Raw genomic sequence first — 60,969 nt, forward strand, 5'->3', positions numbered from 1 at the left:
AGAACCAGAAGAAGAAGAAGGAGGATGATGACGAAGAGATTGGAGGGCCGAAAGAGGAGCTAATACCAGAGAAACTGGCCAAGGTGGGCAGATGTTTGCAGCTGGTGCAGCTGCCCTCAGTCATACATGTTACTAATGAAACAACTCCTCCTTCCAGCCGGAGAATCCTTTGGATGAAGCAGTCAAGTTCTTGATCCCACTGAAGAACCTGGTGCGGAAAAAGGTGGAGACTCATCTGCTGGCTTTTGAGATCTACTTCAGGAAAGGTGAGACGGCTTCAGCACAAAGACTCATCTCAGTTTGTGCTGTTGTGTTGCTGTTCCAGTGCCTACATCCATAGTAGGTGTTCCAGAAGTATCTTATTGTCACAGCAACATGACGTGCAGGTTTAGTGTGGAGCAGTATTTGCTTTGATGCTGCAGGGTTTAACTCTGTAGATGAAGAGGGAAAGTGTGGGTGAGGGTCTGCAGGCCGCTCTGACTCCCATGTCCCCACCCTTTCTCTGACCGCTGTTGAAGTTCTTCTGGAGGACGAACTGGAAGTTCTCATGGTCCATGGCCTCTGAAATGCCACGCTGGTACTGCAGTGCACTTGTGCCCTCACTATATTTGTGGGTACACCATGCCTGTCAAACATCCTGTCCTGCTACCTGATTGAACTTCCTGGTGTTTTTCACCAGTTCCTTCCAGCATCTCCCCCAGCAACGGCACAAATCAAAGCACAGTAGGACACATTGCCCAACCCAGAGGTGCAGAGAAACATCTACCTGATGGTATCTCTCACCTTCATGCTCCTTCAAGCTCAGGCTCCCCATTAGGAAGGTGACGTGTCAAGTCTCGAGCTTATTTCAGTAGCCAGGCGTCAGACTGCAAGGGCCTCAACTGGTGACCACAACCCAATTCACTCGGGTGGTGAGCCCCAAGAAGGCGGGCCCATGTTGCTAATGACTCTATGGGCTAAGGCTCGGCCACTAGAGCCTCTCCTTCATGGCCTGGTTCCAGAGTGAGGTGGAGATGATGGTCACCTGAATGAGAAAGGCACAGAAGAGCACCAGGATGGAAGAGATTGACTCATGGAAATGAGAAAGCTTAAGAGATGTAACAATAACTAGCAGCCTGAACATCTAGAAATGAAGGTAGATGGATGAATTCAGAGTTCGACTTTCTTACATTCTGCAAAAATGACAAAAACGTTGTCCCTCTGTCTTTCTCCAGAGAAGTACCTGCTGATGCTGCAGTCCATAAAGAGGGCTGTTAACATAGAACCTTCTAACCCATGGCTGCATCAGTGTCTTGTCCGCTTTTTCAAAGGAGGTAAGTGTGACCTTCTGTGAGCTTTGTGAACTGCTGTGATCGTCTTTGGGTATCACCGTTTAAAGCTTCACTGGGCTCTGTCTTATATACTTACAGTGAGTGAGAGCACGGATGTGGCAGAGGCAGTGAGAACGGTGCTGAAGCACGAGATCTCCAGGCTGTTTGGAGAGAGCAGCCCTCAGAGCTTCAACAAGAGCTACCTGAGCCAACACTCCAACTCCATCCCACACAGACTGGCTGGTACGCAAACCTGGTGGTGAATGTTATGACCCACTGTGGGCTCAGACACTGTGGGCTCTGTGGGGTCAGACACTGTGGGCTCAGACACTGTGGGCTCAGACACTGTGGGGTCAGACACTGTGGGGTCAAACACTGTGGGCTCTGTGGGGTCAGACACTGTGGGGTCAGACTTATTGTGTCTGAAAGAGAATCTTTAGAAGTGACAGCTTTGGGTCAGACCACAGGTCTGTTATTATGAACAAAGAGTCCTTTTTAAAAAACATTTTTACACACAGCATAAGAGGAAAATAAGCACTGTGCTAAAATCTTTTGTTCACTCTTTGAAGCCAGGCTGTAATCTTTATAAAGATGGAGCATTAGTCCTCCGGGTTTTCTGAAGCTGCTGTTTTACTCATTTTCACTTCAGTCTTGAGCATTTTGTCGTATATTTTAGTGAAAGTTGCTAATTTTTTGAGTTTATTGGAAAAGGATATAGGATCATAAATACACACGGTGCGTAATTACATATGTAATTGCAATTTCCAAACACATGCAGCACACCAAAGACGAAGGGTTTCAAAGTGTTCTCGTGCTAATTTAAATTCAGGCCTGCACCTTTAGACTCAAGATATGAAGGATCATGTATTGCAAATGTATTCCTGATGTTATTTTACTCACTTATTGTTAGCAGATTAAATATGCGTCTCTCTGGGCAGCAGCAGGTTGCTAAACAAGAATAGCTGGTTATAAGCTGATATTGCTCTTAGCTTATAAACCCTATAAAACTAGTATCATGCCAGCTAATGTTACCCTTTTTTGGTATCTAAAAACTAAACTTTTCCCCTGATAAACAGTTTAATTACATTCTCACACCATATTGGAGTTTACTCACCAAGCATCAGAGTCCAACAAAGTTAATTTCACTTCAAAGACTTTTCACTAATACCGGCTAACAGAGGCTAATAGTAGCTAACGGAGGCTAATAGTAGCTAACGGAGGCTAATAGTAGCTAACGGAGGCTAATAGTAGCTAACGGAGGCTAATAGTAGCTAACGGAGGCTAATAGTAGCTAACGGAGGCTAATAGTAGCTAACGGAGGCTAATAGTAGCTAACGGAGGCTAATAGTAGCCCTTACTAAGAGTTCAGGATATTTTCAACAACTTGCCTCTGTATTGCTGTCATCAGTCAGAAATGAGCTTCTCTGACTTCTCTGTTCATACCTGTTTACTGATGTTGAAGAGCCTGTCACACCAGGTCTCCCCATGTGCTTCAGAAAAACCCTGAAACATTTTTTCAGGAGTTTTGTACATGACCAGAAAGAGTGAATCAAGTTGCCAGTGACAGATTTGCATCTCTGACAGACGGGTGAGATGTTGGGGTTATGAAACCTTTCTGTGGAGTAATGTGGCATCCACTGCACGTGACTGTGACAGGAATAAGGAGACTTATCAGCGTCAGTATTGAATTTATTCATCCGTGGTGTCGAGTTGGGCACGTTTGTTTTTTTAAAATATATAATCTCACATTTTTAAGTATCAGAAAAAATCTTGATGCAGGGATTTTGTAAATATTCTCTAATTGTGTGAACGACACAAATGTATTTTCTATCTAAAGATCCCAAATGTTACACTTGCCTTTCTTTTTACAGACTGTGAGTTTAGATCAGTTTTCCAATTAGTTTCAAAGAATGATTTCCACAAATTAGAGCATCATAAAGTACATATTGGCAGCCTTAATGTATTGTTTTGTCTATCCATCAGATTCTGAGTGTATTTAATAATAACAAACCTGTTACTACAATATGATTTAACTTGAGTAGGGTGATGGAGATCAGCAAGCAATGTTGTTTTATTCTTATGGGATAGTTGTTCATACGCAGCCACGCTGGGCAGGTGTGCAGTGTGGACCGTTTTCCCACCATGTGAGGAGATGGACAATCCCAAGGGAAAAAGCCAACTTCCTCTGATTCTGGCAGATAACCTTTTGAAATTCTGACTTCTTTGTAATTTTCCACTCTCAATCACTGTAACAAGGAATTGGCCAAACAGATGGCAAAAATGTGGCAGAACAATAATTTTAGTTAATTGTTTTAATTTGACATCCTCGTACCAGGATGGATGTCCCGCTTTGCTTCCTCTCTTATTTTGCCAAATCAGCTGTGGAAGGTTCTTCTGGACTGTCTGTCGTGATTCCCGTCCATCGCTGTTATGAAAGGGACGGACTGTAAATAAGTAACATCCACCCAAGAGGAGACCGGCATACATCTGCTTACCTCCATTTATAGAAAAACCAGAAACTGATTTGGTGTTAAGAGAGAGGGGACTTTGTGGATTAGAGACAGGTCAAAGAATATCATCACGAGATTATCTCAACTGCATGTAATGTAGTTCTGTAGCACAGCGGTCCCCAACCCCCGGTCCTCGGACCGGTACCGGAAAAAAGCCAACTTCCTCTGATTCTGGCAGATAACCTTTTGAAATTTTGACTTCAAGAGGGGACTTAGAGACATGTCAAAGAATATCATCACGAGATTATCTCAACTGCATGTAATGTAGTTCTGTAGCACATAAAGGAAGAAAAGGGGACGACCTTTGTTAGAGTAGATCGTTACACTGTTACAAGAACAATGAACAACAGTTTGGCTTCTCTCTGTTAGCAGTATGTTGCCTTTACATTAAACTTACTTCAGAATATAAGATCACAGATACATGTTGTATACAGTCGTGATGTGTACCAATCTATTCTATAAATGTGGGTCCAAAACCAAACCTAAAGGGTCATGTAGAGCGGTTCTACTTCATTGAATGACTGATTCCACTGTTTGTTCTGCAGACAAAGTGTTGACTAGGTGACACAAAGTAAATGCGTGTGCCTGCCTGACATGAAGCCAGTTTGGTCTGATGGATAATTTCAGTCTATTAACCAGTTTTTCTTTTGGCAGTAACAAAGTAGGACAGCAGCTAAACATTTCATAGAATCCAGTGTTGAAGCCATCTGGTTACTGGCTTTATTATCTAAGTGGGAAGATATTATGGTCTGTATTTCTTTCAGCTCAGTGTGAGCATGTACATTAAGCTGAATCATCAGATATTGTGGGGAGCACTAAATAGCTCAACGAATGCATCCCAAAGTTTACCTGGTTCACTTTGCAAATGGAAAACTTTTGCATAAAAAGAATCAAAATCTCTGTTGGTTTTATCCAGGATTGTCAGAAAACTGCAGTTTTGTCACTTTATCCTTTGTGTAACCTTAAATGCTCATGAATGCTTTAATTAACAGTGTAGCGAACCCCCCCGAATGAAGGATGACACTTTACTGATGACGTTTTGAAGGTTTAATGGCAGTAAACCATCAATCTCACCGTAAGAGCTGGGGATGTATACATAGAAACAGCGTGTAAGCAAAAATAATCCACACTCTTACAATCGTAAACCTTATAACATGAAGTTCGTTTCAACGTAACATTTAACAAATGTAGCGACTGTCACAAAAACATCTAAACGTGTCCTCATTTATATCATAACCATACTTTGTGCTGCTAATGACAAAAGAAATATCCATAGGCTCCGTTAAGCCATCACATTTCAAAACTCCCGCGACTGCCGCTGAAAACTGCGCCAAACCGTTTTACAGGAAATCGTCCCATCAAAATAAAAGCTTCTACACACGAACAGGAAGTTGGTAGTAGAAAACAGCAATGAGTGCCAAAATAAGGTGCAAGGAAAGGCATTCAGGGTTATTTACAAACAGGCTAATAGTCAGCAGAGTTTAGCCCCAAACTCAGTGCTTCTGTGCACGTCTGCAGGAAAATGCACAGTTAATGTTTGTGTTTAGGACTCAAAAGCAGACACCTGAGGGCAGCAGGTGAACTTATAGTGGGATATATATATATATATATATATATATATATATATATATATATATATATATATATATATATATATATAGGAGGAAAAACAGGGATAAACAAAAGACAAAGACTGCAACTATAAATGCACAGAAGGTTTGGGATTGGGAAAGAGAGGAAACACCTCGGGAACACAGCTGAAACTGATAAGAGACAACGAAACTGAATACTACTGAAATAAACCTGAATACTTATCAAAGGGGATTACCTAAATAAAACAGGGAGACAAACATCAGTGACAGAAACGTGACACAACAGGACGAACACGAGGGAAATGATCATATAAAACCAGGCAGAAAGAGTAGAATAGAGAACCATTTCATGGTCTCAGAGTGGAATCAATAGAGATCGGATCAATCAATCAGAAAGACCGAAGAGAACAGAAGAATGATAGGGACGTCAAATATGATCACATTTATCAGCGTTACCTTTCACTGAATATCTAATCTTCTCCAATTTTAGACGTGGTGTCACTGAGTGCTGGAGGGAGCTTAGTAGACTTCTGCTGAAGGAGAAGACGACGTCTTGCCAGTAAGGAAATAAACGCCAAAATGTTTCATTGGTTAGAGGTAAACCAGTTGTAGTCAACTGGGAGCCAAAATATGGCACCATGGGGGAAGGTCACTGAAAGGATCTTTGACGTGGTATCGAAATAATTCTGCCAAAAGCGAGCGAGTAGTGAGCAAGAGAAGAACGTGTCAAGTTGCCCGATGGAGCGTGGCTTTGTCGCAGTGATGACGCTGGATAGATTTAGAGAAATGGACTCTGAGGCTGCCGTGATGCAAGGACTCCTTATACACTGTGAGCAGTACTGGGAACAGTTTATCCTGACACTTTTCTAGGGAAACAGGACCAGGACACTTATTACTTTGCATGCTTCTCATGGCGTCAGGTTTTTTAGCAGCATCCGAGTTTCTCACGGGGAAATTGAGACGGCCTAGAAATAAACTCATGTCAGTGGAGATTCAGATTTATATAAACAGCATTAAATGAGTGAAAAACTTCCTAGTGGTGCTAGTGTTACACACTGAAGGAAGGTTCATCCAGGTGCACATGAAATAACAGTTCAGTGTTACTGACGCTCCATTACAATAACTGGCCTGCGTTACTTTTGTGAGGGATTATTTTGCCAGTCTCCCGTTCTGCCTGTTGGTCGCGTTCTCATCAGTTTCCTCTGAGCCTTGGTCTTTTTTCCTTTTGTTAATTTTTGCTTCCTCATGTTTGGTCAGAAACAATAATTCAGTAACACATTTGATGATTAAATGGTGATTAAATGGCTTTATTCCACTCAAAATGTGAAAGTCAGGTGTAGTTCCCTGTACTCCAGCTGAGACCAACCTGAACCCCGTTCAGAGTCTGACAGAGTAATTCAAGGTGGATGTTTCTCACCCAGCATTGACAGCTGAGGTAAACAGTTCTGGGCTGGACCCGGTCCCAACCGTAGCAGACACCCGCCGGCTGTAAGGAAGAGGACTCCCTTACTTTATCACTTTAACCATGGATTTGCACATAAGAAGTTTAATTATTTATTGAATATTTATTGGGAATTTTAAAACCAGTTGGTAGCCTTGTTTCAGATCCTGCACAGCTGCTCCTCATCGAGGAAGGTGTTGGTGTCTGTGAAAAGGAAAAGGACGGTGACTGAGAGAAAATAAGCTTTACCAGTAAGAAGTGATGCAAACGTGTGTGAAAAATGTCGAATTAAAGGTGATGCAAAGAAGTAACTGTAAGATGTGATGACTCACCTTTCTTTCCTGTGTTGTCTCCAAGTCCAGACACCGTTTTACGGAGCTCCGCAGGGGACATGGGAGAAAAAAAAATTAAGACGGACTTTTGCGAGATCTCGCAAAACTAACTCGGGATCTCGCAAAACTAACTCGGGATCTCGCAAAACTAACTCGGGATCTCGCAAAACTAACTCGGGATCTCGCAAAACTAACTCGGGATCTCGCAAAACTAACTCGGGATCTCGCAAAACTAACTCGGGATCTCGCAAAACTAACTCGGGATCTCGCAAAACTAACTCGGGATCTCGCAAAACTAACTCGGGATCTCGCAAAACTAACTCGGGATCTCGCAAAAGTTGAATTCCAACAACGGCGGCAGCTACTTAGTTGTAATATTACTGTTTCTGGGTCACAAAATACACTTTTAAGATATTTTGAAGCGTGAATGTAGTTGTGTAAACGTCAGATACCTGCTCGGTTTACAAGACATCACATATTTGCAAAAGTGCTCCGACGTTTTTGGAGATCTGACACCCACCATCTCGAAGCTAACGGGAGGTCGAGACCTACTACAGCCGGGAGGAACACCGCTTTCCCGGCACATCGTGCCTCGACCTCCTGGTCGGCTTTGAGCTGGCGGCCTCCGAAGAATGCGGCTAAAACTTTTGAGAGATCTCGCAAAAGTCTGTCTTAATTTTTTTTTCTCCCATGTCCCCTGCGGGGCTCCGTACCATTTAAAGGTTCTGGGAGAGACCATGGGTTAAGTGTGGGCAATCTTTGTGCTTGGATGTTTGGGTTTTTATAATATTGGGTTTGGTATAAGATTAAAGTGTCAAATATCTATTAATATGAAAGTGTGAAATATATTTATTTATTTATTCAAATGGATATATTGTATAATGTGGTGGAAGAATTTACCCGTGAGTGGAATAATGGTTTAGTCTGTGACAGCTGAAAGTACTTAAGGCTGCCGGCTGTCAGTAGATGAACTGTTTGTAAGGAGAGCTGTATGCAAATGAATACTTGTTCCACTGCACTTGGTCCATCTCACTGTGATTCCAGCCGCTACGGGCCGCCCTGTTACACCAACCATGGTCATCGTGCCGTCTAAATGTCATGTTTTTGATGTCTTGGCTCCATGTTTGTCCTGTCCTACCCACCAGGATCATTCACGTGATGGGGGGGTCAGCACATTGCAGTCAACCAAGTTCTGTTTTCTATTGGTGGAAGTTTTGTACACTGTAACTTTAAGCCACTTAACACTGGTATATGTGTAACTAAGAGTAACTATTTGTCTAAACACAACAGAAGCAAAGGGCCAAAAGTCCATTTTAAATGGTGTTTTTTGGCACTTTGCTTCTGGCCATTTGTTCCCGTTTGTTTAAAATCTTTGTGGAAGACAAGTTTTTCAGGCTTAAGATGATATTTTTGCACCAACATGGTCAAAGAGCTGAAACAAACAAGCAAACAAACCAAAAAAACTGGCATGTCCCGACACTGTGTGCTCCCTGTCCTTTACACAAACACAAAGCAGTTTGACTACACGTGAAACGGTTTTACGTTCGCCTTCATCCAAACCTTAAATGTTCTTACACAGCTTTGTCTCCTCCAGCTGAGCACTCAAAGCACTTTATACAACTCTGCATGTTTTAATATAAATATAATCCAGGTAATGTGGAATAACACTTTGATGTTATCGTTACTATTCTCCAGTACGTGAACATTTTAGCAGCAGCTTAGCCCTCAAACGTGCACACATGTTTAGGTTTAGTTACTAGTTTGCACCTGAACATGTAAGCATTAGTAAAACTTTTGAGATCGCTTCCCTTACCATCAACGGGCTTCTACTGAAGATCATGTTATATGTTCACGTTAAATTAAAACAGCATCATGTCATATTTCTGACTCTAAGTAAACTAAGTTTATCGATCATATTGTGAAATTTAGGCTGTTTGAGAGTAAAAAGAATTGCTCAGGAAATCACTTTGGTCCCATAGAGATGAATGTAAAACAACAAACGTGTAATGCTAGTTTGCAACAGATGCTGTTTACAGACATTTTGAAACCAGGTGCTCTATAACCCGGCGGGTCGGTGTTCCCTTTAATATGATTCTATTTTAACTATACAATTGGAAATGCTATAATGTTAATAAACCCCCAAAATTCAATCACAAATACTTATTTTGTCAAATCTTTCAGGAAGTAAATTTGCATATTGGCGTCTGCAGAGCCTCAGACCTCGTTACTGAAGCGCTCGTCTCGACAGAGAACAGAGCGAAACACCTCCTGAGGTGGTGTTAGAATATCCTGTTTCTGAACGTTTCATCTACAACGAACGAGAAAGAAGCTCGCCACAGAGCGCTGGCTGTGTCGAATAACAAAGACGGTCATACTGCCTTTCATGCTCGTTCGAATTGTGCAGATTCTCAGTTCATACGTGATGTTCATGCTGTGTTTGAAATCCTTGTGTGTCGTCTCTCAGCCGCTAAGATGATGGTTTACCTGGAGCCTTCCTCTGATAAGATGGCGTGTGAGATAGCCACAGCGCTGGACGAGTCGCTGGCTGGACGAAGCATTCAGGTTTGTGATGCTGTCCACAGTGACGTCACACAGCAGCTTTGTGTGACAGTAGTTGACTTTGTGTGTGTTGTGCTGCAGATCTGCACCGAGGTCCTGGAGGCTTTGCGTGGCGGCCAGCTAGGTGAGGGTCAGCAGAAGGCAGCGGAGGCCTATCGAGCCGCCTGCCATCAGATCTACCCCTACAGCCTGGCCTTCATGCCGCCTGGTTACCAAGACAACAGCACCATAATCAGCTCCAATGGCGACCTGTCGGCAGGAGAGCACGATGACATTGCGAATGAAATGTGAGACGTGATGAGGAGGAGAAGCGAGCATGTTGCCACACGCCGTAGCCCCTCCCAACACAAAACAAACTGACATTGCACTGAACTGGACTGAGTGCCACAGGAGGCGCTGAGAACTTTTTTTAAACAGCGTCCTGTTGTTGAGTACATTTAAAAAGAGAAACATGAATACGTTTCGGGAGGCTTGAAAGGATTGTGTGGACCTTCGTGGGTACATGGCTTCTGTAAACACAGCTTTTTATAACTCCTGTGTTTTCATGCCATCTTCTTCTTGTTGGTGCATCTGCTTCTCAGATTTTTAAAAGTAATTTATATATTACAAACTGATGGATTAATAAAACAATGTTTGCAAAACTAACCAGTACTCGTGATGGTGTTAATGTTTGTGTGCTCAGGTAAGTAACCTCACAGCCCAGTGCCATGACTGTTTGTGTTGGCTGCCTCAACAAAACCTCAAACCCCAATCAGAGGTCACGGCTGTGGACGCCCATTTCCACCACAAAAAAAAAAAAATGTCCATAACTCGAAATTTCAAGTCAGCTCTGTTGGGTCTGCGCTTCTCAGGCCCCGCTGGTTTAGACTTATTCCCGTTAACGAAGCAAGACGAACAGCTCAACCGGTTTTTCACATGCTAGCAAGGCAAGGATCTCAGAGCAGCCTCTGCCCTCGGTGTCGGACGCTTCGACGAAGCAGCTTCTCCTGCAGCCTTTTATTCTGTGACACACTGGCTGGATCCCAATTCGTCGTGTCCAAATTCATGGGCTGCATCCTCCTGAGGACCCGGCCTTCGCGGTCTACGTGGGCCGGGTCCTCAGAAGGTCGGGTAGGCCGGAAGTAAACGGCTGTGAAATAGGACGGTCTAGCCTTCTGATTTGCGTCACCGCTGTCTCGGTGGAGTTTAGAAAACTCAGCCGTCTGCTCCTTGCTATCTAAAATATAACAGGACACTGGAGGAAACCGTGTCATGCTTCTGTTTAATCAGTTTTCTATTTGACGTTTATTCAGCTGTGTGAAAACCAAGGAGGAACCCACCCGGGGGATTAATAAAGTTTTATTTTATCTAATCTAATCTAATAACTTTAATCTCAGCCAAACCGATTTACTCACGAACAAACAAAACACTGAAAAAAGCCCAACAATAACATTTTAGGTTGTCTAAGTGACTTACATATTATATATTATATTATATATATATATATAACTGCCAAAGACCGCTAAAACCGGAAGTGCGAGGCTTGTGAGATGGGACGGTCTAGCCTCCGTCGCGCTGCCCAGGTTGCCTAGCAACCATGATACTAACAGCTGGAAACGTTTCATACAGCTTTGTTTGACAGAAATGAAGGAGAACATACTTTGTTCATTTGTTTCTACAAGAGCTTTGTGTGATTAGATAAGTATCTGAGGCTGAGACCACAGGACTGTGAAACATGAGTTTTGAGTCATTTAAGATTAGCTAGTAAATAACAATTAGCTCATGTTGTTCATGAGACTAAAGTCAGTGTAAATATAATAAGGCGAATATTAAAGTTATTATACTAATCATTATTAGTTATTACAGCTGTGAACATGAACTCTGTGTCAAACACTGAGCTTCAGTAAAGATTCAAGTTGCATTTATTTTCCTATCACCTTAAATCTTCACTCAAAGACAAGTATCTGTGACAGTGTATATATAGATGTATTATATATATAAGAGACAAATATTGTTCGTTTAATATGTTGGCATTACTAAATTTGTCTCAATGCTTACATATATGTGTAAAAAGCAAATGTACAAGCTGTGATAACTGTGTCTGATAGAATGAAGAGTAGACTGATATATGAAATATTCCTTTATTGGGTGAGAAAATCAGACCATGTCATAACTGCTTTAAGTCACACAGAATAGATATCAGAGCCTTAAACAGGCTGACTTCTGCTAAATGGGTCAAACTGGGCAGAAAGTCTACAAACACATAACATCCTTATAGAATATGATGTAACACTATAGATCAACTTAGCTCAGAATATATAAAGCATATAAACAATTACAGCAATATGATGCAACAAACACAGCAGCTACTAATCCAAAATACTCAAAGCCTCATAGAACTGAAACAAACATTTATTTGTTTATTAATAACTCATGAAAGAATAAAGTTACGTTGAAACCAAGCACACCATTGTATTTCTTGTGACATTACCAATAAGTTTGATGTGTCACATGACCCTCTTCATATTGAAAAAACAAAAGTTGTATCCAAGATGGCCGACTTCTAAATGGCCACCATGGTCACCACCAGAGATGGGCAGTAACGCGTTACTTGTAACGCGTTACTGTAATCCGATTACTTTTTTCAAGTAACGAGTAAAGTAAGGGATTACTATTGCAAAAACGGTAATTAGATTACCGTTACTTTCCCGTAGGAACGCTGCGTTACTGCGTTACTAAAACCGTGATTTTTTGCGAGAATGTCTCATGACAGTGACATAAGCGAGTGCGACGTTCGTGACAACAGCTGTGTGCAGATCAACAATGGATCATATATCGAGTGCAGAGAGAGTATGAGCGTGCAGCGTTTAAAGCGTGGAAGTACTGACCTTACTTTGAGTTTGATTCGTAAAAAGTGACAAAAACATTAGTGTCCGTTGTGCGTGGGAAGAAAACTTCTTTTTACAGAGAAAAAAACCCCTAAACTTCCAAACAAGCACCGAGTAGCTACGACGTAATGGGAAACTCACAGAGAAACTCGCGGATTCTTCCACTGACCGCTGCACACCTGCACCAGGATAAACCTCCGCCTACTCTACTCCTGCTTTACAGGTGAAAATAGAGCAAAAGGACCGCTAGTCTTTGACTTTATTTATTTTCTGCTGTGTTTTACTTGCATCTGAAAGAATGAGTGTAAAGACAAAAAAATAATTAAAAAAAAAAAAAAAAAAAAAAAAATATATATATATATATATATATATATTTATTATTCAATTCAATTTCAATTCAATTTTATTTATATAGCGCCAAATCACAACAAATGTCGCCTCAAGGCGCTTCATAGATACAGAGAAAAAATTATGTGCTGGAATGTGCAGAAAATAGGTTTAAATGTTAAACTAATTTCTTCCAGTCAGATAATGGTGCATATAATTAAAATTTTGCTTCATGCATAAAGTTAAAAGATTAAAACTAACAAAACAAGTTTTAAAAAGAGACTTTTCCATTTGATTACATTTTGTATGATGGATTATGTAGAAAAAGTAGAATTGGGCTGAAAGATCTATCGCTTTATCACCTATTCAGGTTGTAAATCATGTTTTTAAAAAGTAACTAAGTAACTAAGTAACTAAGTAATTAATTACTTTTGAAAATAAGTAATCAGTAAAGTAACGGGATTACTTTTTTGGGGAAGTAATCAGTAATTAATTACTGATTACTTTTTTCAAGTAACTTGACCAACACTGGTCACCACCCATCTTGAGGAGTTTGCCCCCTCACATACAGTGGGGCAAAAAAGTATTTAGTCAGCCACCGATTGTGCAAGTTCCCCCACTTAAAATGATGACAGAGGTCAGTAATTTGCACCAGAGGTACACTTCAACTGTGAGAGACAGAATGTGAAAAAAAAATCCATGAATTCACATGGTAGGATTTGTAAAGAATTTATTCGTAAATCAGGGTGGAAAATAAGTATTTGGTCACCTCAAACAAGGAAAATCCCTGGCTCTCACAGACCTGTAACGTCTTCTGTAAGAAGCTTTTCTGTCCTCCACTCGTTACCTGTATGAATGGCACCTGTTTGACCTCATCATCTGTATAAAAGACACCTGTCCACAGCCTCAACCAGTCAGACTCCAAACTCCGCCATGGCCAAGACCAAAGAGCTTTCGAAGGACACCAGGAAAAGAATTGTAGACCTGCACCAGACTGGGAAGAGTGAATCTACAATAGGCAAGCAGCTTGGTGTGAAAAAATCAACTGTGGGAGCAATCATCAGAAAATGGAAGACATACAAGACCACTGATAATCTCCCTCGATCTGGGGCTCCACGCAAGATCTCATCCTGTGAGGTCAAAATGATCATGAGAACGGTGAGCAAAGATCCCAGAACCACACGGGGGGACCTGGTGAATGACCTGCAGAGAGCTGGGACCAAAGTAACAAAGGTCACCATCAGTAACACACTACAACGGCAGGGAATCAAATCCCGCAGTGCCAGACGTGTTCCGCTGCTGAAGCCAGTGCATGTCCAGGCCCGTCTGAAGTTTGCCAGAGAGCACATGGATGATACAGCAGAGGATTGGGAGAATGTCATGTGGTCAGATGAAACCAAAGTAGAACTTTTTGGTATAAACTCAACTCGTCGTGTTTGGAGGAAGAAGAATACTGAGTTGCATCCCAAGAACACCATACCTACTGTGAAGCATGGGGGTGGAAACATCATGCTATGGGGCTGTTTTTCTGCCAAGGGGACAGGACGACTGATCCGTGTTAAGGACAGAATGAATGGGGCCAAGTATCGTGAGATTTTGAGCCAAAACCTCCTTCCATCAGTGAGAACTTTGAAGATGAAACGAGGCTGGGTCTTCCAACATGACAATGATCCAAAACACACCGCCCGGGCAACAAAGGAGTGGCTCCGTAAGAAGCATTTGAAAGTCCTGGAGTGGCCTAGCCAGTCTCCAGACCTCAACCCCATAGAAAATCTGTGGCGGGAGTTGAAAGTCCGTGTTGCTCGGCGACAGCCCCAAAACATCACTGCTCTTGAGAAGATCTGCATGGAGGAATGGGCCAAAATACCAGCTACTGTGTGTGCAAACCTGGTAAAGACCTATAGTAAACGTTTGACCTCTGTTATTGCCAACAAAGGTTATGTTACAAAGTATTGAGTTGTATTTTTGTTATTGACCAAATACTTATTTTCCACCCTGATTTACGAATAAATTCTTTACAAATCCTACCATGTGAATTCATGGATTTTTTTTTCACATTCTGTCTCTCACAGTTGAAGTGTACCTCTGGTGCAAATTACTGACCTCTGTCATCATTTTAAGTGGGGGAACTTGCACAATCGGTGGCTGACTAAATACTTTTTTGCCCCACTGTATACTAATGTGCCACAAACAGGACTTTAATATCACCAACCATTCCCATGTTATTACGCTGTATCCATAGAAACGGCCCACCCTGTACTTATTTAATGTGTGCAAGGTGACGAGAGGAAATGGGGCAAACATGAGAATGAAGAAAAGGGCGACTGCATCACAACAAAATGAATATGAGGACAGCCCTCTAACCCTACGTTATGGAGAAGGTGAGTGTTGTTTATGATGTGCTCCTTTTGTAAAACCTTATTTTCACCTTTGTGTGTGTGTTTGACATTGATGGTGCATCTGCTTTTCTTTGCAGGACCTTTTATGCTTTACCTTCCAGACAAATGGGTTGATGTGTTTTTTGATTTGTATTGTATGTTTTTCCTGCGCACTTACGATAAGAAGAAAGGCATTTCCCCCAACGTACAGAGTGTCAGTACTGTCCAGCAAAAACAGATGATATCCAGGGAGTGTGAGTGTTGACCCCCTACATGCCAAACTTAAGAGTAACTGTCCAGTAAACCACAGTTTTTACACCACATAAATAACATTGTTCATGTGAGCATGTGACTGAATAGCATTTATTGTATGTTTGATTGGCTGCATGCTGAATTTCCACTTGTAGTTAAGGACTTTCAACTCTGAATACAAACAACTGTGTTGCTGTTTAACTAGTCGTCAAAGCACAAAGTCCACGTCTGTGGAGCCAGCAGAGCACCGTCACTGCACGTCTGTGAGTACTCCTTTATTGTGCAGCTAAACTGCACCGTACTGAAAGTAGCTTTATGAAAACAGCTGCAGCGATGAAGAGATGTTATTATGTTATTATGGAGTTTGAACATGATGTTGTGCAGCAGCTGTATGTTGGTGCAGTGTTTCCAGCTGGGATTGCTGAGCTGTAGCTGCTCAGTAATCCAAAGTGTCTGTTTTTGAAATGAAATTATTATTTTCCTCAGATCTGCATATTGTGTAAAATATTGTGTTATTATTTAATCAACAAAAATGACGCCAAAATCAAATAACAGTGAGAAACTTGTTATGGTGCTGGGTCCTTGACCCTCTGCTACCATTTAACCTTTACTGTTTTATTATTGTATGTTTCTGCTTAATTAGTTCTTTCTTCAGGTCATTTTGAGTGTTTTATTTTAGCTTTTCCCCCTCATGTTTTAATTCTGTCTCCTAATTATTGCTAATTGTTTTAATTCCCAGAGGTTCAGTCTTCCTGTCCTGCTGTCTTCTGTGTTGTTAATTCTCTGTTTCCGTTTCTCTTTTTGTTACTTCCTGATTTATTTTGGTAGCTTCTGTCTCTTTTGTCTTCTTGGATTAATTCCAGCAGCATCTCATTATTCTGGTTTACCTCATATGTACATTTACAGCCTTTCTTCTCGTGTTGTAATGTTATATTTTTTGTATCTTTTCTGTCAGATTTCGTTTGTTGTTCTCTTTTCACAGACTCAGAGTTTCGGGAACTTTGCGTTCAGCCAAAACAAAGGTTTGTGTTTAGTTTAACTGTCTGCTGGTGATGGTCTTATCTTCCTCTAAATAAAATCCAGGTGAATAATGAACATTATGAACGGCTGCAGAGCTGCAAACTGAAATGTTGACAAACCCTGTTTGGTCTTTTTCTGGTCGTACGGCCGTGGACAGCATGTTAAACGAGTCTCAGATGGTTTTCACACTTAACGATAATTCATTCATCAACTGGATTTGATGAGCAGGACCTGGCTGCTACTTTCATCACTTTTCATCAAACGTTTTTTGAATCCTTCAACTGACCGTGCAGCAAAGATCCACCTGCTGCTGCCCCACACAAATGTGTGACTGTGCCTGTACAAGCAGTCAAAGGTGGAGCCGTCGCTGAGAATCTGCAGAGCCTGATGAACCCAGAGATAAAGCACAGACATGATATGCTCTCAACAAATTAACGTGACAAAGTTGACGTCTGGAGAAATATTTGATCATTCTGCTCTTACATTTGCTGTTTCACAGTATTTGGCCCAGAGACTCTCATACAGTGTTCCTACTGGCAAAAACAAAGCCAGGTCACCATCATTAAACTGCTGCTTCATTGAAATATTTCATCCTGACCTGAAACCTTTCCAGGTTCTGTTTTGAGTGCCAGAAACCATGAACATAATCTATGAAATGCACAGGTTCATCTGAGACCACTGATGCTGCAGCACAAAGGTCCTCATGCCTTTGACCAAAGACCAAGTAATTAGGGTTCAACCTCGTGCTCTGCCAACAGAAGCCGTCGTAAACCTGCAGTCACCTTTCATTTCTGTGCCACCTCGTGGAGCCACCTTATGAACCAGTACGTCCCTCTACAGGAAATATACAGACGCTGCACTTCTAACTTCACTAAGCTGCACTTAGTAGCATCAGCACACTGTGCTTGAATTAGCTCTTGCTGGGAAACTGAAAAATGTTCAGTAATATTTAAATCTGGTTCTGTACACAAGGAGTGGTTACTCTCAGCCCCACAAACAAGCGACACACTGACCGGTGTCCTGAGAAAAGGACGACACCGAAGCCAAAATGGATTCTTTGCTCCTGTCACAGATTGTTTTCACAGGCTGCCGTGTTATCTTTACCTTAGTGATACAAATATATCTGTACAGTAATAACCTTTCTTGCTGGTTAAATAACTAGACAACAGACTGTTAACTGGTCTGCATTTTAACTGGCCCAGGGACGTTTCGATGGTGATGAATACAAATCTTTTGTCCACAGCGTCCAGTATGGAGCTGTGTCCTTCTCCTTTAGGCCTGGAAAAAGAACATGCAACTCTCTTTACCACTGACTCCCTCCACTTCCTGCATGAACTGATTTCCACATTTGATGAGGAGGTGGACGAGGTAGGACAGCCAAACAAACCTCTTTGTGAATAAACGAAGGACTTGTTTGAGTCAGGATGATTCTCTCTCCAGATTCTACAGCTGAGAGTGTCTAAAAAGGCTCAGCTGGATCTCACAGGTGATCTGCCAAGCTTCCTGGAAAGTAGCAGACATATCAGGAGAGACCCAGACTGGAAGGTCCTTCCCGTCCCCTCGAGGCTCCAAAAGAGACGCGTAGATATTGGAGACTTGGCACCCTGCGATACTGAGCGCTTCATTAAAGCTCTTCTGTCACCAGCACAAGGCATACAGGTGCTACACAGGTGCAATAATGCAGCACATAGAGCTAAAGGTTTAATGTTCACACTGGGTTTGTTTTTGGTGCAGAAATGTTGATTTGTTTTGTGTTCGTTTCAGCATTATTAAACTCACAATCCCAAAAAGGTCAGACTTGTAAATACAAACAGCTGTAATGATCTGCTAATTTCATAAACCTGTTTTATGACCATAGAACATATGAAAAGTTTAAAACAACAGAATTTACCATCTGTGTAGGATCATAGTTGCTCATCAGTCCTCGGTCTTCTTTGGTCGCACATTAAGTGTTTTAAATTGGTGAAATTTATTTTTTTGGTCGTTTCAAACAGGTGAAAATTCTAATTCTTATGTTTTCTAAAAGGGAACAGGGACACAATTTGAGGGGGGAATTAAATTTAAAACATCCTCGTATTCGTACAACATTAAAGTAAAGATATGAAGCAAAGTCCGAGCATGGCACAGTTTAAACAGCGGTTTAAGGATGTGGTTTTTACAGGGTACAGGGACGAGGTAGAGATCTGATCGGGTGTTCTTGTCCAATAATTTCATGTGTGTGCGGGTGCACGGGTATGTTGGTATGGGTGTATATATCTGTAGGTTGTGTATCCTTTGAGGTGTTACTGGGGTTATTGAAAATGTGCATATGTGTATATACGTATGTATGGATAGATGGAAACATATATGTATATATATATATAAAAAAATGAATAATAAAAAAAAATACACATGACATATAATGTAATTGCAAGGAGGTATTTCTGTAGTCTATTGATTACTAGACAGTGGAAAAGGGGTGGGATTAAATAAGTTTGTGCTTCTTCCTTTTTGAACATCAAAGTTATTTGTAGTTGTTTTTGCTCGTTTTCCTTTTGTTTTGCTTTGTTTGTTTGTCTTTTAATTCTATGTTGTACTTTTTCAACATGTTCAAAATAAAGATTCAATCAATCAATCAAAATCCAAAAAAATGGGGAGGACTTAGCTAAACCAGAACCAAAACCCTCGATAGATTAGTTTCCTCTCAGACCGTTTAATCTAATGTCAGCCAACCAGTTTGGAGATTTGGAGAGTTTGGTAACCATGTCTGACATTGTTACTTAAATGTATATATTAATGTTGTTTCTTCTGAGTCCTTGCTGACTTTTTTTCTTACAGAGCTCTTTTTGGTCTCTGCAGGTTGACTTTGATGATGGAAACTGCCCGACGTATTACAACCAGATCAAAGGCATTTACAATGTTTGTAAAGCAGTGCACAACCTGCTTCCCAGTAAGAGCTCTACTTTATCTTCAGTTTACTCTGAGAGTCCGTACAGTCTTAGTAAAAAGGAAGAACATTATATTGCCAAAAGTCTTTACTCATCTGCCTTCACATACATATGAACTGACAGCCAGGCTTAATCCACAGGGTTTAATATGATATCGTCTACACTGTGCAGATTTACCTCTTTGGGAAGAACTTCTAGAAGGTTTAGGAGTATATTTATGGGAATATTTTACCGTTCTTCCAAAAACACATTTGTGAGGAGCAAATCTGAACGTGAAGTTTAGACGTCTGTAGCTACTGTCTTTGGTTGGTGACCTCTGCTCACTATGGGCCACATGACCCTGCTCTGTAATTTTACCTGGGCTTAGGGATGCAACGATACCAATTTTTTCAAACCGACACAATACCGATACTTGGATCTGAGTACTCGCCGATACTGAGTACAAAAGCCGATACTTCTACCACACACACACACACACACACAACTGCAATGAATTGGAAGACAGGTTTTATTTTATTCTCTGCCGATAAAAAATAAAATCGTAATAAAAATGACCACAAAAAAATTTCAAGTGAAAAATAAGCACTTCTGTTAAATTATTGCAGAGTCTCCACATTGTAATTTAACAAAATATCACTGAACTATTGGCACTGTCTCGAGCTTTCAGAATAATAAATAAACACTTCTGTTTATTTATTATATTTCATATCGCGGCTCGAGTATGCTGAGAAGACGGTGCAATCCTATATTTTCCACGACCGGCATTGGCTGGTCATCCAGAGCGATAAAATGAGTCGAGCCTCTGTTATTTTAACTGCCCGTGGATTTTCTCTTGACATTTTTCTTCACTTTTCCAAAACCTGAGTTAAAGTTGGCTGTTCCACACTGCTGACATTTTGTTTAGCCTAGCTACAGCAGCCTCCAGTTTCTCTTTTTTTATCTGGAGCCGCCAGTCTCACTCGTCTAACCCTGTGCCTGTTTAGCGCGGGATGTCCCCCTAGTGGCCAATCTAAAAAACTACAACAAAAATGACAATCCACCCTCTGATTAATGAAATAAGTTGGTATCGGTTCATGGTATCGGTTAACTTTTACGAGTATGAGTACACACATATTTTACAGTATCGGCCCCGATACCCGATACCAGTATCGGTATCGGTGCATCCCTACCTGGGCTACCACTTTGTTTCTGTTGTTCTCGTCCACTCCTACTTTGATATAATACTTGAATGTGGAATATTTAGCAGCAAGGAAATGTGTCCTTCATCCTCTCACTGCACCATGCTGGAATCCCCCGAGCTCCTGGGAGTAACCCATTAGGCTTTGATGTTTTTACATTCAAGTTTTAACTTGTAAATCTGTAGAAAAATCCTTTAAAACAGCTGTTTTTATTTTTACCATGTTTTCTCACGAGCTATTCCTCCGGCGTCCTTCATCTGCAGATGTTCCTCATATATCTCAGGCTCCCGTGCTGATGCTGCGCCCCCGTGCGTGGAACATGGTGGAGCACAACATGATGGTAGTATTGAATTTTCATCAGTGGTTGTTTTGTTGGAAGCAATCGAATGTGGTCTGAATACATAAGGATCATAGACGTGAAAGGATTGGTGAGAAAAATAACACGTGTGCTTTTCTGTCGTCAGGTGGAGGGGAAAGAAGCTCCCGGTCCTCTCTTTGACTTCGGGCTCCTCATGTTTCACTGTGGAAAGGCACTGTTTGAACACAAGAGTGGACCCTTTTTCTACCTGTCCAAAGTAACACACGTGCAAACCTACATGTGTTCAAACATGCGGATGATTTCATTTATCTGCGTTTGCACTGTTATCCTTTATCTGTAGGTGGAGGGCTACATGGAGGCCAGACTCTGGAACAAAATATTTGTTTGGACACAGCAGAAGGTTTGCACTGTTTGTGGTGTTTATGTATAAACTTGTTTTTGTACTACGTCTTGTGTTTCTGGCTTGTAGCCGCTGTGCACTGACAGCAGCCTGACACCGGCCTTCCCTGTGCTCTCATGCACCTTTAGAAGAGAGTTTAATGTGGAAGAAGTGGTTGATAAAGACCGACAAAAGAGAAAAAAAGATGAAAAGCTAAAAGCATTTTATCCTTTAACCTCAGGCCCTCTACAAGAGGCCGAGGTGAGCCTGAAGGCCGCGTGCAGCATCTTTGGTGTTTCCGGGACTTCTCTGGACAGATGTCTCACATGTCATTCCTGGGATCTACTGAACCCCAGGAACTGTATATATAACAATTATATATAGGTACATATAATTATGTTGAATCTCAAAACACAGGCTGTTAGTGCAACATACTCTTTGACTAACCAATGCTAACTAACTAGCCTGGTGTAAACTGTCCAAAGCGTGATCCTTCTATTCTTGTCCCAGTGTTACAGAGACATGCTGGCCAGGACAGTCCCACAACAGTTAGAGCCTAAAGGGACTGGATGCATTGTTGACTGTGTATATATGTATCTGACTGAATCCGTGTCTCACATGTGTCTAGCTGGGTCTTCCTCTGGGCAGCATCAAGGCCACAGTGCTGATTGAAAACGTGTTGGCAGCCTTTGAGATGGAGGAGATTCTCTATGAGCTGCAGGAGCATTCAGCAGGACTCAACTGTGGTATCTGGGATTACTCTGCCTCCTTTGTCAATAAGTTTGGTGAGTTGAAAATTCTAGATTTTAGTCTGTGAAAAATCTGGACCCCACGCAGCGTTCAGGTTTCTTTTATTTAACACACAGAAATGTTTCTTTGTGGTTTGGCACCGAGGTCTTTTACAGGCAGTCAGCTTTGCATCTGACTCCACACTCTGAGGTCTCTAGTCTCAGGTCCCTGGCGTTACTACAAGGAAGGAGACCTCGTTAGCACAACACCTGCCTCATCGGCCTTTCCCGCACCACCCCTCCATGGCAGCAGAGCCAGAGACCACACCGCCTCACTGAGGCCGGGGCTGCATCCGGCCAAACCTAGACCCGTCAGTCAAAGGGCTGAGGGAACCGCCTAACCTCCTTTTTGGTCTTGGGATGGGGCAGGATCCAATGCGGCCATGTCCTGCACCTGCACGCCTCACAAGGGGTAGCCCAAATGCCTGGGGCAGCTCCAGCACTGCAAACAACAGAGGGCCTAGCCAGCACTCTCAATTGCATTCATCCTTGTGAATGAACGTATGGACTTTTAAGTCTTATTCAGCTGCTCCAGCAGCCCGTCACTCTGAGGATGGTAGATGCTGGTCCCAACAGATTTAATGCCCCCTAATTTTTACACCTCTTGTAGTGTGTGAGACATGAATGATGTGTGCTGGTCAGGCAGTATCTCTTTCGGGATGCCGGCCCGGGAGATGAACTGAAACAGTGCCTGCAGCACACTCTCTGCAGAAAAGGTGTGCAGTGGCAATGCTTCTGGATATCGCGTTAATAACACACCAGAGCCAATACAAAGTGATTGCCACTTGCACTCTGGCGATGGCTCGATTAAGTCCATGCTTAAGCACTCAAATGGGATCGCCCTTAATCGCAGTGGCTGCAAGGGCGTTTTTGCAATGGCCGGCTGGCTAACCAACTGACATTCCGGGCTGGATGTGGGAGTGGGAAAGAACGCCACTCTGCTCCTTCTGCCATGGCTGCCAGGTGGACAGCCAGGGTGAGCGCAGCCTCCAGGCTCGCTGACCAATGGCAGTGGAACCGGGCAGCCTCTCCACGAACTGCTCGACCTTTGCCAACACATGGGCCTCACCCTCTGATGGCTCAGGCTGCAGCCCCCTCATCACATCATGCAATTTCCAGGCCCACGTGAATGGCCGGTCCTCCCCCTTCATCTGGCTGGCCCAGAACCACCAGCAATGATCTTCCAGGCGATCCAGCACAGCCGGACAGATGTCCCAGAAGTTACCTCGTGAGGCTGGTGGCAGGCGGTGCCGTCTGGTCCTCCCCTGACAACAGCGGCAGCAGCCGCGGTGCACCGCCCTGCTGCAGGCCACTGGCACACCTCCCCTGTGGCCCAGAATGCCTTCAGGAAACCTGTGGGTCATCACCTTTCCCCATCCAGTGCACAGTCACCTCCAGAGGAAGGGGGGGCGGCAACGGGGTCACCCTGACCAGCCGCTCCAGCACCTGCATCTGCTTGTCAGCCTTTTCCCGCAGCTTGTCCAGCTGATCCTTCTGGGCAGCTGCCTGCTCGCGTTGCATGGCCACGATCTCTGCCAGCATCAGCAACTAAATTGGCTGCGCGGGCGGCGTGGCCTGAGGGTCGGACTGTGAAAATCTGGACACACAGAAATGTTTCTTTGTGGTTTGGCACGAGGCCTTTTCCAGACAGTCAGCCCTCCACTGCAGCAGAGCTGGAGACCACACTCCTGACACACCCCTGTCATTTTAGGTTTTTTCCTTCATTTCTGCACCAATTCTTGTGAAACCACAGATCTTCTACTGAAATTCAGCTGATTTCCATATTGATATTAAAGCCATAGTACTTCAGATAATATTATAATTATGATATTATGTTTCCAATCTAAATCTGACTACAAAATAATATTTTAGATTTCCTTTTATATTATATATATATATATATATATATATATATATATATATATATATATATATATATATATATATATATATTTTTTTTTTTTTTTTTTTTTTTTTCCCTGGGACTTAAGTGTTAAACCGCAGCCTAGTGGAAACCTTAGTAACTCTTAACAGTGCAGCAACTTTTCACAGTGCATAAAGTGTACAACAAAGGACGTGATCAAAAAGTCAAACTGAATTGAAGAAGTTCTCCAGGTCACCTACCAGCCTTCCTGTTGCCTGACCGCCATAAATACGTGAACATGGAGAAGCATTTTCTGCGCAGCTACATGGATCTGTTGGTTAAGACGTGTCATCGGCGAGGAGCATTGGCCACTGGAGGCATGGCTGCCCTGCTGCTGCCTGAAGACCCACTCAGTGACACCTATAGGAGAGTGTTGGCTTCTGTCACAAGGTAGAAATATCTCCCATTAGATACATGCATGCTCATAGCCTGAACAGGCAGGCTTGTACATAGACTGTATGTGAAAAAATGTTCAGTTTCAGTTTCTAAATAAACGTGTTTATTATTTAGGGGAAAAAAATCAATCCTATATGGCCCTGTGTAAAAAAAATGTGACCTGAATCCAGTTGATATGCTTAGGTTATATGACCTTAAACAGGTGGTTCATGCTTGAAAACCCTCCAATGTGGCATGAATGTCGTCTTCATAAAAACACTTTTATGAAGACGAGTGGGCCAGAATTCCTCCAATGCGCCATGAAAGACTCATAGCCGGTGTTGGGGAGTAACGGAATACATGCCTCGCCGTTACATATTTAAAATACAAACTATGAGTAACTGTATTCCGTTACAGTTACCGTTTAAAAAGGTGGTATTTAGAATACAGTTACTTTGTTGAAATAAAGGGATTACACGGCGGTACTTTCCTGTTTCATGTATTACTCTATGCCCTCTCTATTTTCAGTTCCACGCTGGTGGAAACCCAAACAAAATGCGCATTAAGAGGCTCTAATGTCTGTATCTCAATCTCGCCGCCCATTTCACCACTGCTTGCAGCAGCATAATGATGTGAAGAAATATGTTAAAGAATTATTCACAAAAATGATTTAATATGAAGGCAATAGCAGAGTGTTACAGGCATCGCCCTGATGCATGGAGCCTCATAGGCAGTGTAGTCCGTGCTGCAGGGAGAATGGACTGCCATACCCGTTATGTGTCTGTGAGCGAGGGAGGGAGAAAAAGGAAAAGTACGAGCTGTCATCGAGCAGAAACGGGAGCTGGAAGCATGTAAATATAATAATAACCACTGCAGCCAAGAAGAGAGCCTGACGAGCCCAGCTGTAAGTAAGCTGTTAAGACTCGACTGTACACCGTGTTCGTGTTTTCCTCTGAAACAATAAGTTCTGTTGGAGCAGCCTTTCAACGCCTCTCTCTGTCTCTGCTAGCAAAGTTGACCCAGACAACAAAGTTAAGCTAGTTTTCAGCTACGAGCCCGACACGGATCCCACCGTATTAGTCAGAGGTCCCTTTACTACGGTTCAGAGCCTTTATATACCTGTTCACACAGGGACATGTAGGTTTGGACTCATCCCCTTAAAAATAAACACATAGTTCTTGCTTGTTATCTTTGTCTAATAGTTAAATTTGTTTGATCCACACAGCGACAAAAGTATACATAAAGTATCAAAACTATATGCACCCCCACTAATATTTGATTAGAAATGACAAATTACTCACTAGATGCTCTTTTTAGCCTTCAACAAGCTCCTGGCATTATTTTGCTAGATATCTGACCATTCTCCTTGGCAGAATTGGTAGAGTTTCAATTATTTGGTTTCCTGGTTTATAAGGATGAGCGTAGTCTACACATTTTCAGTAGTGTTGAAGTTGGGGCTTTGGGAAGACCAATCCAGAAGTGTACAGTCCATTTCTGCAGATTCCAGGATCATCAACTGAAACAATTGTACATAAAAATACATTTTTGGGGTGTGTCCCCTGTCTGAAAGAAGACCCAAACTGCCACCTCTATATGAGAGAAAATGTGTTAGGATGTTCAGGAACAACCCAGGAACCACCAAGCTTACCTAGAACTGAAACACAGTGAAGAAAGTTTTACACCAACATGACTGAAAAGGTGTCGACCAAGAAAGAAGCCTCTGCTCCAAAATCGGCTGCTTCAAGTCAGCTGAAATTTGCAGATATCCACATGGAAAAGAAAATGGCTTCTGGTGAACCATATTATGGTCAGACAAGAAAATGTTGCTCTTTTAGCCACAAGGAGGAGAAGAAAAAGTGGGTTAGCTTCACTAGGGTTAGGTTTAGCTTTCAAACCTAAGAATACTGCACCAAGTATAGTGGCAGTACAATCATGCTCTGAGACTGTTTTGCTGACAGTGGTACTTAAAGAAGCAGCTTTATTGTGCTGTGCAAAAGACACTCAAAAATGAAACTCACGAAAAACAAACTAGAAACTGGAAACTAAAAACTAAAACTTGGAACAGGCAGTCATGAGGGGAAACCAGAAACATGGAGAAACTCACAGCACATGGGTGTGGGAAGTGGAAAACACAGGGCGTAAATAGACCGAGAAGTAGCTGTCGGTGGCAGTGTCATGGTTGGTGGTCGACCACGTGGTCAACGGTACTTCACAGGGGCCCGGCAGAGGTGACGAACCTTCTCAGGGGCCTCACCCATCCAGCTCTGGTTTCTCTGGCCGGGGCTGCACAGGACTTGCAACAGGCTCCGGTGATGGGTGTCCCTCATGCTCAGGCTGCGAGGGACCGCCTGCCTTGACCTCTGCAGCAGGTGGTGGCATGAAGGCTGCAGGTGGCTGGACAGGCTCGGCTGATTCTCCAGCTGGCAAGGCTTTGATCAGTGGTTGTTCATCGATGGTCATGCCAATTTGCATATTAATGACCCATCGTTCATTCAGTGGGCTGGTTTATTAGATTGGGCAAACCTGCAGTCAGCTGAGACTGAAGAAGTCACCTGGATGAGTGATGAAACACTTCTCCCACTGAAAACGTCCAGATGAACAGAATCAACCTTTTGGGTAAACATACAACATAAATACACAAGAGGGTGATGAGGGAGGAGGAAGAAGAAACATATGAGGAACACAGCTGAGGCAAATACACATAATGGCAAGAGAGGAGGAAGCAAAACTGAGCACACTGAACATAGGATGTGACACTGTCAAACAAACAGGAAACACTAAGACACAGATTAAAAATACCAGTCAACATATACTGGTCAAATACACAGTTAGACACAGGCTGGGAGGAAGGAACGGGGGAAAGACAGAAAAACCCACCCGACCTGTTCCAGACCCTGACAGGATCCAGACCTCGACTTCTCCTTTGATCATGTACTGTAGTTAAGGTCTTCAAGTCCTCACAACCTTCTGAAATCACCTTGATGCAAACTCAAACACTCAAGTAAGGAAATCTCAGAAAGTCGATCCCATTTTAATCCCCAATGGATTAAAATCCCAGTCATTTCATATCAAATGAACAGAGCCCACTTTGTGTGATTTCCTTACCTGGATAATTGAGCATCAAGTGAAATTGTAAAAGTCCCCTGGATGAGTGAAAGATGTTTCTCCCACAGAAAATAAAACTTCCAGATGAACAGGATCAACTTCCTGGAAAATTGTTCCAGAATTTGTAGATGGTGTTTTTTATAGATTGGTGAACCTACCCCCATCTTTACTTCTTTACTTCTCCAGTACGTGCCATGTTACTGACATGTTGCCAGTTAGCCTGTGACTAAAATATGGGTTTCTGAGATTAGATATAGCATTTTATTTTTATTTACATTTTACAGTGTGTGCTTGTGTGTGAGTGTGTGAGTGTGCGTGGATAAGTGTGTGTGTATAACGTCTGTATTTGGTATATATGTATTTTATTAAACTCAAGAAATGTTCATTATTGTTTTCCCCCACAGGTTATAGCATATGAAAATATGACAATACATACAATCTGAATACATATTCAGTGATGTCCGCTGATCCAGTTGTGTTTTTCCACCTTTCAGGTTGAAGTTACTAGAGATTACTGCAGGTGTGGATGGTTTCATGGTATATGACCTAAATTTGGTTGAGCCCATGCAGAAAGTGAGCATATAAAGCTTTATATGCATATAAAGTTACAGTGATTGGCATATGTGAACGTGTGTGGTAATCCTTCATCTTTTCCAGCTCTTCAAGGTCCACACTGACGGAGATAACCAGCTCGACCAGCTCCGAAATGACGTGACTGTATTTCCTGAAGACTTGCTATCCATGCCTTCAGTTAGTGGTTGCTCTTACTGCAGAACACACCTCAATAAACTTAGTAATATTACAGTTAGCATTACATTTAATTGATTGAAATACATCAGATTTTAGTGTGGGTAGGAAACCTTCATCAAACAGGAAGAGGGAGGCTTTCACATCTAGATGATGTTAGACATGAGTGAAAACATCCAGATGCATACGATATAGTTTTTTAATAATCTGTCCACAGAATAACCTCTTTGCCTCATTTATTTTACATGATGAATCAAACATTGTGTTCTTTTCCTAAAGATATTTAATTATAATTATATATAACATAAAAGTCAAATCAAAAATCTCTAAGGGAGATTTGCAAATGAGCTTGCATCTATTTCCCTGAGCTTGATAGTACGACGTGTAAGTGTAAAATAAAGTTTTGGTGTGCTGTATTCTTCGTAGGGAGGAGTCACGCTTAATGGTTTGAAGTGTAACATTGCAGTTGGTGTGCTCTTTATTAATGCTTGGCTATCAGGTTTGTACTTTTATATTATCCATGGAAAAATGCTTATATGCACTAAATGCTATATACCTGTATGTGTTGGCTGTTGATACCATTTTGTGCTTCTAAGGTAAAGGCCACTTCTTCTACAGAGGCCAGGTTGAAGATTCTGCCACAGCAGAAATTTCTAGATCGCAGGTGAGTTTTCAAAGCGAGTGCCACAGAGCATATGTTGCTGAGATTCATGCAGAGCTTGATCTACACCCACAAGTAATTAGTATTTAGGATATATTTAAATGTTTTTGACAATGTTGTTTGGGAAACAAGCACATTTCTTTTTTAAATTTGCTCTAATAGATACATATTTAACACAGTGACTAAGATGCACCCTGTAATTTGTTTGTTTGTTTGTTTGTTTTTGTTTTTCATTCAGTGTCATGTGGCGTGCTTCTTTCTCCTTTTGGCTGCATTTCTTTTAAAGTATCACTGAATAGGTTTTGCTTGTGGGTTAATTACTTCATGTACAGTCAGTGTTGGGAAGGTTACTTTTAAAAAAGTAGTTTGTAACATATTCCATGAAGTTACTTAATGTGAGTAACGTATTCTGAATACTTTGGATTACTTGATATATTGTCATGCCTTTTACAACTACATGAATGTACTATTGCTGTGATTTATTACTATTACTGAAGGCTACCTGCAACCAAGCTAACATTGTTAGCTGAGGTTAGTTCATCGACTGCAGACTGTTAGACTTGATGGAGTAACAGTAGGTGGACATTAGGTAAGGCTGCACTTTTTGCAGTTTCTGTATCAGTAATATGTTTTCTTTCTGTCTGCTTTCAGAACTGTACATGATTATTTGCAGCTAGCAGGTTGTAATGCAGCGTTCATTAATAGTAATAAATCACACAGCAGTAGTACATCCAAGATAAGAAGTGGCACATAACCCAGGTAGTTACCACAAGTAAAACAAGCTAGCTGCAGTAGGCTAATGTTAGTTTTTCTTTAAAAAGAACGTACTTCCAGATGTTTCTTCAGGTTGGAGTCTTTTGAAGCTGAGAGCAGTTTGGTTGCTGGCAAACAGAGTTTGCATTGCACGGTCAGATTTCATCCGTTTCTTCTTTAAATGTGAAGTGTGTCGGAATTTCCGAGTAAGAAATGCCTTCCTGCCCGTGCACTGCTGGCTCTGTTGTGCTGTGCTGGACATTGTTCTGGTGTTCCCCAGGGTTCTGTACTGGGCCCCAAACTATTTCTTATTTATAAAAATACATTTGTAGAGTATCTGATATATTAAAACTGGTTTTATTTTCAGATGACACAAATAGTTTTGTTCTGGGGCAATCTAATGGAACTGCTGGGTATATTTTGACAGGAACAAACTATGTAAAACCAAAATGATGTTATTTGTAAATCCTCAGATGAAGTCAAAGTGCAGATTGATCTAGATTGTGTGGAAACTGAAAGAGTTCATGAACATGAGGTTCTTGGTGTAATACTGGATTACAAAATAAGCTGGAAATCTCATATAAAACGTGTACAGAACAAAGTTTCAAGAAGCTTTTCAATATTGAGTAAAGCAAAACACATTCTGGACCACAAATCACTCCACAGTCTTCACCGTTCACTGATTTCACCGTATTTGAATTACTGTGCACTCAGCTCTGGGTGGACGTTTTTCTCAAATTTCAGCCTGTAAGATTCTGGCGCTCATTCGTTGTTTTAAAGAGCAAATGATCTTTGGCCAGTTTTTAGAAGGGCTGATTGAGAGGTGGAAAGACTGTCACATACAGCTGCTCCATCTTCATCTCTTACACATGAATGCCTTTGACCTCAAACTGCTCCTGTTGACTCCACCTCCTTTATGCACACAGCTGTGGCTCCACTGTAGATGTACCTGTTTGAGGACAGAGATTTAGGCAGTGGGGCAAGATTACCAGCAACAGCACCCAGTTGAACTCCCTCTACAGGAGCTTGCTTACCAAACAACACCTTTCATCCAGCTTTGTGCACAGAGCTCCTTCAGCTATTTTTTTTCTTGACATTTAAGGATACGGGCACATGAAGTTTGTTAAGTGTGTAAGATTATCTTCCTATCAAACTTAAACTCCATCTACTCTAGTGTCCCCTGGGCTAGGGGTGACCTAGTCCTACTATGAAATGTAACTCCCCACTCTCAAATAAAGGACAGCAATGCAGAAAAACTGCCAGACAGCAGTGTATTTGCTTCAGAGGTGAGCAATGCCAACACAACAAAGACTTGAATAACAAATCTTCAAGGTCCATCAGCAATAACCAAGAAAACCAACTTCTCACTGCTACTAATCTGCTCCCAGCTGTTCTGTATGTTCTGTGGATACTCTTAAACATTATTTAACTGCTGCCTCTGTGTTGGTGCAGAGATGCAAAGTGGCTGTCAGCTGGAGGTTAACAGACCGCAGTCCATCCAATCATGCAATCCACATCAACTTCCACCCAATAGAAGTGGAAGCTAATCCGCAGTCTCCACCTGTGTCACAGCATACACATAGACATGCACTCGTTCACACCATGGAAGAGGGGAAACTGCGTGCACCTGCACACACTCTGTCAGTGCGTCCCAGGGCCGCTGTGGCTACAATGTAGCTGCCATCACCAGTGTGTGAATGGGTGGATGACTGAATGTAGTGTGAAGCGCTTTGGGGTCCTTAGGGACTAAGTAAAGCGCTATATAAATACAGGCCATTTACCATTTAATGGGAGGAGCCAACTTAACATGAGCCGTGATCATAGATCATAAGAACATGTTTTGTTTTGTGTGTTTGTCAGGTGTGGCAGTGGGTCCGTCATCAGACCCGTCTGGAGGACGATGGCAGGGTGGTGAGCAGGCAGCTGGTGACTGACCTCACCAAGGAGCTCATCATGGACCTCAGTCCCCACTGTGGCTCTGTTAGGTAAGCAAATGCACCCTCTTTGAAGAGGATATGGTAGGTGAGTGGTTCCAGTGACATCCTTCATTGAAGAATATAATATATATGTTCAATGCCTTCTTAATGTAAATAATAATTGATTTTTAATTGACTGATGAATCCTGTGTCCCAGGATATTTGCACCAACTGTTTTGATTAAATGAGAGTTTTCACCATAATCTCAGCGTGGAAAAGATTTGTCAAATTATGCTACTAATGCTTTTAAATATCACAGAAAATGTGGAAAAAATGGAAATGTGACAGTTTGACAGATTCAAGAGTGTTGGTCAGGGCTGTGCAGAGATGTTTGAAGGGAGGGGGGTGCTCAAAGTTAACAGGGGCACATAGAACCAGGCTGAATAGTCGTCTTGCTAGCTTGCGCTGCGCTCAGTGGATCTGCGCTCGACAGTGCAGTCTAGGCGGAGTAGTCGAACGCAGATCCACTGAGCTCTCAACACAGACAGCATCGTCAGAAGAAAAGTTGATAAAATAAATTTAAAAATTTGTATTGTTCGATACACATGCGTACCGAACCGAAAGCACTGTATCGAACGGTTCAATACCGATACATGGAGTTGTGGGGAACTCCAGGCCTCGAGGGCTGGTGTCCTGCAGGTTTTAGATGTGTCCTTGATCCAACGCAGCTGATTTAAATGGTTAAATGACCTCCTCAACATGTCTCGAAGTTCTCCAGAGGCCTGGTAATGAACTAATCATGTGATTCAGGTGTGTTGACCCAGGGTGAGATCGAAAACCTGCAGGTTTTGGTTTTCCTAAACATGCATGTTATAGCATATGACGATGTTTTCTTTTTCTTTTCTCGCTCTGATAAAATAGGGCGGCAGAGCAGGTCACCTAGCAGGTTGGTGGTTCGTTCCCCATCTGCATGCCAAATATTCTTGCACAAGACAGTAACACCAAGTTGCTCTCCGATGCATCCACCAGAATATGGATGTGTGTGAATTTCAGACAGAAAACACTAATACAAGTGCATTGAAAATGTCTGAATCTGTGAGTGGGTGTTTGATGCAAGTTGTGTGCTCAGAGCAGCAAAGCACTATATAAAAACCAACCCATTTACCATTTATCGTTGCAAGATAGCTGCAATATTTCTGCCAGAGGGCAGTCTGAATAAATATTTTCAGGATTTTCTTTCTTTTTCAGACAGAGGTTACACACAGCAGCAAAAATGTTCCAGGAGGTGATCGCAAAGAGACATTTTCCAGACTTCATCACTACCTACCTGAACCAGGACCACACCTTCCTCAGCTCCCAGAACGCTGAACCCATGCAAGCTCTGGACAAAGACCTGAGGCGATCAAAACTGTGAAGCTATATATATACCTCTGTGTGTGCTGGTGTGTTGGTGTGATGGGGGCATAGATACATCTGACAGCTCAGATATTTAAACCCTACCTGGGACTGTCCTTTAATGGGTTACTGAACCACTATTACCAGGTGTTTCAGGTCAATTATGAGCTATTGAGGTCATCAGATGCAAGATGTGAGTGAGGCACCTGGGAAGGGATCTCAGGACTGTAGTGTAGGTGGCAGATGGTGTTATAAGCTCTGTTTAAAGATGGCCGTTCATTAGGTTATCTAAGTTCTCTGTTTATTAGATTCCCCTTGTGTTTTCAACCCCTGTGTTAAGCCTCCTTTGTCCTTTATGTGTTTCATGTCTGCATGTCTTGTGTTGTCAAGTTCATGTTGTCGTGTCTGCGTCTCATTATGTTTCCTGTTTTATTTTGAAGAGGTCCTGTGTTCCTGTGTTCAATGTGTTTAGTTTTACGTTTCTCCTGTAACGTCGGTATGTGCATGTGTGTCAGCTGTTTCCTCATGTGTTCCCACTTCCCTCATTATCTTCCTGTGTGTATTTAGTCCGTGTGCTTTCAGTCTTTCCTTGTCTGATCGTCTGCAGTTTTTCCAGGCCATTCATGCTTTCAGGCTTCCATGTTGCAGTGTTTAGAGTTTTTCTCGTCTGTTTTTCTATTCACCGAGGTTCTTCATGGTTCATGTTTCCTTTCTAGTTTACCCAGTTTAGGACATTGTTTAGTTTTGCATTGTGTTCACCATTTTATTTGTGTACCTTTTTCTGCCTCAATAAAAAGCTCATCTTCAGTTAAAGTTGAGTTGTAGTGTGACCTCACTGGGTCCACTCTTCACACTTCACAGTTTGCCCGGCAGACTGGACAAAGGAGGATTCCTCCTTCAATCCATTGGTCTTCTTGGTCCAAAATGCAGAGAGTACAACTCTGTAACTAAACAATAAAGGACATTCTTGGGTGTCAATGTTCACATTTGGACTGACTGTAATTTGTTATTATCAGCACATCCTAAAAACCTTTGTTAGGGTGCCTGGATCGTTGACTCAGTGTTTTGTGTTGATGGATTTTTGAGTCTTGTTTAATCGTTATTGTTATGTTATCTAGTTGAGTTGATCTGTATTTCTAGTTGAGGTTATTAGCTCTCATCTCTGTGTCCTTCCCTCAGTGCTCCCCTGTGAAGTCTGTCGCCCTCTCTCTCCTCCCTCTGTTCCTGTCTGTAGTCTTTTCTCCCAGTATCACACCAGTATGACTCCCAAAGTACGACTCAGTAAACAAACAAGGAATCTGAAGTCAGAACAGAAAGATACAGTTGGAAGATTAGTGACTGCTTTTATGATGCGTAGTAAACTACCCCCCCTTTCTTCTTCTCTGTTGTGTGTGTGTGTGTGTGTGTGTGTGTGTGTGTGTGTGTGTGTGTGTGTGCCTTAGAAGTCAAATTATACATTAGCCACACTTACAAAAAACATTATTTTAATTTCATTTATAACTGAGATTACAAGTTGTAAGCAGAAATCTTGTGCTCAGCCAGAAACATGTTTCCCCGCCTGCATATTTCTTGAGAAATGAAGCGTCTTTATTAAGCCCTTATTTATAAATGTTTACACAATAACAGACACCGTGTGCTCTGTGACATTGTAGTCTTCGACTTCTGCTTCCATTGGTTTGCATTTTAAACTCTCAGCCTTTCAGTTTGTTATGAACGACTTACATTTCTAACATTTTGTGATGTAAAAGTGAACCACGCAACTTTTTTATTTTCTGTATGATGGGATGACTTAAGACACGAGTTATTTAAACAATTATAAATGACAGTGTGACGGCCACGGTACTTTATGAGAGTCAAATATGTTAAGGATAATGTTTCTCAATGTAAAATTGCAAAGAACCTTTGGATAGGATACAACATCTTGTTGTTACCTCAGAACCTGCTGAACCTGCCGATATTCAAGCTGAAGAAAATTAAAAGGTTTGTTTTTGTTGCTCTACAGATTAAAGAAAAATATGTTTAACACTTCAACAAGACCCGCACCTTCAACACATGTACATTCAAATTTTGGAACAGGCTCAACATTGATGTTGTTCCTCAAACGTCTTTGACGCCATCACCGAGGCATACGACAATCTAGTGGTGAAAATCCGACAGCTGTGGATGGTACAGAGCGTTACAAAGGAGGCGGCTAATGCTTTCTCTGAAAGACTGATTCTTTCTAAAAGATATAAGTCGTTCGTAACAACCTGAAAGGCTGGGAGTTTAAAATGCAAACCAATGGAAGCAGAAGAAGAAGACTACAATGTCACAGAGCACACGGTGTCTGTTATTGTGTAAACATTTATAAATAAGGGCTTAATAAAGACGCTTCATTTATCAATATGCAGGTGGAGTGATCTTGTGTGTGTAAGTAAAGCTCGCCCTTCTCGCCCGCGTGTAACAAACCATCTGTTGGGGGTTGTGGATTTGACACCTCAGCATTGTGAAAGTGGGGGAACATGGTTTTGGCTGAGCACAAGATTTCTGCTTACAACTTGTAATCTCAGTTATAAATGAAATTCAAATAATGTTTTTTGTAAGTGTGGCTAATGTATAATTTGACTTCTAAGGCACACACACACACACACACACACACACACACACACACACACACACACACACACACACACACACACACACACACACACACACACACACAACAGAGAAGAAGAAAGGAGGTTAGTTTACTACGCATCATAAAAGCAGTCACTAATCTTCCAACTGTATCTTTCTGTTCTGACTTCAGAGTCCTTGTTTGTTTACTGAGCCGTACTTTGGGAGTCATACTGGTGTGATACTGGGAGAAAGGGTAAGGTGTGAGAGACTAAACCATTACACACAAAACTTCAGAAATGTAAAGAGTGTGTGAGGCTGTTAGCTGTTAACTCATCTACAATGTGTTAGTAAAGAGTGACGTGTACTTCTGTCCCATTAAGCAACGGTTTAACAAATTTCAAACTATAAAAGGAATCTGGATTTAAATAGAACATAGTAGTGTTGGATTAAGTGCAGGAAACACTAGTATAAGGTGTCTATGGAACAAAGCTCCTTCAACATTCACAATGACCAAAGTGGAGGACTACAGGCATTTCTCTCAGTCAGCTGATTGTGTTTAGGGAAAAAGCAGCTAAACACTGAGATTGCTCTGTGATGTTTGTGAGCTGTGGGTTTAGTCAAACTTGGAGTGAACAAAACAGAAAAACAGTAAAAGATTCAGATGTTGAAATTCTGGTTTATTGCATGAATACAGTGAAACATTTTACAGTCCACAGAGCAAAGTAGCAGACATGATAAATGGACACACATAACATGGACAGTGAGAAGTAAAACTCATCGTCTTACCAGATGTTATATTCTGTAAACTTAAAATAAACCCCTGAAATTAGAGTTTAATGGGCTGCTGTTAGTCCTTGTACAACAGGTGAGTAGCTCAATTGACCCATCGGGTCCACCAGGCAAATGCTCAGCATGACAGATTACCTGTAATAACCTGAAGAAGAGAGAGTGCATTCTTAAATTTCTCTTAGAGTGACAGCTGTGCATAGCAGGACTTTTCTGACTGCAGGTGCACAAACAAAGTGATCAGAACTACTTTGCTAAACGAAATCTATTCTAGCTAAAAGAAACCTTATTCTAAAATCATTTGAAATTGGGACAATTAAGGTTATACAAAGAAAATGTATTTCACTCCCCCTTCCTCCTAAAGTAATGAAATAAATTTCAAGGTCATAAACTTGGTGTCCCCAACTAATGAATTCCTGTCTGCCAAAAACCGATTACCAGTATTTGCCAAAAAGTGATTGTAACTAAGCTATAAATAACTTGTTGGTCTATAATATGTGAAAAAGATTTCAAAAATATCCCTCATGAATGATATCAAGTCATCTTGAGCCACGAACAAGATTCCTGTCACAAGGTAGAAGCTGCAATTAGTTTTTGGCAGTGACTTTTATATATCCTTTATGCGGTTAAAAATCTCTTTGACATTAAAAATGTATTTTTTAAGAGTAATCTGACCAAAAGGAAAACAGAAAAGGCAACAAATATAACAACAGTTACTGTAAACATATTTAAGTGACCGGATCGGTTATAATGTATGTCCCTAACACAGAGTAATAATGATACTTGAAAAGCAGGAAACTTTAAATCTTATGTATAACCCGTTTGTAAATCCTGTTTACTGAAGTCTATTTACCAATATAAGTAAAGATATTACACATAAAAAAAAACACACGGGAAGATCACGAATGATGAATCGGAAATTGCGTTTACTTCCGTTTCCGTTTTATGCTCCGTTGACAGTTCCAAGTCCGTATGTGCTGTAGGTAGCCGGTGAAGTGAGTAGCGCTATAAAAACATTTAGAAAAAGCAATGGAAGACAAGGCTCAGACACAAGAAGCGATTAAACTTCAAGGGGAAATCGTTCGGAAGTTAAAATCAGAGAAGGCGAGCAAAGAGCAGGTCCGTACTGATATTTACTCTTAATATTAATTATGATGTTAAGACAAGTGAGTTACAGCATGCTGCGCCATGCTTCGGCATTTTAACTGATTGGTTGTTTGCTAGCTAGATTAGCTATATAATACATGTAGAAGATTTTCATACTCGCAGTTTAGCTCTCGGTGCTGTTAGCATCTGACTCAGTACTGTCTAATATGATTATTAATCAGTTCTCATTTCGATATAGATTATGTTCAATAACTTGGCTTTTCGAAAAAATGGAAGGTGCTTATATTTAGAAAACAATATTCGCTAAATTCAGGTTTCAGGGAGAAGGAGACTATACTTCCCAAAAGCCGGTTTTTTATTCCACCATAGAGTTAGCTTACAGGAAAAGTCCTGCGCTCTAATCGGTCCGGCCTCCTTCATTCAGCCCAGTTAGCTCGCGAATGTTAACATACACGTTGGCACCTATTATGTAATGAATTAACGAATTAGATAACAATGATATAGTTTTTTATTTTCTTCACGGCTTTAAAACGTGGATTTTCAACGTTCTCATTCTCGTTATGGAAATGTGTAAGGAGAGCTGATGCAATAACGCGCATGCGTTAACACGGGCATTATCAGAGACCACTGAGAATATGAAGCTGATACCACAATAAATGCCAAATGTATGTAGCGTTTATTATTAGCAAACACTAAGACGATCGAGACATCTTCTAGGGGCCAGTGTTTGTTTTAGCCCGTCATAAATCCTCGTAGAACAACATGGATTAAAAACATCCCCTTTGTGTTATTCAGGAATCTTCTAGACTGGACCATAGATCATATTCTTATTTTTCAGAGAAGATGCCTTAGCCGAATCGTTCAGACAGCAGTCTCATCTATTTCCTGTCTTTTATCTGAATTGTTTGATGATAGTTCTGACTCGCTTTATGAAAATGACACCATAGAGATTTATTGAGACTAAGTTAAAAATGCTTGCTGACAGTTTGCTAAATGCAATAACAGATTAAAGCAGCAACAGTAGACATGTTAACCAGCCTTTTGTGGCTGTGGACAGTAAGTGAAGGAATCATAGATTTTTTTTAAACAGTTCGAGAGGTGCATCTGTGCACTTGTTGTCTAAATCAGTTTTTATCACATTAGTGAAAGACTGTTTGCCGGGTGGGTGGGGGGCTGTTGGGCTGCTGTGATTGACTTGCTACATCTCGTGTTCTGTTCTCCTCACTGTGGTGATGATGCATCATGCCCCACCCTCTCCTAGTGACAGGGTTGCTTACCACTTTTCTCCTGTTCTTCCTGCCTGACCTGTGGTGACCTTGGCCCGTCACACGATTCATCATCTCCACCATCTACTTCACCGTCTGGCTGCTGCGGCTGGCTCTGTACAACACCACTGGATTATGCTGCACTCTTGATGCACTCTGATCTTTTTTTTGGTCTACTTTTACTTTTTTAAATCCATACCATTTTCCTGCACTGTGGAATAACCATGCTGGGCATGATCTGGGTTCGTGCCTGCTCCGCTCTGGTGGGCTTTCGGGCTCCCACATGTGTCCGATCTCTTCACTCTTTCCCTGGGATCACTGTGGCTCAGGTAGGCTGCTGTCCATGTGTTTATTTGACAAGATGTATTCATAATTTTTCACACTACAGTTGTTAAATACAGTATAAAACCTCTGAACACTTTATATGTTGTTCTGTGTTCTCATGCAGATTGATGAAGAGGTAGCTAAACTGCTGGAACTAAAGGCTCGGTTAGGAGATGATGGCAAAACCCAATTTGTCCTTAAAACACCAAAGGTAAGATTAAAGTATTGTTGTATTTAAGGAAATTCACTTTTATATTTACAGAATATGTACAGCATGTTCTTTGCGACTTTTGTTGTGATTTGGCGCTATATAAATAAAATTGAATTGAATTGAATAGAAAGGAAAAACACATTCTGTGGCACAGGCCTGGTATCGTCTGTATTAGGACAAGACAAACACAACCATTTAACTTTATGTCACATGTGTAAAGCTTATCTTACGATCTCAGCATGACTTGGTGGAATAAAAGGAGCTCTCAATGGCAAAGTACCTGCTACCTTTATATTTGGGCACATACCATTTGTTTAAAAGCTTGTAAGTAGAAGCAGGCATAGCTTCGGTTACAGAGAAGCCTGTCTGTGAGATCATTGGCACCAAGTGGCTGCATTATAATTTTAAAAAATATAATAGCTCTAGATAGCTTGTTACCAAAGATCAGATCAAAGAACCCCTTCATAAGAGTGGGTTTAACGAATCAAACTTTAGTGTCGGTAGTCAAAAATGCAAGGATCAGACGACCCCAAATTGTGTCATCAAAGTACATGATGCTTTATGTGGATATCTGCTTATCCTTTAATCAATCACATCTCTTCTAGAGGACCAGAAAATGTATGTATGGTAAGCTTTCCAATGGTGTATTACAACCCCAGTGGCTCTAAGTTAGATTTCTTTTTAATGTAAAAAGTTACATGGATTCAGTCACCCAGGCCTAGGACAGCGAGCATTTACAACCTCTGGTAGGCAACAATGTTCATTCTCCGAACAGCTGAGTGGTTACTGGTTACCGCACGGTGAAATCTGTTACAAAGAGGATGCTGAACAAAAAAATGACAACAAACAACAAGTTCATACATATTCTCACAATAGAATTGTTTGATTGACAATGTGTGTTTGTCAGGGAACGAGAGACTACAACCCCAAACAGATGGCCATCAGAGAAAAGGTCTTCAACACCATCATCCGCTGCTTTAAACGACATGGAGCCGAGACCATCGACACACCTGTTTTTGAACTAAAGGTAGAGTTTGACTTAGTTTAACAAGTTTGCTGCTTGAAAAATAGGAATGGGAATCGTAATTTCCCCCACACTGATCACAAGGAGGTGAAATACCTTCAACATTCACAAACATTTGACCACACAGCATACAATTGATTTGCAGGAATGTGGAACACATTGCATGGACGTGACCTATTTGTCTGTTTGCACAGGAAACATTGACGGGGAAATATGGAGAAGATTCAAAGCTCATCTACGATCTCAAAGACCAAGGAGGAGAGCTGCTGTCCCTCAGATATGACCTCACTGTATCCTTTAAATAGACACAGCCAACTGTACTGTTCTCATTCATGCATTTGCACAAAAATGTTAGAAAGGATTAAAAAAAGAGTGGTGGTACTTTAGACTGAGCATTCAGCAGAGACTCAGAATACGCAGTTAAATGAACGGGCTTCTTATTAACCACGTGCAGCTTGTGAAAAGGCTACATTGTCATGAAAGTAGCAATACATTGTTACACTGTGGTGTTGTTATTCTTGACCCGCCCTCTTTCAGGTACCATTTGCCCGCTACCTGGCCATGAACAAGATAACCAACATCAAGCGTTATCACATTGCTAAGGTCTATCGTCGTGACAACCCAGCCATGACCCGGGGACGGTACAGAGAGTTTTATCAGTGTGTAAGTCAACTGCAGATGGCATGGACTGACTTCTTTTTCATAGTATTAATTTTGTCTCACTATGGGAATATCTACTCTGTCACCTCATCAGAAGGTCAAATATCACAGCTCCCTATAGGCTGGCTCAGTGATGCCTATGTGAGGAAGGGGGAAGGGTTCCCCTATATAATCTTGATTCAAGCAGAAGCCGTTGACAGCCCTGCTGTTTGTGCTAAACTGACACTGTCCATAAATTTGAGTGCACAACGCTCTGTTCCCAACATGCCAGTGTATAGTAGCTCACAAGAAGTAGCAATACAGTCTGCCTCCTTTTCGAATACCGGGACATTTAAACAATGGATAATGCGTATACAAACAAATTCACGCTTTTCTCCTCAACAGAGAGCGTTGAACAACAGTGCCGTAAAATAAGAAGAATGGCGCCTAATTACAGAGTTAATAATACAGACTTTGTAATATCTCACGTGACGATTCATCACCCAGATGAAGTGTTTACTGACAATTGACAGTGATAGCGGACATCATCATCACTATTCCAACAATCCTCTCCACACAGACAAGCATAAACACACTCGACTATCACTAAATCAAATTTAACACGCATTTGTAATGACGCCAATTCAGTTTACAATAGGGTTCATTCGCTCGGTCAGCAGGTGGCAGTATCCTCGTACACTGGGGAGTAAACTGCCCTTAAACGAACAGAAGAAGAAGAAAACCCCTGCACATGCGCAGTACGGATCGGGGAGTCCTGATCCGAAAAATCTTTTTATTTTTCGTTTTTGTCTACATTATATTGAAATATTTCATTATTGGAAACATTTTAAGAGATACTTGTTATTCTTAACATCTTAACAGATACTCTGACCCGTAACTATCGTCAAACGCTTCGACCGGAAGTAGACACCTTTCGCGCATGCGGGGTACCAATCGGGTTTCCGGTACGGATCGGGTAGTGACAGCTAGCTACCTGAGGCTACAGATGTGGAAAACTATTGTTGAGGAGTAGCAGGTGGTTGGTGTACTTTGGTAAACGGTCACTGCTCTGATGCAATAAAAAAATGTGACTGTTAAATGCTGTCCACACTCCTTTCCCTGATAGCCATGAAGTGCTTCAGAAGGGTCGTCAAGGCCCACATAAAGGATTCCATCAATGTCACTGTGGGCTACAGGAAGAAACGTTTTTACAGATTGTTCCTGGTTCAGGTGCAAAAAGTCTCAACCTGAGCTTCCTCCTCTACAATTTGGTCCTGGACTTCTTAACCAGCAAAACCCACAACATCTCTTCCTCCTGCATCATCCTCAGCACTGGCTCCTTCCAGATCTCTATTAAATCTCACCTTCCAGGTCACCCTGCTGACATATGACGCCAGAGCAAAACATCAAAGCTGTCATACAGTCTTTGTAGATGATGCAACACTTTGCACAATACATTTTTATGTATTTATTTTATCTATTGAATATTTCAGTTTACACTGACATCTGCTGCTCATCACCACTGATGACTGACTTAGAAGTGACAAGGTTAACGTTTGTGTTTGCGTTTCAGGATTTTGACATAGCAGGGCAATACGACGCCATGATCCCAGATGCTGAGTGTCTAAAGATTGTACATGAGATCCTCAATGAGCTGGACCTCGGAGACTTTCGTATTAAGGTTTGTCACTTAGTTGAGCTGAGTGCTGCCGTGGTGAGTGAGCATCTCTAACCCCATCTTCTACACGCAGGTGAACGACCGACGCATCCTTGATGGAATGTTTGCTGTGTGCGGCGTTCCAGACGACAAGTTCCGAACCATCTGTTCAACGGTGGATAAACTGGACAAGGTACTGAGACTTACTGCAGTGAACATGCAACTCTTCTAATGACTATACTCAGTTCTCCTGACCCTCGTACTTATGAGAATGTTGTCAATTGTCAATATTCAGAAACCAGTATTGTGGAGGTAAAAAGGAATGGCATTTTTATTTGTGACACCTCTGATGTAATCTAACAGCACTGTAAACGTCTCCTTGGAGAGCTGCTGTGTTGATGCCATTTGCACGAAAATGTTATGTGCAGCTTCTCAACAAGAAATAAGAAGTGAGATTAATCAGATCCACCTCAGATGTACCACAGGCTCAGAAGACTAGGTCCAGATCGGAAATCACTTACAGAACAGGATTGGACTGGATCAGGATGGATGAACCTCAGTGTGTGAAGAGGACTCTCCATTTACATGCACAAACTGGAGTCTATTAGATAGATATGATACAAACCACTGCAGTGCAATACCTGTAATACCTACAGCATGTTCTAATCGCTCTAACAGGATATTATGGTCAACAGTATCGAACGCTGCACTGAGGTCTAGCAGGACAAGCACAGAGATGAGTCCACTGTCAGAGGCCATAAGAAGATCATTTGTAACCTTCACTAAAGCTGTTTCTGTGCTGTGATGAGCTCTGAAACCTGACTGAAACTCTTCAAATAAACCATTCCTCTGCAGATGATCTGTTAGCTGTTTGACAACTACTCTTTCAAGGATTTTTGATATGAAAGGAAGGTTGGAGATTGGCCTATAATTAGCTAAGACTGCTGGGTCTAGAGATGCTTTTTGAGTAAAGGTTTAACTACAGCCAGCTTGAAGGCCTGTGGTACATAGCTGATTATTAGTAAATTAAAGTTTTGGTAAATATAACAAACTTGGACTGTGCTGTAGTCCCGTCTATGCCTGCAGTGATTGCAGCCCTGCTGCTCACGGTCATTCGTTACAAGGCTGCTGAGCGTTTCTCTCACCTCCTTTTACTCACCGTGTGTTTATACACCACTCTGACATTAATCATCAGTCAAACACACAAGCGGTCGCAGGAGATGGACTACCTGAGCCTGGTTCTCCAGGTGGCGCTTAAAAGGTTTTTCCTTCTTCTGTCACCAAGTGCTCATACAGGGTCATCTTCATGTTGCTGCATTATTGTTGGGTCTTTATGTTACAGTATAAAGCACTGTGTTGTTGTGGTTTGGTGCTATGTAAATAAAGTTGAATTGAAATCCTTACCCATGTCCTCTGTTTGCTACTCCTCTAGATGTCCTGGGAGGACGTGAAGAAAGAGATGGTGAATGAGAAGGGCCTGTCAGAGGAGGCTGCCGACCAGATTGGGGAGTACGTCAGCATGCAGGGTGAGACTGTAGCCAGCATCCACACAGCTGATGTCTGTAGAACAATCAGCATGACCTGAACTGTCAGCTGTTCAGTTTTTCTTCAGCATCAAATAAAATGTGGTCCAAGCTTATGCTGCACCCCCACAGACTCAGAAACACAACATTAAACATTTTCTCTTGTACCAGCACAATGATGAAATAGAGCATGCAAAGGGAATCGCTTGTACAACACACGGACTCACTGTGTGCTGGTTGTAATGCAGGTGGGATGGACCTGGCTGAGCGCCTCCTTCAGGACCATAAAATGTCTCAGAGTAAGCAGGCCTGCGCTGGCCTCTCAGACATCAAACTGCTCTTCAAGTACCTACAGCTCTTCCACGTCACAGACAAGGTGAGAAACTGGATTTCTCTGGTATAGAATCCCAGTATGAATGCTCTATAGCAATGAACTGGTTTCCATGTGGACAAGAAAGGCTTTATACTGGTCATGCAACCCTGTGAAAAACTAGCCTTACTGGTTTTCAGGGTTTTCCATTAGCTCATGGTACCTGGTACCATTAGCATACTAATTATGTCACGGGACGCTCGGCTGTGTTGCTATAGCAACAATCACGCACTTTAGGTGGTACTCAGTGTAAGTGAAAACCAGTCGATCCGAGTTGAGTGGTGGTGAATCCGAGTAGGTAAATGGAAAAGGGGCTTTTGTTTCGTCTCTCTGTTGTTTTTGTTTGTTTTTGGTTCTTCACTCTTCCCTGCCTGGATATGGACTTTGATATTCTACCTTCTCTAGGTGGTGTTTGATCTTAGTCTGGCCCGGGGTCTGGACTATTACACTGGAGTGATCTATGAAGCCGTGCTAACTCAGGCAAGCGCAGTCTCAGACGCTAATGAAGCTCAAAACGGCGCAAATGCAGAAGAGAGTGTGAGCGTGGGCAGCGTGGCGGGAGGGGGCCGATACGATGGCCTGGTGGGCATGTTCGACCCCAAGGGGAGGAGAGTCCCCTGTGTGGGAGTCAGCATAGGTATCGAAAGGATCTTCTCCATCATGGAGCAGAAGGCTGAGGTAATGTCTCACCTGGAGCAGCTTTACTGTTCTGTGAATGCTGCACAAGTTCAAACAGTGACATGGTTTTATTGTTCAGGCCTCACCGGAGAAGGTGCGCACCACAGAAGTTCAGATCATGGTGGCATCTGCTCAGAAGAACCTGCTGGAGGAGAGACTGCAACTCGTCTCTGAGCTCTGGAATGCTGGCATCAAGGTAGGTGTGTGGCGGGGGGGGGTCAGGACAGATCAGGGGGGAGATACCATCAACAACCCCACCCTAAGAGATTGGGTACCTTGTGTATCCACCAGGGGGAGCAGTGTGGCTGCTTTATCTGGTCTTTAAGTCTGACTTCATCAGCTGTTTCTGTGTCCAAACTCTGCTTCAGCTCCCAAAGTCAAACAAACACCGTGACATCACTGAGAGTTAAAAACTGTTTAAATTCATCTGTAATAAAATGATCAGCGTTGCTGCTTTACCAGGTGTAACAATTAAGTTTAACATCCATGAAAACAGAAGTTATTACATTTAACGGAGTTAGAAGTTAGCAAGCAAGCAATTTATTTATATAGCACTTTCAGAACAACTCCCAGCTGAACACCAAGTGCTGTACGCTTGACATGCCAGAAATGATACACAGAATAAGTTAAAAAAATAAAATAAAGTTAGCAGGAAGTTAGCTCGCTAGTTTGCACCTAGACATGATATAGGATGTTCTGACTGAGAGATTTCTGAAAAAATTCAAACATACAGCTCTGTTATCACTTCCAACATGAATGAAGACAGAAAACTAAACAGCAGTGACGTTTGTAGGGTTACTGAAGTTGGGCTACCTGGTATATAATGATGTGCTACGTGATCGCTAGCTACACAGCTATGTTAGCGTAACATAAACCACAGGTTCCCAAAGTATGTGTGTGTGGGGGGGCAGAGCCATTGCAGGGGGGGGGGCGCTGTATGAAAAGGAAAAATAAAACACTTGGAAACAGCTAACATAATGGACAGGTGTTTGATGGGGCTCCCACACAAACGCAAAGCAGGAGATGAAGCATCGCTGAATATGTTTCCAAACCAACTTCCTTCCAAGCCAAAGACCAGAAAATATGATGAAGCATATCTTCCCTTTGGCTTCACCAGAATTGATTTTCCCTGCATCAGGAGCAGCGCTGGGCTGTTTAAATCACGGACAAACAGGATCCCACATTCTTGATTTTTAGTTCACAAACACTTGTTGTAATGACTAACTACTCCTGACATTTTGGAGATGTTAGATCTTTATACAGTAAAGTTACAGCGGGATACAAATAACATCAGGCTGATCCTGCCACAGTTTGTTCCCTCGGTTCAAATCACGGACAAACAGGATCCAACAGCTGTTCGTGTTTTTGAACCCATTTTGCACAGAGAGGCATTTTTTGAAAAATGTATTGATGTTGAATATTATTACACAGGAAAAAAAACAACTACATGTAAAATAATCACAGCGTGACGCCTCTGCCTTTGTAAATGGAGGGACAGTAACTGCGTGTAAAACCTGCAGACAGTCAGATTAACAGTATTTCGTCTCTATCATTCTGCAATTCATCTCATGGAAACAATAACGTGGCCACAGCGTGACGTGAAAAAAGGCACATACCTTTGATGTTGGTTGACGAACTCTGTATTCCTCGTCCACACGTAAACGCAAAAAAGGAGTTTTAAAAAAATCTCAGTTTTCGGTGATTCGAAACGCCGTTTACGTGTCGAAACAGCTGCGTGTTCAAAAATACCCGTGTAGGTGCGGACGTAGCATAAAAGAGTTAGTTTATTTTCTTACTACCTGTAATTTATTGCAGATTAATTGTATTTGTTTGATTGTTTACTAAATGTTTGAAGTGTGAAATAAACCGCAATTGCAACTGCAAAAAAATATGGGCGTGTGTGGTTGGAGGATGTGTGCGTGCGTGCATGCACGTGGGCAGGGGGGCGCGAACATTTTACTTGTAAAACAAAGCCCAGCAAAAAAAGTTTGGGAACCACTGAAATAGAACAAGATACAAAACATGTTAAAAACACAACAGCCTTAATAAAGACTGAAGCAGGGTTCATGTCATCACTTAAAGACCAGATACTGTGTAGTCGTACTGTTCAGGGATTCTATAATTATGATGGAGTCATTATGTTCAACCCTGTTTCATGAGCAGGCCAGCTGCTCTCATCCACACAGACTACTATTGTTTAAACTATGCAATCAAAAAATTATTAACAACTGGTGGAAGCTTTTTAAGACTGACAATGAATAAATAAACACAACACATGAGTCAACAATTTTAAGGGCAACTTTCACAGACAGGTAAGACAGCACAGTCATTAGCATCATGGCAGTGTTGTCTATTGACCAGCGATCGACGACGGTGGTGTGAAGAAGTGTTAGCCCCCACCCTGATTTACTCCTTTATTGTCTGTTTGTCACACTTGAATGTTTCAGATCATCAAACAAATTTAATGTTAGACAAAAATATTACAAACTGCATTTTGTGTTTACTTATGTCGTCTTTGTCTAATATTTAAATTTGTTTGATGATCTGAAACATTTAACTGTGACAAACAGGAAAAAGGAGGCAAACACACCACTGTGTCTGTTCTGGTGAGATGACATCGGAACAGTAAAGAGCGTGTGTGTGTGTGTGTGTGTGTGTGTGTGTGTGTGTGTGTGTGTGTGTGTGTGTGTGTGTGTGTGTGTGTGTGTGTGTGTGTGTGTGTGTGTGTGTGTGTGTGTGTGTGTGTGTGTGTGTGTGTGTGTGTGCGTGCGTGCGTGTGTGCGTGCGTGTGTGCGTGTGCGTGTGTGTGTGCGTGTGTGTGTGTGTGTGTGTGTGTGTGTGTACGTGTGTGTGTGTGTGTGTGTACGTGTGTGTGTACGTAGGCTGAGGTGATGTACAAAAAGAACCCCAAACTGCTGAGTCAGCTGCAGTACTGTGAGGAAGCAGGCATCCCCCTCGTGGCCATACTGGGAGAACAGGAGCTGAAGGATGGAGTGGTGAAGCTGCGTGTGGTGGCAACCAGAGAGGAGGTATGATGCACGCACACCAAGTCATTGTAATTACACACATAAAGAAATGCTCACACACGTCACGTTATCTTGCTGCCCCCACCCCCCTCTGCTGTTCGTGCACAGGTCGATGTATCCAGAGCAGATCTCATCAGTGAGGTCAAGAGGAGAACTGAGGCTTAGCCGCTTCCTGCTTGTTTAGCCATAAACCAGCCGCTTTGTCTCCTGGGCTCTTCAGAACCGTGTACAGAACTCCTTCCCTGGTCCACTACACAACAAGTCGAACAAGAGCCCTGCAAAGACACAGCAGCCACGTGGACTGGTGCTACACAGCATGTGGTGCTCGTGAGCACAGCAGGAAGCTAACAGGGAACATGTTTAAATGATGTTGCTTGTAATGTGCTTTCGGGTGTGTAAAAGATGCCTAACTCGTTGTCATTGTTCACATTGTTCAGTAGGGTCTCTGCTGAGGAGATGGTCGATGTAAATCACACCAAAACAGTCAGTGCACTATTTAAAAAAACACATACGAGGATAGCTGTAGTGTTCAAGACCAAGACTGAGAAATGTTACACATTTGTTTTCTACATGAATCATGTCATGATTTACTGCAGTTAAAGTTCTAACTAAGAATGCTCCTGTCTGTATCAAATATCCTGTACTGCCCAGTGTCGCAAATAAAAGCTTAATTTTGCTCAAACCTGGGAAAAGCTTCTGGTTTCACATCTGTGAGAATGTGAAGGTCCTCTTGGATGAAGACGACGCTCCCACCACCAAACACCAAGCTGCCAACTTCACACGTGTCTTTTAAAGGGCTTAAAAAAGTCCTATTAATTCCTATAATAATTAATTATTAATTAATAATTCATACTAATGATTAATACTTATAATCCTTTTAAGTCCTAAGTTAACTTAAATCTTTCATTAATTTGAAAGAAATGCCGACACTTTCTTTTCAAAGCTCATTTAATTAAAATGAGAACCAATCCAGTAACAGAACACTAATGTACAGTAAAAATCATGCATAAAACAAACCACAAGCTCTAGTCACAGAAACAAACTTGGTGCTACTCTAGTAAAACCATGCAGAAAAAGAAAGCACATAACACAAACGAGGTGAAACAGAACTGCAGGACGGCATCAGCTGTTCAGGGTGTGAGACCAGTGTTGTACATCTTCTGCAGGACCTGCTGGGCTACAGCCTTCTGAGCCTCCTCTAGCATGGTGCTGGCATTAGGACCCGGTAATATCATGACCAGCCCATCGAAAGTGGCAGTGATCCCGAGGATCTGCACCTTATAGGAGAAGTAGAGGAATCCATCAGGCCCAGCGTGGCTGTACTGCACTTCATAAAACGGCTGACCAACACCTGCTGTCTCACACAGCTTACTGAGAAGCATCACTGGGGATACTGCAAATACAAGATGGCCTTGGGTGGAGGATTCGGGGAACGAGCATGTAGGGTGAGGGAGCTGAGGAGCAGTGGGCCCTCCCACTGTGGGCCCTCCCACTGCTCTGCAGAAACCTGCAGGTATGGATGCAGGGAGGGTCAGGAATGAAGGCGGGCCTGAGGGTTGTGGAGGACTGTGGTGCAGGGGCCCCAGGTGTGACGGCAACAGGTTCTTTGCACGTTTCTGAGGGCACCGTGACTCGTCAGGGTTTGGCTTCTCTGTTGGCTGCCACTGGACTGACACACACATTGCAAACTGCTTCTTAAATGCTGGAGACACAAGAAAACAGTGAAGAAGTGAGATTAGCAGGAAGAATGTTTCCTTCAATCAAAAATACAGTTTTTAAAAAACCTAACAGATCAAATCTTAGAAATTAATTATAATATGAGACAGAACACAGCAGAATTAACACATTTAAAGGATTCAAATGGAGAATTCTCAAGTGTTAACAGTAAGATAGACATGCAAACTTCAAGTGGTTTCCACTGGAAGCCCCATCAGGCTCTTGGTTGATCCACTGGCCAAACCATTAAAAAAAGAAATTTGTGTTTATTTTTAGTTTAAAGTCAAAATGTCAACATTAAACTTGAAATAGTATTTTGAACTATAATCTCCACATTTGGACTTTTCTCTCAAAGCCAAACGGCTGCCGTGGCTCCTACAGACACTACACGACGTGCATTTCAGTTAGTGAAACAAGTTGATCAGCTGTCTTATTGCATAAGCATATTGATCGAGGGTGGAATCCTTCCATCCACTCCCTGCTGTTTCATTTGCACCAAGTTGACGACTCTTCCAGTTTTGTGTGTTTTCATCTTCTGCCCACATGCAGCTTTCTGCACCGTGACTTCAACATCCTTGTGTGTCACCACACTGAGGTTATGTCCTAAAAGAGAAATGTCGATGTAACCAGAACTGATTCTAAAGTTTTGCTAACTCACCTATGCAAGGGCTTTAATCGATAGATTTCTACTTTATTCTCAAAAAGATCAATGTATGATTTTGTTAATGTGGCCCCAATACTACTCTTTATTAATTACATAAAGTATGTTATCTCGTAGATAAGGTAGACTGAGTGTGCACTTGTGCGTGCATGTTTAAATCACGTGTGCATGAGTATGTGCTGTTTTAAGCCTACATGGTGGCTGCAATGATGCAAAAGTTTCTGCTGCTGAAAACAAGACACTGGTGTAGTTGTTACTAATTAATGATGATAATTCATTGTCCAACCGAACAGCCCAAGATGAACGGCTCAGAGTTTTAATGGCCCATGGACATTTTATTAGCCTGTGAGGGGGTGGAAGCAACAACAGCTACACACTTTAATACTCCATTTTACTTTAAATCTGAAAAATAATGTTATGAAGTCCCTGAGATAAAGATGGTTTAGTATCCTCCCTTCTTGCTCCAGTCCTCACTGTCACAGAGACTGGTACGACTGGTAAGACTGGTAAGACTGCCATCAGCCTTTAGCAAACCAGCCAATGTAAACATCAGAACAAGTTAAGTCTGCATTAAATGCAGCTTCTGTAGATTTTCACCATGTAAAACAAACAGCTACAAAGTTCGCTTTTCTTTGCACAGCTCTGTTACACGCATACACAGATACTGTGTTGTTATTAATGCCGTCTTCCTTTTGCTTGTCCACCACTACGGTGTCCTGTTGGTTAGCAATCACCAGTTTGTCCGTGTGGAAGTCTCACAGGATCTTAGCTCGGTCATCCTTCACCACCCTGGCTCCCATTTTGACCTCAGGACTTCCAGGTCGTGCTCAGCAGACGTTTCTGTATAGACACTTGGTTATGGCGTTCCACGTCTACCCTGCTAGCATTTTGCAGCCTGCTGTTATGTGCTTATGTGATAGTTTTAGAGCATCTCTGCATATCCTGCACCTGTGGTTTGCCTGGTGTGGTAGACCCCAGTGCAGATCAAACTGGTGATTAGAACTTGTTCCAGTGCTGCCATGATTTGTGCCTCTGTGGCGTCTTTCAGTGCAGCACTGGTGGGACTTCTCCATACATCAACCACGTCTTCCACCTGTCCTCTCGTGGTGGTTCCTCTTCTTTCTTGGGTTTCTGCTACCCGAGGTATTTAGTTCTGAACATCTTCCTGATGTAACTTATGGATCTTTGTTTTTTCCATCCTGGTGGTTCTGACACGCACTAGTCCTCAGCCACCTTTGTTTCACTTGGCATGCAGTCTTGGAGTGCTGGATTGGAGCAGCTTCCAACTCCTCTTTTGGCCAGATACTTGTAGCTGCCTCAATGTGTGCATGGTTACCTTCTCTAGTGTTACGGATCAGTGAGTTGTCTTGTTCACTGGCATACAGCAGTGTGTACTATAAATGCATACACTATAGTTGTGTTAACATCACAAATATTCATCATGCTTGTTTCAATAGTGGCCTAATTCTTTTTGACATTACAGACCATTAACCTCCTAGGACCTGCGTCCACATATGTGGACATCACATTTTGGGTTACTTAGACTAAAATACTCAATTTTGCTCTACATGGGCCTGATGTCCACTTACGAGGACATTATACTGCTACTGTTCTATCAAAATTTTAAACGAATGTCCTCATATGTGGCTCTGAATTTTCTTAAAAACAAAAATAAGGAAAAAAAAAATCTGGTAATTCTTTGTTTTTACATTCATCGGGCCCCAATATGACCAAATATCAAAGAGAAATTAAAAATGCTGCTGTGGAAGAGTTCGGGTCTTAGGAGGTTAAGCTGTAGTACTATTCACTGATCTTAAAAGATGAAAGTGAAAATGAAACAAATTTATTGACACCAACTAGAAAACTTAAAGCTAAAAACATGAGATTCAGTTTATAATTTGAAAAAGAAAAAGAGCACTTACTAGGGAGCATCTTAAAAATCTATTTCTACTGTTTGTTCTTATTAAAAATATTAAAACTCCAAGTGATGAAACAAAGAATGATAAAAGCATAAAAAGAAGCTGAATCACATTATACGAGCGTGTAAGCGTATTACACTAAATCTGTTGAAACTTCTCGCGGTGCTCAGAAACAATATTCAAAGGTATTCAACGAGGTCTTTCATAAGGCTCATAAAACTGTTGTTCGTCCTGACGCCATAGTTGAGCAATGTATCATAAATTATTATTTTTGATGCTTCATACTGAAGAATTTCTGAAATTCAAGATGCATACTGACAACGAACATAAAGATATAGGGACCTAGATACTCCCTCTGCTCCGTCATTGTTACGTTTCTTCATTTCAAAAAGCTCGTGTTATGTATGATGCAGCATTTAGACTTAAGTGTCCTGTAGAGGTTTGAAGGACTCACAACTCTGAGCACTCAAAGCTTTTTATACGAGTTATGTTTGACACTGCTTCATATGGCCTTACATGGATATTTAGTGATTTAGAATATAATGTAATAAGCTGTGTTGGGCAAGTTACTGTGAAAAGGTAGTTATAGTTACTTCATAAAAGTAACTGAGTTAAAAACTGAGTTACAAGACTATAAAAGTAATTACTAGGAAAAGTAACTATTGCATTACTTTAAAATAAAATATAAAAAAAAAAGAAAAGAAAAAAAGTGTAACCCTCTGGGGTCCAGGGTATAATTGGCTGTTTCTGACTACGTTTGATTTGACCTCTACATTTCACCTTTAAAAACGTTTTACCTCGCCTTGTTTGGTATCATCCTTTTCTGCACACACATCTGAATTTACAGTTATTTTTTCCCATTTTGACAAACTGTATAAACACAATTAATCTAAAAATCGGACTATAAAACAAAAAAAGTTATTTTACTGTAACGACCACAAACATGTTTATTGGATCATTTTCACAACTTAAAATGTAATTTTTTAAACTTATGCAAACAGAGTTGTTTGCAGCTATTTACCTAAAAATGCAGCCAAGGTGGTTTTCTTTTTTCCAACATTACAAACTCGACACAGAACAATCAGGTGTTCTGCATCAAATGAGATACGAGAAATTATTTGTGCCGCTGCAATAAAAATAATTTCTGTCCACTATAAGACAGTGGAGCACATCCCAGCCTGATACCTGCAGGCCTGACAGCAGGAGGTGCATCACTCCTCCTGTTTTCTGCCTGGAGACAGCGTTTACACTGCAGTCCTACACTACACACTAACTGCACACTCCAAACACGCTGAACATCACAAATCTCTCTCCCTACTTCCCCCTCTTCCTAAACAACCAAACGCCATGTTGCATATCATTTGATTGGTCGACATGTTACATTTTTCCACCAATAGGAAAGGGGTGTTTTTTCCTTCTCTTTCTTTGGTCACAAGCAGAGAGAGCTTGCAAGCGCCTTCCTTAGAAAATGCCATTTCTAAGGTTTCTTCCTGCAGTAAACAACAGTATTCAGGAAAATAAAAATGTTGCATATTTTTTATATTAACTCTGGTTTTACGTGGCCGAGCAACACAAATTAGAGACTGCTATATAATCTGTATAATCTGAAGTCCCCACTTTCTTGTCTTGGGCTTACATAGCATCTTGTTGCCATGTCATCTTAAATTGGTCAAATGATTCGTTTACCACGACTACGTTATTCTTCCTCAGCCAATCAGCAGAACTTGTGTGATTGTTTCTCCCCCCGAGCTCCAAGTAGGCTGAAGCTTCAACCATCTGTCTGCTGAAAAATCATAACGTGTCCACATTGCATTCTCTTGTTAGTAACGGTAACGGCGTCGTAACGATAAAAACAGTAATTACATTACAAACACTGTTACTTTTAATGCCATTATTCTTGCAATGTGAGAATTATACATTTGTAGGACATTTTCTAGTGTTTACCAGCTGATCAGCTTTTGGCAAGCTCCACTTCACAAATAACCATTTTACTTATTTTCATGCTACAATTTGTATTTTAATTGTAAGCTGAACTGACTTGTGAATAAAATGACTTCTGACTTAAGACCTAGTTTTCTGTGCTCCATACCAAGTGCTGATGAGAGTGGAGTCACAGTGCACAACCAGAAACTGGTTTATAACCAAGTGACACCCAGGCTGGCACAGAAATGGGACCATGATCAATATTAAGTCACTCATCTATATGAACAAGAGCTCCCGTACCTTCCACCACCACTTTCTTAGCCATAGAAGCTGCATGGTGAGATGAGAAGGCAACAGTGGCAGATACCCCCTCGATACCAGGTCCAGCCTTCAGGGAAACTCTCTCCACACCCTCCACCAGCACACGCAGCACCTAGAAGCAAAGCACGATCACTCAGAAGACAACATTCATCCACACAGCAGTTAAGTGACAACCTCAATACCAGATGTGACTGAAGGGCCAGACGTCTATAAAGACCTACTGTATTTTCATGCTAAGGTGGAAGCTAGCGAGCTAACTTCCTGCTAACTTCTAACTCTGTTAAATTTAATAAATTCCGTTTTCATGGATGCCTGGATGTTAAACTTAATTGTTACACCTGATAAAGCAGCAACAACGATCATTTTATTACAGATGAAAGAATTTAGACAGTTTTTAACTCTCAGTGTTTGTTTGACTTTGGACCTGAACCTGATGGAGTTTAGGACCCAGATTACTCCGCGAGGCTCCTGACTACGGCAGCAGTAACGCTCCAACAATCCATCAAGCGGTGCAGCTTCGTAGCATCCAAAGTCGTGCTAAAACATGTTTTGACAGGTTTTTGAGCGCCGTGTAGCACATAAAATGGGTTTGAGGTCAGTAATCACAACCAGAAGTCAGTAAATTTTTGAGAAAATTAAAGGATTTGAAGTGCGCCTTATAGTGCAGAAAATACGGTATATCATCTATAACCCTTTCAAATACAGTACATGTACTGCAGAGAGGGGTTTTTTTGGCCTTCTTTTGTTTTGCACTCGTTTCCTTGCATGCATTAGGGACACACTGCACATCATGTCCAGGTATTCCACGGGTAGCTGACAAGTCTTTGGAAATCACCTTGCTGTTGGAAAAGCTATTTTTTTGCCCATCAAACTCATATCATACACAGGGGAAACTGGTCAATCTTCATAGTTGATTTGCTTTTCTTCAATCACCCCACCTCCCCACCTGGATGCCTGGGTGTGTGTGAAAGCTGTTAACATGGGAAACACCTGGCTAGGATATATTATGAGAAGAAGGCAGTGTAATAGTTTGTCCAGTGTTTGTTGAGAATCCTCCTGGGTGGGTCCTGGCACCCATGTGGATGTTACTTTGACATGTACCACCAAACATTGTTGCAGACCATGTACAGCAGGGGTCTCAAACTACAGGCCTCGAGGGCCGGTGTCCTGCAGGTTTTAGATGCGTCCTTGATCCAACACAGCTGATTTAAATGGCTAAATTACCTCCTCAACATGTCTTGAAGTTCTCCAGAGGGCTGGTAATGAACTTATCAGGTGTGTTGACCCAGGGTGAGATCTAAAATCTGCAGGACACAAGCCCTCGAGGCCTGGAGTTCGAGACCCCTGATGTACAGTATTCCCTGATGGTGCTGTGTCACAATGCAAAAATGGTTCAGGAATGGTTTGAGGAGCACAACACTGAGTTTGAGGCATTGGCCTGGCCTCCAAATTCCTCTGATATCAATCTAACCAAGCATCTGTGGGATAAAAAAAAAGATCCAATCCAGTCGAGAGGCATACACACTAACCAAGCCTGCATCAGAGTAGACTTAGAAGAAGTACCAGCTGTTATGGGTTAATTAGCACTGCCTTTAACTTGGAAACACTGACAACCTCCGGCTCCTTCACTAAATGTATTGGTGCACAGAGATGTGGGTGATAGATGATGTGTGCCATTTCTTACTGGGTGACACAGAATGAATTTCACCCCTTTCCCTCGTCAACACACTCAAAACACTTCAGTTCAGCTATACCTGCAGTATGTCTTCTTGCCTAGTGGAAGCAGGCAAACCTCCAATACAAAGGTGTCGCTTCTCCGTGCTCCGCCGTACACTGATGCGGTAGCCGGGCTCCAGCATGTGGCCGTGCAGCTGTCGTATGGCTTCAGCAACTACAGCAGCTGAGCCATATTTGGCATACGCAAAGCCGCGGTTCTGCCCACTGAAGTTCATCATCAGCCGGAACTCCCAGAGCGGTCCAATGGAGCTGAACAGGGGGATCAGGATGTCCTCGTACGCGTCCCGTGGGATCTGGCTGATGAAGACTTCACAGCGCGGTCCGGGCGTGGGACCTTCCCACACTGACCATGAAACAGAGGAAATGGTATGGCTGATTATGCAATTTTAAAATTCAAGCTCATGCAATGCAAAATGTACAACAAATCCTCAGTGCACTTTACAAAGCAAGTCCGTGTCTTTACAAGAGAGTGACATGTGAGCAAGCCGGGCTTTTCTTGTTTCAGCTGGAAATAAGATCAAACGGACTTTTAAGGCCATCAAGGATTTCCACATTTAGCTTTTAGAGATTTTTTTTTATATATCAACTGAGTCTTTTCACATTTTACAAACAAAAGCAGCTGATTCATTTTTACCTTTGAGAAATCTACATCATTATTGGCACTTGGTGACAGTGGTGAAAGCCAAAAACTCAATATTTCTTAATGCTCAAGAGAACAGGCAGTGTTGGTACTACTGCTGTGAAGATTCGAGAAGAAATTATATTAAATTAGGCAAAGAAATATGGCGCCCTGAAGCGTCTGCTGCAGATTCTCTCACCCTCAGGTGGTCCTCCATATTTCCTCTGGCCATTAACTTGAGTCAGCGTTGTGTTGGTTGCTTTCAACCAGATCTCCAGGGCCTGCACCCGTTCAAGGTTCAGCACCTGATGTGGAAACAAAAGAGAACCAGCACAAGTCCATCATCTTCATGTACTACCAAGTGAGTCCAAAACACTTTGTTTTTTCCATTTACCGAGTTACGATATGCAGTCACACAAAGCTGCTTATCCATTCGCCAAGTTTCCCTGATATAAGTTTGAGTGTGTTCACATGAATGAGGTATTGTTGGCAGCATATCATACCAGCAGCAAGGCCTCACTTTTAAATGCTAGAAAACCAGCAGACCCAGACAGTTTGGAGCCCCTCCTGTAAAAGCTGGCTGCTGATTTTAAGTTACTTTTCTAATCTTTAGAATACCAATTTAATTCTAACCACATGAAAATCTGCTCGACTGTTGTTAAAGTTGTGGAAACTAGTGAACAGCTGAAAGACTTCCTGACTGTAAATAAGACTTTAGGTCAGTGATGCTTCAGGACAAATTAATGTACAACTAAAGCAGCCTTAAAAGCAATAAATGATTTCATAAATTCAGTTGAAAACAATGCTGTGCAGCCTTGACATCTGATACAGTTGATCATAAAGTCTTAAAGATGGCTGAACGGGTCTAAACTTCTCTCAGGCAGGTCTCGGGGTGTCTGGGTGGAAGGACTTTGTTCTAGCTTGGTTTGTGTAACAACAGGAGTTATCCAGGGTTCTGTTCTTGGATCACTGTTATTCATTTTATATATAAAACAATCTTAGTAATAATATCACTACAGCACATTCTCCTTTTATGCTGGTGACATGCTGATGTACTACTTTGTACCTACTCATAGCCAGGCTCTATTTCAGCTTTCACTACACTGCAGCACAACCTGTGCAGAAACGTGAAAACTGAACCTTTTATGTACAGTTCAGGCAACTTTAGAGTAAAGTCCTGTTTGTCCTGTGACGCAAGAATAACACTCGTTCTTTTTTCATGTCTGTACTTAATTACAATGATGTGATTTATATGCTCAGATTCCTACACAGGCTGGAGTCTGTCCATCGTGCAGCACTAAGATTTATTATTTATAAGAGTTTTAAAGCTCTTACTCACCACTCTACATCACATGTGTGGGTAACTGTCTTCTTTGTCATGTTGTAGATTCTTATTTATGAGGTTATTCTTGGTCTGTTCCATCTAATTTATTGACTTGCATTCTTTGAAAAAAACAAAAATAAATAAATAAAGGGACGTTATTCTCTTAGATCCCAGGAGTTATTATCGCAGCTCTCGAGTTCATTCTGTGTCTGAAATAAGCTGTTTGGCTCACTTTAAAATAACCTTTTTCCCATTGACAGCATCTTGCAAACAAGCAATTTTAACAATAGGCTGATGAAGCTCATCTGCTTCTCTGGTGTGTTTGAGACACAACATGAGGATCATCTGGAGAGCTCCAGCCATGCTTAGTCGAGTCAGTGTTGTTAATAAATGCTCATCTGAGGCTGACACAGGCTCTGGCTGTCAGACATGTCTGGTCTTGTTTTAGTATTGTGTGTTTGATACGCTTTTTCTACCTTAACTCTCTTTTAATGCCAGCTATCTGCAGTCCTCTGTGCCTGCCCAGCAAGTGTGCACGTTGACCTTTACACATTAAATTGAAATGGTCTGAAACGCTGTTAAGTGGGAAAGGAAATGTATCATATTTGCATAGCTGACTTGTCATTTCTTTATAACAAATACAGTAATAGTAACTGTAGTGTAGAGCCATTTACGCAAAACCCAGTGAATGAATCAAGTGATGTGAATAGTGGGCTCTACAGGTGAACATCAATGTCAAACCGTCTTTTTCTTTGATAAATGTGTTGTTGATTTACTTGTGCCAAACTCAAGTGTTTATTTAAACCACGTGTTGGCATTTAATATGTTTAAAGAGAATGAAATTGAACTATATAGATACTGTGTCCACTTTGATACATTTTTGTTCATTTCTATTGGAACGGAAAACCATGAACCAAAATCAGGCACAAGCTCGGCATTCCCAGCCAGTACTTGAAGAAAAAAAAGGAAATAATGTTGGTAGTTTTCACTACAACCGAACAAAACACTGGCTGAGGCTTTATTTATATAATTAGCTGCAGGTGGGCCCTCATCGGGGAAAACAGCGGCGCGTCACGGCTGGAAACACAAGCTAAACGAATCGCGTGAAGCTCAGGAAAACGCTTCAAGCGCTGCAGCGACTTTTTATTTTAACCAAAACAGACTTGCGCCTTCATTTCTGCTTAGATGACAAAACTTGTTTTTCCTTTTCACGCTTCCACTTATTTCCTCGCTAAACGACAAATTTAAAAAAGTCTAAAATCAAGCAAACAGAAAAAAAAGAAAAACTTGAGATAAAAGGATATTCCAGAATTACCTGGCTTTGCTTGTTTGCCATCGTCTCTGCGTGGTTGTGCGCACAGCGACGCTACTTTGTAGCCCGTTTCCACCTGCAGTAGTCCTTCTATTGGCCAGCAGCTTCCACTCGACCCTATGGCTTTAGTGCCCACTGACCCGTGGGCGGGGCCTAGCGTAGCCCGTCGCTAACGTATGGAATGAAATTTTGTCACAAATAGCAAGAAACGGCTGTGCATGGAGGACTTTCTTCTTTTTTGTAACCTACTGTGCATTGTCTTTATCATTTATCTGTGCCACTCTTATTATCATTACATAATTTCCACAATATTGTTTTTTGTAATCTCCAAGTCAAGTGACTCTATAAAAAGGAAAAAGGAGAAAGGAAGTGCTTCTGTCAGTAAGACTGGAAAAGAGCTGCTACATTAATAAAGTTGGTCTATTTAAAGCTTGGAAAGAAAGCTGCGAAAATGCGGCGTAAAGTGGTATTTATGGGATGGCCCGTTTGCCTGCACTGAGCTCTGTTGCCGCATGGAGGCGGTGTAAAACAATCATGAGTGCTGCTGTTTGACTGAGGAAGAATAAAGTAGTGGAGGTAAGACAATCACATGACCTCAAGATGACAAAGCAACAAGGTGACATATACCAGGTTTTAAATTGTGTTGATCGGCCAGTAAAACCAGAGTCATGATAAAAAATATGTACGCCTGTTTTTCCTCAATAGTTTCGTCACGTTTAACGTCTAAGGAAGCGCAGCGAGCACGCTCTGCTTATGAGCAAAACAACAACAACAACAACAACAAAAAAATCCTTGCCCGTTGGTGTTGGTGGAGAAATGCACCATGTCGACCAATCAAAAATGATATGGCAGCATGAGGTTTGGTTGTTTAGGAAGAGAGAGAGAGTTTTGAGATGTGAGAGATTTGTGACGTTTAGCGTGTTTGGAGTGTGTAGTTAATGTGTTGTGTAGTTAGTGTGTAGTGTTGTGTAGTTAGTGTGTTGTGTTGTGGATAGTTTTGTGTTGTGTGTCAGAACAATGAGGCGACTGCTGTCTCCAGGTAGAAACAGCAGTGACACACCTGCTGCTGTCACACCTGCAGGGATCAGCTGTGATGTTTCCTTTATAGTGGACAGAAATATTTGGAGTGATACAAATAATTTGTGGCATCTTATTGAAGAACAGCTGATTGTTC

The 60,969-nt window shown here is 41.8% G+C and overlaps 4 protein-coding genes and 1 pseudogene across 6 annotated transcripts in view; 3 read left to right on the forward strand and 2 right to left on the reverse strand.

The window, feature by feature from the left end:
• The window catches only part of naa15a (N-alpha-acetyltransferase 15, NatA auxiliary subunit a), a 25,501-nt gene extending 15,102 nt beyond the window's left edge, over window positions 1–10,399 (forward strand). The window contains exons 15-20 of one of the 2 annotated variants that reach the window (XM_087845830.1): window positions 1–83; window positions 158–266; window positions 1,215–1,313; window positions 1,410–1,553; window positions 5,903–5,971; window positions 9,650–9,737. The exon at window positions 1–83 is cut by the window's left edge and continues 111 nt beyond it. In XM_087845830.1, coding sequence (XP_087701956.1) covers window positions 1–83; window positions 158–266; window positions 1,215–1,313; window positions 1,410–1,553; window positions 5,903–5,949 — 482 coding nt within the window. In that variant the 3' untranslated portion in view covers window positions 5,950–5,971; window positions 9,650–9,737. Of the gene's footprint in view, window positions 84–157; window positions 267–1,214; window positions 1,314–1,409; window positions 1,554–5,902; window positions 5,972–9,649; window positions 9,748–9,825 lie in introns of those variants that run through there. The other variant, XM_087845820.1, reaches the window with a different exon arrangement.
• Window positions 10,400–15,779: 5,380 nt separating this feature from the next.
• Window positions 15,780–34,190, forward strand: ugl (ureidoglycolate lyase). Its single transcript, XM_087845853.1, has 16 exons — window positions 15,780–15,831; window positions 16,551–16,590; window positions 17,832–17,956; window positions 18,029–18,247; window positions 19,427–19,517; window positions 20,957–21,033; window positions 21,158–21,268; window positions 21,353–21,412; window positions 22,020–22,176; window positions 24,295–24,493; window positions 28,078–28,156; window positions 28,241–28,333; window positions 28,757–28,829; window positions 28,927–28,994; window positions 31,605–31,729; window positions 32,909–34,190. Exons 3-16 carry the CDS (start codon window positions 17,840–17,842, stop codon window positions 33,072–33,074), a joined length of 1,635 nt encoding a protein of 544 aa, XP_087701979.1. The 5' UTR covers window positions 15,780–15,831; window positions 16,551–16,590; window positions 17,832–17,839; the 3' UTR covers window positions 33,075–34,190.
• On the reverse strand, window positions 23,067–23,885 carry LOC148106026 (uncharacterized; annotated as a pseudogene).
• Window positions 34,191–37,385: 3,195 nt separating the features above from the next.
• On the forward strand, window positions 37,386–48,945 carry hars (histidyl-tRNA synthetase). 2 transcript variants are annotated; one of them, XM_087845863.1, is made up of 14 exons: window positions 37,402–37,558; window positions 38,808–39,140; window positions 39,260–39,346; window positions 40,254–40,373; window positions 40,565–40,660; window positions 40,908–41,033; window positions 42,583–42,690; window positions 42,761–42,859; window positions 44,099–44,192; window positions 44,438–44,565; window positions 44,965–45,237; window positions 45,317–45,433; window positions 48,120–48,266; window positions 48,372–48,945. In XM_087845863.1, exons 2-14 carry the CDS (start codon window positions 39,036–39,038, stop codon window positions 48,426–48,428), a joined length of 1,557 nt encoding a protein of 518 aa, XP_087701989.1. In that variant the 5' UTR covers window positions 37,402–37,558; window positions 38,808–39,035; the 3' UTR covers window positions 48,429–48,945. The 2 variants fall into 2 exon arrangements, with proteins under 2 accessions (XP_087701997.1, XP_087701989.1); XM_087845871.1 differs by lacking the exon at window positions 38,808–39,140 and having other exon boundaries at window positions 37,386–37,558.
• Window positions 48,946–49,270: 325 nt separating this feature from the next.
• Window positions 49,271–59,872, reverse strand: dnd1 (DND microRNA-mediated repression inhibitor 1). Its single transcript, XM_006803696.2, has 5 exons — window positions 59,799–59,872; window positions 57,359–57,464; window positions 56,558–56,883; window positions 54,783–54,915; window positions 49,271–49,965 (listed from the first exon to the last, which is right to left on the reverse strand). Exons 1-5 carry the CDS (start codon window positions 59,817–59,819, stop codon window positions 49,394–49,396), a joined length of 1,158 nt encoding a protein of 385 aa, XP_006803759.2. The 5' UTR covers window positions 59,820–59,872; the 3' UTR covers window positions 49,271–49,393.
• Between the last annotated feature and the right edge of the window lie 1,097 nt (window positions 59,873–60,969).

This window comes from Neolamprologus brichardi, chromosome 2 (assembly GCF_056152115.1).
Source record: "Neolamprologus brichardi isolate AB-2024 chromosome 2, ASM5615211v1, whole genome shotgun sequence".
NCBI classification, from domain to species: Eukaryota; Metazoa; Chordata; class Actinopteri; order Cichliformes; family Cichlidae; genus Neolamprologus; species Neolamprologus brichardi.

Bases quoted from the DNA above. Each gene is read 5' to 3' on its own strand.
- ugl (XM_087845853.1), top strand. From the start codon at position 17,840: ATGGAGCTGTGTCCTTCTCCTTTAGGCCTGGAAAAAGAACATGCAACT. The intron at 17,957-18,028 runs GTAGGACAGCCA...TTCTCTCTCCAG, and splicing joins TTGATGAGGAGGTGGACGAG to ATTCTACAGCTGAGAGTGTC. The intron at 28,830-28,926 runs GTTTGTACTTTT...TGTGCTTCTAAG, and splicing joins TATTAATGCTTGGCTATCAG to GTAAAGGCCACTTCTTCTAC.
- dnd1 (XM_006803696.2), bottom strand. From the start codon at position 59,819: ATGGCAAACAAGCAAAGCCAG. The intron at 57,465-59,798 runs GTAATTCTGGAA...TTTCCACATCAG, and splicing joins TGGCAAACAAGCAAAGCCAG to GTGCTGAACCTTGAACGGGT. The intron at 49,966-54,782 runs GTACGGGAGCTC...TTGTGTCTCCAG, and splicing joins TAAGAAAGTGGTGGTGGAAG to CATTTAAGAAGCAGTTTGCA.
- hars (XM_087845863.1), top strand. From the start codon at position 39,036: ATGCTGGGCATGATCTGGGTTCGTGCCTGCTCCGCTCTGGTGGGCTTT. The intron at 42,691-42,760 runs GTTTGTCACTTA...TTCTACACGCAG, and splicing joins TCGGAGACTTTCGTATTAAG to GTGAACGACCGACGCATCCT. The intron at 42,860-44,098 runs GTACTGAGACTT...CTACTCCTCTAG, and splicing joins CGGTGGATAAACTGGACAAG to ATGTCCTGGGAGGACGTGAA.